Below are 72,089 nucleotides of genomic sequence, written 5' to 3'. Positions count from 1 at the left end.
CAACCAAAAAACAAAAGAGGACTCCTAAACTGGAGCTAAATGTCTATCTAAACAAAGGAAACAATGAATATTAAAATATCTATCTAGAACTCATCTAGTAGTGGTATTAAAAACAAAAATACAAATTAAGAACAGCGGCCCTAATCTGTTGCAGCAGTTTTTGAGTTTATTTTGAAATACGTGCTTTTATTTTGAAACGAGTAAAAAAGTAGCGCCTGTAGCGGTGATGTTACCTGCTAGTTTGTTTTTCTTTTTCTATCACTCCATGCTTCGTGGTGTTTGCTGCAACTGCGTGAATGTGATGTTATGAGAAGTGTAAGCTGAAGAATCGTATTTTTTTTACTGAAGATTGCCTCTGTGAGTATTACTCAGTATTATTTATTGGTACTAGCTACAATGCTAAGCAATGCTATTTCTGTAATAATTACAATAAGTAATGTCTTTATTGTGTCTATTGAACATTCAGTTCTACTGTGTAGATGTCGGTGTTGGCGTCAATAAACAGCAGTAAAGGAACCGGAGTCTCGCATCCAATCAATGGGCGGCAGTAGAACACTTCTGCATCGGTAAAGACTCCGAGTGGATGAAGATAGCTGCAGGCCACATACAGTAAAGGGAGGTGCCACCTCGTGAACTGTTCATGTGACTCAAAGGGCAAGCAGTCAAGGCTACACAAGCAAGCATGTCAAGGAGAGTGTCTTGAAAGTAGTGTAAGTACAAGTAGCTGCCATTAAGTTTCTAGAGCACGGACATTTCATTTTCTTTTTTCCTTAAAGCTACGGTGGACATTTTTCCTGCAATTGATTATCTAATAAGAATAAAAAAAGGAGGTAAAGGTAGATAAGTAAACTCACCATTCTTCCAATTAAGTCTAAGAAGTTAACATCAAAGTATTGTTTATATAAGTGAGTGTTTCATATTTAGACTGTGCCAAGTAGGGTTGGGCGATGTCTAGGAAAAAGCCGATCGACGATTTCGTTAGTTTATATAATGCAGATTTGTAAAATATGACTTTTATGAGGCTCACAGTCACAGACAGTAAACTTAGCATTTCATAATTGTGGTAACAGCAGTGCAGCAGATGTAATGAAGTCCACGCAGCACGCTGGATGCAAACTAATATTAAGCCTATAGCCTATTCATTATAATGTCGATGGACATAAATTGAGTTCTTTTGCCTTAATAATGATAAAATAATACACAAAAAATAATCGGATTGGGAACCCATATGCATAATGTCTCCACGTTGCATTTAGTGTTGCTTGAAATGACTAGGGCTCAGCTAGTGTTGCCTTTTAAAAAATCGTTGATTTCCCAAATACAAAAAGGCAAGTCAACCGAGCTGCACAAGTTGAACCCTTTCATGGATAGCCAAGATATCCTGAGGGTGGGAGGTAGATTGACACAAGCAACACTCCACCCTCATGTCAGACACCCAGCTATCCTCCCCAAAGGTCATCATGTGTCAAGATTGCTGATAAAGTACTACCACGAGAAGGTGAAACATCAGGGTCGTGGAATGACCATCAATGAACTATGCTCAGGTGGGATTTGGATCCTGGGGTGCAGTAGTGAAGTGTCGTCGTTCATCTTCAAGTGCATTAAATGCAGAAAACTCAAAGTGTAATCAAGAACAAAAAATGGCCGACCTTCCACCAGAGAGGATGGAAGCTACCCCTCCATTTACCTCCAGCGGTATGGACTGCTTCGGACCATTTTATGTTAAAGGTGGAAGGAAAGAACTAAAAAGATATGGGCTCCTATTTACCTGCATGTGCTCACGTGCCATCCACATTGAGGTATTGGACGACCTTTCCACTGATGCTTTCCTCAATGCGTTGCACTGCTTTATTGCCATAAGGGGCAATCAATGTAAGTCAACTACGAAGTGATCAAGGCACAAATTTCGTCGGAGCACGCAATGAATTCCAGGAATTAGTGAAAGGCTTAGAGCAAGAACGTGTTAAAGAGCTAGGATGCAACTTTGTCATGAACCCACCTGCTTCCAGTCACATGGGCAGGATCTGGGAGAGGCAAATTTGGACTGTGAGAAGTGTCCTCTCATCCATCCTAGACCAGTCTGCTGGAAGACTAGACAGCTCTTCATTAAGAACCTTTCTTTACGAAGTGATGGCCATAGTGAATAGTCGACCATTGACCACGGAACATCTCAATGATCCATTGGGACCAGAACCCCTAACTCCAAACCACATATTGACCATGAAATCGTCAATCATTGCACCACCACCTGGAGAGTTTTTGAGGGAAGATCTCTATCTTCAGAAAAGATGGAAGAGAGTTCAGTTCTTGACCAAGGAATTTTGGACCAAGTGGCGAAGGGAGTATCTGCTGAATCTGCAGCAAAGGAGTAAATGGAACAAGGACAGGAGAAATGCTTAAGTGAATGACATTGTCCTGTTGCAAGATGATGGTGCGCCAAGAAATCAGTGGAAGTTGGCGAAGGTGATCGAAGTCTTCCAAGGAGCTGACGGAAGAGTCAGAAAACTCAAACTGTTACTTAGTGACACAACACTAGACAGTAAAGGCACACGCACAACTAAGCCAGTTTATTTAGAGAGGTCCTTACACAAAACAGTACTAATACTTGAGGCAGAATAAGTAAGTTATCTCTTCAATGAGATTGTTTTTTTGTTTTTGAAGGTATATTTGTATATTTACAAAGGTGTCTCATAAAGTTCTGTTAACAATGTCAATTTTCATTGTGAATCACACATTGTGTGATGGTGGGAGTGTAAATGCAGCAGTTTTTGAGTTTATTTTGAAATATGTGCTTTTATTTTGAAACGAGTTAGCTAGCTCCGTGCCATTACTCAGAGACCAAGGAGCACCTGTAGCGGTGATGTTACCTGCTAGTTTGTTATGAGAAGTGTAAGCTGAAGAATCGTATTTTTTTTGACTGTGAAGATTGCCTCTGTGAATACTCTGCTGTTGGTTTAGAAGCAGGCCAAAGTGGTCAGTATTATTTATTGGTACTAGCTACAATGCTAAGCAATGCTATTTCTGTAATAATTACAATAAGTAATGTTGTCTTTATTTTGTCTATTGAACATTCAGTTCTACTGTGTAGATGTCGGTGTTGGCGTCAATAAACAGCAGTAAAGGAGCCAGAGTCTCGCATCCAATCAATGGGCGGCATACTGTTCTCTGTGTTCTGAGTTTGACATACCACAGAAAAGTGTGTTGTTAACCACCCTGCCAAATTTGAATTGATTAAAAAAATTGCCAAATATATGAAATTAGGTTTCAAAGTTGTGTAAAACTCAGCTCTTTTCACGCTGTAGGAGTGTCCGCCGAGTTTGCTGAAACCCTGCCCCCTACCAATATGACAATCTGTCAATCAAAGTCAATCTACCAGCAACATGGAAGCTACGTGTGAGAGCTTTCCGCTTCTAACTTAGCTGCTAAAGGCTGATTTATACTTCTGCGTCGGAACGACGGTGTACCTACGCAGAGCTCCCTGCGTCGACACAGACCCCTACGCCGTAGCCTGACGTGCACCTCCAAAAAATCCTAACTACGCGTCACGACAACGTGGACCGCAAGGGCTGTGATTGGTCCGGTCAAAGCGTCAGTTCCTCCGGCAGTTGCTTTATTTATTAATAATGAACAAAAGGTATGTGTTTTCTGTTATTAGAGCACATAGCGCAATGCTACATGCTGAAACCATGTATGAAACCACACAGACACATACACACACAGTCACACCCCCAAGCAACACGTTCCCTCGATGCAGAACTTGTATTTACACTTCTACGGCAGTAGGGACGGGTTTATGCTAGGTGATTTTCAGACCCGTCCACTAAATCCTGAACACAGAAATCTTGAAACACAGTTTGTGAAGCCTAGCTCCACAATTCAAATCTAAATGGTTGAAATGCTTTTTACACCTTTTTTAGAAATGCATTTATGACCTACTTAATGTGTTTAGAAGAAAAAGTCTGAATTGACTTTACACTGTAAAGAAAAGATGATGTACTGAAAACTTTAATATTGTTATTGATAAGACCAAAAAAGAAACTTAACCAGTGGCTTCAGAGGGATTTATCCCTAAAAGGTCGAACTCTGTTAACAAAAGCTGAAGGCTAATCTCGTATTGCATATGCAGACATTCCTTTATATGTTAGTAAGTAGCTCTGCACATCCATCGATAAAATACTTTTTAATTTTCTGTGTAAAAATAAGATGCATTATATCAAAAAATCTGGTCATAACTTCTTATAGGTAGCAAAGGAACTGCCTGATAAATGTGTTTATGTATGAGATCCGTCCTTCAGTGTAACGTTTCTGTCATTCAGTACAACAGATTCTCCATTGTTAAACATGTTACACTGCAGTGGCGGCTGGTGAAAATTTTTTTTGGTGGGGCTGGTGTGCCAACAGATTTCCCTGCCTAATCTAGCATAAGCATTCAAATGAACAGTCGGAAAATGACTACAGTTCCACAATAATAATTTAATTTCATAGAAAAAGTAATAATTTACAGCTATAATTAGACTTTATGCTATCAAATACTATACAATACAATCAAGGGATAAATTCACAACAAGGGTATGATTTCAGCTGAATCTATACAAATCAATAGTGAGTGAGTGAGTGAGTGGAGGGGGGAGTGTCTAAGGTGAGTGTGGGTTGAGAAGAGAGAATGAAAGAGAACTTTTCCTATTAAAATGTAACATACAAAGAATTTAGAACCAAGTTATTTTCAAAAATTAAACATAAAACAGATGATTTTAATACCCTCTCTAATCAAGACAAAAAACAGCATCAGTGTCATACATTTGTCACAGCCTGTCACAGCATTCTCCACAACTATATTACAATTACATAATATTACATATTGACAACATATAGCTATATATACAACTTAAAAGACACAAGAATGTCTCTGGTCCTCTGTGTGTCTGTTCCTCTGCATGTCTTCTCCCAATGTTCTCCGTTTCTTTGTGGGTGGCTCCTGAACAGGTCCCCTGTACTCCTCATCCTCAATCAGATTAGGAACAGCCTCCCTGATCCAATACATAAGTTTTATGAGTAAGTTGTGAAAACTGGTTAGGGATATATTAACCAAACCCAAGGTTGTTATAATTATTTCATCTAAACTTCACAGATAAATTAATAATTTGAATAAGATGACATAAGCATTTAAGGCTACACATAATTTATGCAGAGAATTAACAATTAGGCTAGGCTACATAATAATGCATTTAACATACCTGATAGCCTGCATGCGGTTAATGAATGCCTGGGTGATTCCTGCGATGTAGACAGCATCCATGTTTCAGTTTCAGTTCCAGCTCCTTAAGGAGAAGTTTTTCCTCCGTCGTCCGTCTTGCAAAAGGGTAGATTAATGATGATTTAACCGAATTTGGTGGAAGCTGCTCTTGAACTCCGGTTGTCACCGCCATCGTCGTAGCACATATTTTTTTCCCCGCCGTAGCGTAGGACAGAGTCTGGGAGTCGCACTACGAAAAAAACTATCGCTGGCTCCTCATGTAGTTTTAGCAATCCTAAACCTTCACGCATTTTACGTAGCAGTTGGGGCGAAATTTCCAGCGCCCCACCGGCGTTAAATTTGGCGACGTTGATAGGCCAATTATTCATAATTTCTCCCTAGCAACCATACCGGATTGGCTGTTTAGCTGCAGGTCAGGGGCGCTTTGCCGAGCGCCCCATGAGAGAATGATACACTGTCTGTCAGTGGAAATTCACTGTTTAATGAGTGTCAGTTGGTGGAAATGTTGTTTAAATGATTTAAATTGCATGTAGGCACACACACTATTAAGTAAAACTGGCATTGATTATTGTTTTTAAATGTAAAAGATATTTTTTCCCCTAAACAGCTGGTGGGGCGGAGCCCCAGCGCCCCCTATGGGCCAGCCGCCACTGTTACACTGAATGACATAAACGTTACACTGAATGACAGTAGCATTTTTATTCCATGTTTTCACTAGTTTATAACATTTAATCATGCAATTCATATTTATTTGTTGCATTTAGTTGTTTTATTAGTAGTGGATATTATCATTTTTAACTTCTTTATGGCATTTGAATGTATTTCAAGGCACATTATCTGTATGACATCTTAAACATTTTGTCCTGATTTTTATACAGTTTTTAACTTTAAAAAAAATACTAGTGCTGCTGCAGATAATTGTTTATAGGATCATTATTGTTGTTGCTAAAGGAATCACATTTAATCAATATTTTTGGGCCATTTTGATATTTGTCATTCGGTGTAACAAAATATTGTCATACAGTGTAACACCAATATTTTATATTTAAATACAGTAATTTGTCTTTTTTGACTCAGAGACAAAAACAAATCTTAAAGGTGTAGTAAAAGGTATTTTTAAACATTTAAGGAAAAACTTCAGTGCAAGGCAGTAAATGTTTGTTAAAAACCTTCAACAAATTTAGAGTTGTACCAATGACGCATCAAATATGTGGTGTTCAAAATGAAATAATGTAATTTTTTCTGGGTAGTTATATTTCTGACAGTCTAAACATAAATATAGAACCAAATGATTGTGATAAAGGGACATAAAAGACTTTTTGTTAAAACAACAATTAGTGTTACACTGAATGACATTTTTCCACAGTATATTCTTATTAATCACAATAAAAATGAATTACTGGTTTTATTCTTGAATATAACTAATATAAGTGCATAGGTGACACTCAAATGAACATAAAAAAGCCTTTTAGGGAACTGTACTAGCTCTTTTATTTTTTTAGTACTTTGAAAACCTTATACGTCTTTGACCCAATTATGAATACATATGATTCTGGGGGATTACATTTTCTTGATTTTACTACTCTTAATAATACATTTAAAATTAATTGGATTAAACAATTTCTAAATAACCCTATATATTGATATAGGGTTATTTAGAAACCCTGTATATTTAGAAATGTATATTCCATATACAATATGGAACTTCATACCGAACTATATTTTCTCAATGCTTGTTCTTCTTTGTGATTATAAAATAGAAAAGCTTCCTGCTTATGGAATCTAAATTCCATAAGCAGATGTTTTTAGCATGGTCACTAATCTATAAACATAACTTTTCATCACACATGTGTCTGGAATAATGGTCACATTACATTTAAAAACAAATCATTATTCTTTAAAACATGGTTTGAAAATGACATAACCCTAGTGACCCAGTTACTCAATGGTAATAGAAATGTACTTAATTATTCAGAATTTCTTCAGACCTTCCATATTCCTGTGACTCATAGAGAATTCAGTATAGTAATGCTATTAAAAGTGACTACACTGCCCACTTGTTTACCTCTGGACCCAAAAACCACCACAGTGGGAGAAATGTGCTTCTCTAATAAGGTAAAGAACAACAACCGTGTTATTCGTTCTCTCTTTCAGAAAGACATAACTACTGTTCCTGCTGCTGTTCATTACTGGGAGGGGTTTGTCCCTGACTTGCAATGGTGTAAAGTCTGGAGTCTACCTTATAAATATCTCCTCACTAATAAAGTGAGAGAGGTGACTTTTAAACTGATACACAGATACTATCCTGCTAAACTGTAATGGCTGGTGAGTGTGGACCCAGTTGCAAGAAGGGGAAGCGTGGCAGAGGTACAAAGTCCAGTAAGGCAAGTTCTTTAATCCAAAGAGGAGGCAGGTGGTCATACACGAATCAGGCAAACAAAACAGGCAAGGAGCAGGCAGAAAATCTGAGGTCGAAAAAACAAACCAGTCTTACACAATGAAACAGACATGAACAACGCGAGAAAGCAAGTACACAGGGTAACAAAGACAATCTGGCAAGGAAGACATGGTGGGGCGGGGTTATATACACAGGGAGGCAAGACACAGGTGAAACAAATAGGTAATCAATTAAGGTGGGAAAAAGAACAAAGAGAGGAAGTAAAACTGACAGCACAGGGGAAGACTAGACTTTCAAAATAAAACAGGAAGTGAACAACAACAGAAAATACAGAGTCTGACATAAACAGGATCTGCTAAAATTGAAAAAGGACCTGTGAGTTGACTGCTCATTGTGTGATCTGTTTCCTGAAATGCCACCCTAGTACGTTCTGGGAAGACTTAACCCGTTTTATTGTTGGTAAGATAGACTCTGACTTCTGTTTATATTGGACAGATGTATTGTTTGGTATCCATAACAATAAGAAAAGACAAACAAAATTATATATTATACCAAAATACCACATAAGGCTAAATTTAGTAATACAATGCCTTCATTTATTGCATGTGAAAAAGAAACCAAACAATATAATATAATTCAAATAATAAGAAAGCTGCTAAAACTCAGGAGTTATGTACTTTGCTTCATATTTTTAAGTGAAACCCCCACTGGCTGCTATGTTGTGATATATATTAATGACTGTGTGTTTGTATTGCTCTATTGTCTCTTTGTAATGTTTCCTATACATCAATAAAAAATCTATACAAAAACCCCCCAAAAAACGTTCTGAGCGAAGTGGAACGTCACTCTAATGAGAGCTTGGGTTTACCCAGTACAGGCTAGTACTCAGCGTGGTGCCTCCTATTGGTGCTAGGGATGGCACTTGATGTGTGTCATATGACATGGTGTGGCAATGTGATAAGATAAGATAAGATAAGACAAGACAAGATAAGATAAGATACATTTATTGATCCCACAGTGGGGAAAATTCAGTGCTACAGCAGCTCAAGAATGGTAGCCTAGAAAAAAACCAAATGAACAATAAAATTAAAAACTAAATAAAATGACCCTAAAATGCAATTATAACACACATATATATATATATATATATACAACAATAACAATTATAAATTATATAAAAGAACCCTAAAATGCAATTATAACATATATACAACAATAAAATTAAAAAACCTATAAAAAAGGACCCTGAAGTGCAATTATAGTGCAGCATTGTATACAGCAACTAGCCACTGTGGTGGATAGCGCCCTTATCTTAATTTTGCCATCAATTGCAGGCAGTAACGTATAGTGAACAGGTCCACAGGTCCATGATTCCCGCCGGGATTCCCGACTTGTCCAGACTCGGGAAGCCAACCCACTGTGGGGGCGGAGAAGCGTTGTGCCTCAATGATGCCCATTGAAGACAGCGTGAGAACAGACTACACATGTGCGAACCTCCTAAACTGTTTGTGTCTATTTCACACGCGGCAGAGAGGCAGAGATTGAGTCTGCCGCAGCCTCCTGTATTCACATACGCCAGCTTTGAAAACAAGCTCTGTGGTATTCCTTATATTATTAAAACAACACATTTCACATTTTCATTTTTTATTTTTACAACAATAAATCAACAATTGAAACAAAATTATAAATAAAATTAAGATATTAAAAAAATATATTTTTTTATTTATTTTTTCTCATTAGCCTAGGTGAGGCACTGCCTACCCTGCCTCACTTCACTGCACACCATTGATTGCAGGTGATACATGACGATCGGGGCTGGATTAAAGACTTAGTGGTGCACTGTTCTTTGTTTAATAGTTTATTTGTATGGGGATATGAAAGAGAATATTGACAGTTACTGTCTGTGGTTTATACCAGTCTCTTCATGGTTATTGATACAAGTAATCAGATCACAAAAAACACTTATAGCATGAATTTAAGTACACAAATAATGACTGCATGGTGTCATGACTGCAGTTTTAAGGCCGCCGTCTGCCCGCCATACTGTTGAAACGTTGTTCGTCTGAATTTTCCGTCCGAATCTTTCAGTTTTCCTTAAATTGTCACACTGTCCCTGCACTCTGGAAGAAGTCCATAATAATTCCGTTGCCAAAAATATCTTGTCCCTTAGAAAACAAGGATTATCCTATAACACTAACATGTGCTGTCATGAAATGCTTTGAAAAAGTTATTTTGCACTTGATTAAACCTGGGTTATCCCTATCCCTTGATCCAGTACGCTTACAGAAAGGGGCGCAGTACTGAAGATGGTATTGTTAGTGTGTCTCATTTAGTCAGTAAGCACCTTGAAGACCTCAAGGCTTACACACACATTTTATTTGCTGATTTTAGTTCTGCCTTTGATGCAGTTTGCCCCCATCTGCTTATCCAGAAAATGATCAACCTGAATGTTAATCCCTGGATTATTAAATGATTTTATTCTCTTTTAAAAAACAGCAAGTAAATGTCAACGGCACACTCTCAGAGGCTATCCCCCAAAGAGCTGTTAGTTCTCCTCTTTTATTCACTTTGTACACAGACGAAAGTAGAAGCAGCCAGCCTAATAACTTTATCATCAAATTCTCTGGTGATACTATCATTTTAAGTCTCCCTGTTTATTCTAATGAGACTGCTTCCTTTAAGGACTGGTGTGAGAAGCACAATCTCATTTTAAACACGAATAAAACTAAAGAAATGATCTTTGACCCCAGGGTGGTAGAAACTCACAACCCTGGTGACAGCATCATTGAGCAGGTGGATTCATATAAATGGGTGTTGTCATGGACAATCCACTGAAATGGGGTGTGCACGTTGATTTTTTATTTTCTAAATAGTCCCAAAGACTGCAGGCTCAGACTGTTTGGTGTCAGCCATAAAATTTTATTGATTTTCTATAATGCTGTCTTTGACAGTGTGATCAGATACGGACTTGCAGCCTGGTTTGGAACACTTCCTATCCAGAACAAATCAAAGATTGAGAAACTGGTGAAATCTGCCATGAAGGTGATAGGACAAAAAAGCTACTCATCTCTTCAGGCTGTTTTTGAGATGTGAAGCAGGCACAACTCGTCTCACAACCTTAATTCTTTAATTCTAAATATGAGTTATTACCTTCGGGGAAACGTAACAGAGCACACAAGCATAAAACTAATCGCTATAAGTGCTCCTTCCTCACTACGTCCATCTTTCTTCTTAACAAAACAGTCACTCAATGTTAAACTGGGTCTTATTATGATCCTAGCCTTCACTCTTTGGTTTTTATCTGGATAGTATTAATTTTTTATCTAGATTTTTTTTTACTTTTAACTCTGTGTCCGCTTTTATTGTAGAATTGTGAAAATGATGATGAAATGCCCTTCAGCTGAGTCAAGTGAAATACATGGGACAAGTGCAATACTGTGTAGATCACGAGTACACTTTCTTTTGTTGTTTTATTTTCTTTGTCTGTGTTTTATGTGTCTGTCTTTGCAGCCCCTGTAGTACTACTTTATTGTCCCGCAATTGACAATAAAGTTTATCCTTATCCTTATCCTTAAGCACGGCTTGACTGTTGTAGTAAATGTTATTTTAAAATCTTGAATCTGCTTTGAATTTCTATTCTAGAGAATTCCAGAGGGTTGTGCTTTTAAGGGAGAATTGGGGTTTATGCAAAGGAAGCCTGGGTTGCAAAGATGAATTTAATCTATGATTAGTACACACAATTTAGAAAAAACAATTAGATTTAAAATTAGTACTTTATGAGTATTTTATTAATAAAATTAAGTTAAGTTAAATTGAGTTGTGTTACACAATGAAAAACTAATCTCCATTGGCCAGTAAATCAAAGTTTATTGATGTAAACTGGAATGAATAGAGTTTAATCAATATAGAGATGCTATATGTTTAAAAGAGGGGTGATTTTTGCTGCCCTGTTCCCCTTAACAAAATTTTACATTGTTAACTGGCTAGCTAAAAAGTTATTAAGTAAACCTACTCATGATGGCTTGGCAGAGAAGCTCTAATTTCCACTTTGAAAAAAACCTTTTGGCCAAATTAATGGAGTGATATGATCAAATAATGAAAGATTTAAAAAAAACACTGTAGTGAAAAAAGGGACTGGCACACTGCTTTAAAGGATTAGCTGGAGTGAAAGAAAGAGGCGACATTGCTCAACTTAAAACTTGTTGGAAAAACATGAAAACAAAGGGGGGAAAGAAAGATTTTCAGGATTACCAGACACTGACACCTATAGGCAAAATATTATTTCCTGTATGCAGTGTGTGGCACTGGAGATGACATACACTAGAGAAAAGATGTCAGTCAGGCTTCACTTCCAGTTGCCTAATATTACTGTGGCAGTACATTGCCAAAGGTCAATGTCATGTACATCTATATCAGCCACCAGAGGACAATTGACATAGACATACATTTTCATGAATGTTAGACATCCCATGTTGGAGAACAAATTAAATTCCCACAATTATAAATGAGCTATTAAAATTAAATCACAATACATTTAAATGATGGCTTATTAAAATAACCTTGAAATGTACTATGTGAGTTATTATTTGCATGGTATCTTATATGTTGTATGTTGTAAAATGCTGTGTAATGTATGTTTGTCGGAGTGCTTTTTCTCTAGTCCTGTGTCAATTCTTCCGTTCAAACAAGACAACAGTGACCCTCAGTGGTTTCTGGATGACATGACACACCATATGTGGCATGTTGTCATATCGCTTCAGAGTTTATTCACTGGTCTCAAGTAAATGTACAATATATGTATTTGATGCTCATCACCAACTTGTGATTCTTAACACTATCTTTGCTCTCTTACTATTGATATATATCTAGATACTGAATGATTTCAAAATGTTTAAATTCCTCCTAAATTGATGCAGCAGCTCCAATTTCAGTTGGGTTGTTGAGTTTTATCGTATAACTAATGAACACTAGATGATCAGTCACAGTAACTTAGATTTAAAAAAAAGTTGACCTCACTGCAAGACAGAACAACAACTTTTGACAAATGAAACTTTTTATTTACATAAGGTAAAATGAAAAAGCCAAGGCAGCTTTAATCGTGCAAAGTGCAAAGTGACAATATCTGAAATCATTTATACCCTACTGTTGCCTCAGATGTTAATCATCATTGGCTCACAGAGATGAGCATTTGTGTTTCCTCCAAATATTAATTCCAATCCTAAAGGTGCTTGGTGCCTGGTAAACGTTCATATTTCAAACTAAATATGTTGTCTAGTATAGTAGTTTGTGAACTGTAGATTTACTGTAGGCTAGGCCACCAAGTTGAGCGGTATTACTTATACTATACCTCATGAATTGTAAGAAAAACCTTTCAGCTTTGATGGATTCCAGTACAACAATATCACTAACTACAGGTCCATAAATGACCACAGAATTTAATTCATCTCTCGCTGACACAGTTTCAACAAACACTAAACAAAACAGGATTGCTTGTTAGAATAAATATATAAGTTTAAATGTTGCATATATATGTTAACACTTTTGCTTGCTAACAGTTTAAAAGATCAATGAATAAAGTGAACAGTTGAGGCTCAGTTTTCATTGCACTTCTCAGACATCCAAGGATGTCCTAATACGAGGCCTGTTGATCGTTATCTGTGGAAAAAATCACAGAAGTAATAGTTGACTTTAGAGAACATTCAGTGTCCTCAAACAGCATTTAACATTGAATTGCTGTGCTTCTGTAAATGTACACTTACTGGCTGGTTGGAGGAGATGTGCCTGAGGGGTACGGCTGGGCGGTTGACATTAGAAAAGAAAGTATTTTGTCTGGTTGCCATTGGCATAGGGTAGCCAGTAGGGATGTTTGCTGGTCGGCTGTCAGTACGTGACGATAGTTGAGGCAGCTGGTAGACAGAGTTCCCTCTGTGGCTGGCTGATTCATATATAAAGGAAGGGTTTCCGAAATCTAAAAATAGCACAACAAAAAGGGGTCATGGGAGAACCACATACATGCTTCCAGAATCAATTCTACTTTACTGTAAAGTAATGCAAAAATAACCAACTTACAGATTTTCTAGCATTTCATTTGATGTTTCATGTATGTTTATTTTGGGGAAAACACAAATTCTCAACTCCAGGTCCATTCAATTTCTCACAGTCATCTGTGTCAAACAGATGAGGTTTTCCCAAGGTGCCATTTCACACTCTGAGTGTAGGTTCCCAATTAATGGAGCCTTAGCTTGACGCTCTGATCATTCTCTCCTTTTAATCCAATAATAAAAAACTCCACAGATCCTCTTTTTCGGTTCAACTGTTTACTTCAAAAAAAAAAAAAACAGCGGTACAAACATTAATCCAAGACAAGGAAAATAAAAAAGAGAGACAAAAGGAGGTAGCGAGGTCAAAAAACTGTGTGGCTCCACTTCATGCTTGCCTGACTGAAAGACTCCCCAGGTAACCCCACCCACACAGATCCTCACGTAAAAACCAAAGTCCACGAAATATCCATAATGACTAGAAAGCCACAATGTACTCCCCAATATCACGAAAATTATCCACACACATATTTTAAATGCAATGAATTAACCTATTAACTTCTTACTTACTGTAAACACAAATTGTCAATATTTTAATCTGTAAATAGTTATTTTTATCTGCATAAACATAAATCATCATTTTAAACTATGAACTTAAATTATTATCCAAATATGAACTTAAATTACATTTAGGCTCTTACATTACCGGCCCCTAATTGTTATCAATGCCCTTGAAACAATTACTCATAAAAGTGTCGACTTAAATTAAAGCAGCCTAAATAATTTTAACATTACTTAGTGAAAGAAGTCCATTGTTCTTTGCCCCATTCAAAATGAGGTCTCGGCTTCAGAACAGTCCATCAGCTATCCTCTGATTCCTGAAGAAGACACAGCTTTGTTATAGGGCGACAAAGCTCGGTGGTCTTGGTCTTAACCTTCACCTGACGAACAAGGCCGTTTTTGTCAGGAAAAGTCTCCACAATTCTTCCAAGTGGCCATGAATTTCTGGGTGAGGTGTCATCCACAATCAATACCACATCACCCACACAGAAATTTCTTCCAGGCGAAGACCATCGCTGACTGTTCTTGAAGCTGCGTGAGATATTCTTTGCACCAGCGTTTCCAGAACACATCCGCGGGGGATTGCACCTGTCTCCATCTGCGGTTGGCGTATTGGTCATCCTTATGAAATACTCCTGGTGGTAACTCGGGTTTAACCTTGAGTAACAACAAGTGGTTGGGGGTTAGGGCCTCTAAATCATTGAGGTCTGATGATTCCTTTGTGATGGGCCTGCTGTTTATGACCGCCTCAGCTTCACAAAGCAAGGTGTGGAGACCCTCTTCATCCAAAAGTTGCTCCTTCACTGTGATGCTCAGGATTTTTCTCACTGAACGGATTAGCCGCTCCCAACTCCCTCCGTGGTGAGAACCTGCTGGAGGGTTGAAATGCCACTGAACACCTCTCTGTTGCAAGTGTTTCTCAATCTTGCTGATGTTCCATTCTTTGATCGATTTCTTCATCTCACTGTCAGCTGACCGGAAATTGGTTCCATTATCTGAATACATTTCTCTGACTTGTCCTCTTCTAGCAAGAAATCTTCTAATTGCGTTGAGACATGCATCGGTGTCGAGTGAAGATGCGACCTCTAGATGCACGGCACGTATGGCAAGACACGTGAAGATAACGCCGTATCTCTTTACTTGGCCTCTTCCTCTTTTCACTTGGAATGGGCCGAAATAATCAATGCCAACTCTTGTGAATGGAGGATCGTCAGGCAGGACCCTGCATATTGGTAGATCTGCCATGAGTTGCTTGCCAGCAGCTCCATGTAGTCTTCTACAGGTGACACACTTGGACAGGAACCTTCTAATGGCTCCACTAGCTCCAGGAATCCAGAATCTTTGACGTAGCTGAGCCAACATGTGATTCCTTCCAGCGTGAGCTGTAATGTCATGAATGTGTCTCAGCACAAGCTTTGTGATGTGTGAATCCTTAGGCAAGATAGCTTGCTGCTTAGAGTCATCAGGCATTGCTGCACGGCTTAACCTTCCACAGACTCTCATAACTCCATCTAGGAGTACTGGATTTAACTTCAAGAGTGAGCTACTTTTCTTTACCCTTTGATGTTCCTTTAGCATAGCCAAATCTTCCTTGAAACCTTGCTTTTGACAATACTTCACAATCTCTGTTTCTGCTTTGGCCAAGTCGTCAAAAGTCAGATTCTTTCCTTTTAAAGCTTTCTTGAACTCGTTCATCTTGCTTTCTCCATCTAATGTGTTTAGTTCCTTTCTCTTCTCTTTGAGCTCTTTAAGCAAATCTTTAAGTTTCAGAAACCAGGCAACAGCACGCTTCAAAGCTGTCCAGGAAGAGTAGTGGTTCATCCACTGGTCCATAGAATCCTTGGGCTCTTGTGCCTGAATGACATGCACTGGGTCATCAATATCCAGCATTCCAGGATCTGGATTTTTGGGCCACTGATCTTGTGAGCTGAGCAAGAAACTTGGTCCTGAAAGCCAGCTCTCATTCCTTAAAAATGCTTCTACTGTCTGTCCTCTTGAGACATGATCAGCGGGGTTCAGAGTGGTGTTGATATATCTCCACTGCGATGTCTGAGAGTACTCCAGGATTGCTGAAACCCTGTTTGCAACAAATGTCTTGAATCTGGTGCTTTCACTGTTCAGGTACTTTAGTACAGCTGTACTATCTGTCCAAAAGACTGATTCACGAAGCTCCAGCTCAAGCTCTTTCCTCAGAAGCCTGTCCATCTTTACTGCAACCGTGGCCGCAGTTAATTCCATTCTTGGGATGGTTGGGGACTTCAAGGGCGCGACCCTTGTCTTTGCTAGGATCAAAGTGGACTGAGTTTCTCCGGTAACAGAGCGTAGCAGTAGGTAGCTTGTTGTTCCATAGGCGTCTTCACTCGCGTCAGAAAAGTGATGAAGTTGCGCGTAGACTGGTGCACCAAACTGCTTTGACTTGACACATCTGTCAACTCCGAATTTCTCAAGCTGAGGCAGACTTGAGATCCACCTCTTCCAGCTCTTAACGACAGTGTCTGGCAGGTCTTCGTCCCAGCTATACTTCTGCCGACATAAGTCCTGCAGAATTCTTTTGGCAGGAAGTATTACTGGAGCGAGAAAGCCCAACGGGTCGAAAATGGAACTGACCAGAGAAAGCAGACCTCTTCTAGTGTGTGGTCGATCCTTAAGGTTGATCTTGAACCTGAACTGATCTGATTCAGCACACCACTGGATGCCCAATGCTCTCTCCATCGGCAGGTTGTCCTCATCCAAGTCCAGATCTTGGAACCCTTGAGCTCTTTCTTTTTCTGGGATAGAGTTGAGCAACTTCCTGCTGTTGCTTGACCATTTCGTCAGCCGAAATCCACCGTTGGCCAACATGCTCCTCAACTCAGCACACAGGGTGATGGCGGTATTTTCATCAGAAACTGACCTTAGACAGTCATCCACATAAAATTTTTTCTTGACTGTTTTGGCTGTCTCTTGACCAAACTCGTCCACAAAATCTGTTGCACATTTCTGAAGCGCAAAGGTTGCAACACTTGGTGATGATGTTGCACCAAAGATGTGAACCAACATCTTGTGTTCAACGAGGTCCAGCTCATAGTTCCCGTCAGGCCACCAGAGAAACCGGAGGAGATCTGTGTCTTCACTGCTGACTCTGACTTGGTGGAACATGGCCTCCACATCAGCCATGACCGCCACAGTCTCTTGTCGGAACCTCAGGAGGACCCCCACTAGCGATCCTGTAAGGTCCGGTCCCTGCAGAAGCTGTTGGTTCAGTGTTGTTCCTTGAAAGTTCGCTCTGCAGTCAAAGACAACACGCAGTTTCTTTTTGGTTGGATGTCTGACTCCATGGTGAGGCAGGTACCACGTTCGCCCTTCAGTGGGTTTGTGCTCAACACCATCGAGCTTCACGGCATAGCCTTTCTTGAGAAGGTCATCCATGAATGCGACATATTCTTCATAAAACTTGACGTCTCTAGAGAATCTTTTCCGTAAGTTCAACACACGTTGCTCCGCAAATGCCCTGTTGTTTGGCATACACAAAGACTTCTTTCTCAGTGGAAGGCAAACACTGTAATGCCCATCTTCAAGTATTGCAGATTGCGACACCATGCTGATGAACTGATGGTCATCCTTTGACATCTCGATGTCTTCGTTTTGTCCAGCATCAGGAAAGTCCTGCTTAAACTGCAGCTGCCAGAGCTCTTCAAGCTTAGCTACTGAGATTCGATTTGCAGTAATTCCTGTCAGTGTGTTTGTCTCCATTACGTCGCTTCCACCTCTGAGTGGTCCGTTCACTGTCCAGCCCAATATTGTTCTCACAGCGTATGGTCCATTGTCCACACTGTTAACCACCTGCAGCGGCTCCATCGCCTTGGGAACATTTGCTCCTATGAGTAATCCAACCTCTGCTTGGATAGAGGGAATTCTCACCTCCTTCAGATGGGGCCAACTATCAATATCCTCTTGGCGGGGAATATTGTCCTTAGTCACAGGAATGTCTTTCTGTGAATACACCTCTGAAAGTTCAACAAACTGGTTGCCGTCCATGCTGCTGATTTCCAGACCAGTCACAATGCGTGTGTTCACAATCGATTCATTCCCCATTGTTCGCAATGAGATGTGTACATTGCGTCCATTCATGTTCAGTTGGTTTATCAGTGACTCTGTAGCAAAAGTAGCAGAGCTACCTGGATCCAAAAACGCATACGTTGTCACTATCTTGGTTCCCTTTTGTGCCTTAACACACACTGGAATGATCGAAAGAACACAGTCTTCCTTACCGGCCCCAGTGACACTAAAGGTTTCAGTTGTTTGTACAAGGGCGCTTGATACAGATTGTTGTTCGCAACTTGCTTTTGTTGTTTCGTCTTTAGAGTCTTTACGGGTGATGTGCAAAGGTGTGGGATGCAGTCTAGAGCATTCTTGACATTGTAACTTCTGTTTGCAGTTGTTACTCATATGACCATGCTTCAAACATGCGAAACACAGACCTTTGCTCCTCAAGAAATCAATCTTGTCTTTGTGTTGCTTGCTCTTGAACTTTTTGCAGACAGTGAGACTGTGTTGCTCTCCATCGCAATAAACACAAGGTTTGCTGCTAGCATCCACGGAGAGGGGTTGTGTTGTTGGTTTGTCATGTTCTGTCTTGGGGGACACAACAGCTGTTGTGAACACCTTCTTTGGTTTAAGTGTCTCTGCATATTGTGATTTTGACTTAAAGGATCTGACAGGATCTTTCGTGCTTACGGTAGTGTCCTTTATGCTTCCATAGAGTGGGTGCAAAAGATACTTAACTTGCTGGTTCACAAAGTCCACAAAATCCTTAAACTTCACTCTTTTCTTTGTCCTTTCTTGCAGGTCACAGGCAAACCTTCTCCAAGATTCTTTGAGTTTATATGGAAGTTTATTTGCCAGTGCCTTTATATTAGCTGTGTTGTCCAAGTCTTCCATGTAGCTAATGTCTGTCATGGTGTTAGAGCAGCCTGTGAGGAATAACGCAAAGGACTGAAGAGCAACTCCATCTTCTGGCTTAATTGTCGGCCAATCCAAAGCCTCCTTTATGTAGGCTTCCGCTATCTTGAAGTCATCACCGAAGAACTCCTTTAACATTAGCTTTGCTTTGGTATAACCTGCTGAAGGTTCCATGTGGATGCAACTCTTAACCAGATCATGTGGTCGTCCACTTGTATACTGTAGCAAAAATTGAAGGCGATCGCGATTGTCACTGGTGCGGCTTTCAATTCCATGCTCAATGGCTCTAATAAAGGATTTGTATTCCAGTGGTTCCCCCGTGAATGTTGGAATGGTGAGATCAGGAAGTAAAGATGCTTTGTGATTCTTCACAAGATACTCTGTGACGTTGGCTTGCTGAGAGATAGCTTGGCAAAGCCCATCAATCACTGGTCCTTGCTGGTCTTCAATTTCAGTCTTTGGTGCAGACGTGGCCATTTGAATCGTTGCTGGTGGGGCATTATGTTCAATGCTCGGTGTTGGTAAAGTGTGTCGTGATGGTAGCTGAAAGGTAGGTTTTGTATCTGCTTCACCATGCTGCACATCAACTTCACTGATGCTATTGGCTTCTTGTGTGCATTCATATTTCTGCAAAACCTCCATTTTAGCATCAGACTCAGCTAGCGCTGTCTGCATTGCATGCATTTCCTTTCTAGCCTTTATGGCAGCTTCTATCCTCTTTTGCTGGGCCTCAAACTCTGCTTCTCGCTGCTTCTTTTCAGCTTGCAGTTGAGCCTCCCTGCATCCTTTTTCTGCATGCCACTCTGCTTCTTCCTGTTCTATGGCCAACTTTTCTTTTAAAGCCGCAGCCTTTGCCTTTAATGATGCACGCTCCATTTCCGCCTTTAATCTAACTGAAGAAGATGACGAGAGTGTGCTTCCACGTTGTGATGCAGCTCTACTTCTGCGTTTAGTGGTCTCCTTTGATGATGTGGACCTACTATCTGCAGGTGCTACCTGTCTATCACACTCTTCAGCCTGTTCAGCACGTGTCAAGACATCTTTCATCCATTGCTCACATTTCCAGAATAAGTCATCCATTAGTTTATTTTTTTGATCAAACCAGCTCCTTTGATCATCCACAAATTCCTCCTCATCCATTAATTTCTGTAGGGCAGAATTAAGGTCCAAAAATTCTTGTTGCAAACCACTAAAGTCAACACGAAGCTTATTTTTTACAGTGTCAACGTTTGCATCATCTTCCATTAATTGCTCAATCAGCTTCATCAAGCTAGTTAGCTGGGATAGCTTGTACTTGCGTGCCTGGATTTGTCTAGCCTTGTGTTCTTCTACAGCCTTCTCAGTCATTTTTATTGTCCGCTTTCCACTGTCTTGTTCATCCATGACAAGCTTATTTTTCCACTTTTCATCAATAAAAATGTCCAAGCACTGTCGAGTCTTACTTTGTCATTCAGCTGAACAACAATCCTCCTTTTCTTTTTCTATTTTCGTGTACTCACATACATCGGTGCATGCCGTCCTCCGTACACTCGTGTCAATTAACGATCCGTCACCAGGCAGTGAAAGCTCTGACTTGCACCTTATTGTTTTCTTTTTGCAAAAGTCAGCGAGGTGTTTCCTTCTTGATCCATCCGTCTTTAGTCAGGCCGTTCCACATTCCGTAATCCGTGAAGAGCAAGTTTTTTGACTAATGTAGGTTCCTAATTAATGGAGCCTTAGCTTGACGCTCTAATCATTCTCTCCTTTTAATCCAATAATAAAAAACTCCACAGATCCTCTTTTTCGGTTCAACTGTTTACTTAAAAAAAAAACAAAAAAAACAGCGGTACAAACATTAATCCAAGACAAGGAAAATAAAAAAGAGAGAGACAAAAGGAGGTAGCGAGGTCAAAAAACTGTGTGGCTCCACTTCATGCTTGCCTGACTGAAAGACTCCCCAGGTAACCCCACCCACACAGATCCTCACGTAAAAACCAAAGTCCACGAAATATCCATAATGACTAGAAAGCCACAATGTACTCCCCAATATCACGAAAATTATCCACACACATATTTTAAATGCAATGAATTAACCTATTAACTTCTTACTTACTGTAAACACAAATTGTCAATATTTTAATCTGTAAATAGTTATTTTTATCTGCATAAACATAAATCATCATTTTAAACTATGAACTTAAATTATTATCCAAATATGAACTTAAATTACATTTAGGCTCTTACACTGAGTTTTAGAAATTTGATCAATTGTATATATACACTACCTATGTAGCCTCATGATCAGTCATATCACAACAACTTTTCTTCACTTTTTTAAATTATTAGTTTAAACCCCTCTCACACTTTTACCATGTTGAAAATTAGTACATCAGTCTATCCACTCAGCACTCTTCTCAGAGCTCCACATTTTCACTGCTATCTTACAACCAGGCTCATCTTCACATGGTGATGTGCACACACACACAAGCACTGCTGATACTTGGGGCCTGATTTACTAAAGGTCTGCATGTTTAAAAACGTGTGCAAACGGTGACATCACCTGCAAAAAATGTGCAAGCTGATTTACTAACACAGTGCACTGAGGTTTGTGTCTTTTAACTATGCAAGATAATACACACTGTTCATTTAGTATAGTATAGTTTGTCATAATGTAATATGAGGCGTTTTAACTCCAGAGAGAAAATGCAAATATGTTATTTAGCACACACATTGTGATTTACCAAACTCTAGGGTAATTTTGCTGGGTTAGGGTTAGGGTTAGGGTTAGGGTCTATAAATAATAGGTTTGAAAGGCAGGTATTAACCGACTGTTACTGTGGAGAGGAGGAGACAGAGACATAATGACAGAATACACACATGGGGGATTTCTTCCACTCAACTTTGGAGAGGAATATTTTTAGTTTTACTAACAACATTGATTGTGTGACAAATAATCTCCCAAATGTGGGTTTTTTCTGGTAATATTTCTTTTGTTATAACTTAATATATTTGTTAACCTCTTCCACTAGAACCTGATCACATTTCATTTTGTGCTTGCAGCTTTCTGCTCGTCCAAACTCTCTATTAGGACACAAAACCCTCATTTAAATCCTGCTGTCTGCACCTGCTGCTCCTATTTTCATTTACACAGTTATTCTTAGTAGATCACCTGCAAAACACACGCAAACTAAACGCATCTATTGCATTGTGCACGCTATTTAGTACTCTTTATTTGGGATCTTAGTAAATCAGGCCCTTGGTTGTCACCCAATGTTCAGGACATCGTCAACGCTGCTGCACCAGGAGAGAGGCATTAACAATCAAACTTCACCATTGCCTGTGCATGTGTAAATGACACTTACCCATATCATATGTGCCAGCCACACTGTTCGTTCTGGACCACTCAAAATCCTCATTCAGCCACTGGTTCACCAGCTTCTTTTTATTGTCTCTTTTCCTGCACAAACAAGGCAATGTTTTATCATTTCAGCTTGCGTTATAAATAGTGTGTAAAAAGTGTTTGTCATCCCCATTTATCCATTTTCTTTTTTTCTTTTTCTTTTTTTGATCTATACTGTATTAAGAACCAGCTTCATGGTAACAATATTGCCCACAGTTTTCTGCACAAACATTCTACTCGCATTGAATGTAATTTTTTAAACTAAATACTAAGAGTACCTTGAATCTGTTTCAAGAACATTCTCTGAAAGTCAAGTAGTAAAATCTATGTATCTATGTCATTTTTGTATAAAACTGATACTGCTGACTGCTTTTCACACACTATACAGTACACACTATAAATAAAGTGTGACTGGGTTTATGTTCTGTGTTCTGACTGTCATATTAGTTTAATTAGTTCCGTTATTTGAATATATCTTACAGTCCAAATTTGAGGAACTAATGTCTGCCTCAACTGAAGCACATTATGCAAGTAAGGAAGAAACAAATCAAAATCATGGTTTAATGTTTCATGTACTTTCAAAGGCTGGAAAAATGAAGAGACAGCTTCCACTGATCTCCTACTGTAGAGTATCACATTTCTAATAACAGACAATAATGCCAGACTACAGCTCACCGTGTTTGCTTTTGTTTGTTGATCAGCACATATGCAGTTAGGGCTCCCACAGTCACCATGAGACAAGCAAGGGTTACACTTAACCCAATATAGAAATCAGTCCTATTTATAGGCAGTCTACAGTCATTCCCCAAATACCATGTGGCACCTACATTAAGACATCTGAAAGGAGGTAGAACAAAGTTAAACAACTGTGAATAACACGTCTAATGAGGTATATGTATGTACACTGTTTAAAAGATGTAATACTTCCATCTTGTGGTATTTAGCTTGGATAGTATGCAAAACTGTTAAAGTGGATTACAAGGCTGTAGAATTTTCCCGGGATCAGACCATACAGAACTTGGAAAAACATAGGTTCAAATGACTTGTTTGTGCTTTTTTTTTTTTTTTGAAGCACAGATGTGCTTGCTAATATTTCAGACATCATGATCAACTTACTCGCAACGAGGACCAATATCCCTGGATATCCTGCAGATTCCCTCGTTGAAGCATTCTTTAGGATTTGAATGGCGACTGTCACACGCAGTTGTACATATGCATTTGTTATCATAACAGTTAGCTTCATATAACTGAGCAATACTTGGGTCATTTATAAACTGTTGACAAAAAGCTGGAGGAATGAGAGGAAGAGAGAGAGAAACAAAGAGATGAAGGGTTGAATTAGCTCACTGTCAATTTACAGCTTTTTCCATATACACGTACACACAGTGGTTTCAGTGCAAAATTCAAGCAATAATCTAGTAATAACTTTATTTGTAAAGCACATTTCATGCAAAAAAAAATGCAACTCAAAGTGCATTACAACAAAAGATCACATGCACCTAATGCTTCACAGCGAAAATTCATGATGCATACATCAGTGATTCTAATTTGAGACCTTATAAATTAAAACTCAGAAAGTATCGTGTAGACAATCTGTAGATCAGTACATACTTCCCTGAAGCCATAACCATAACAGAACCTCCCCTTTCCCCAGTGGACAATGTTGATAGGTCAGCAAACACACATGAGCAACAGATTGCAGCTTTTCCCTGAGCTTTTAACAATTGCGAACATCACTTGCTCATATCACAGTGTACAAGGTACAAGACGACCAAAAACATTAAAATATGAAAAAGAAGTGCACAGAACTTTCTTTTTATATTAAAAACTGTCAAGCAGAGAGTAATAAACTATGTATTTCAGTTTATCAGACAGTGCTTTGAGTCACCAGTGTTAAAAACTACTGTGATGCTTCAGTACAACCATATTTCATTCATGTACTTAACATTGGTTTTGGCTTTTTGTCTACATTTCAGCCACAGAAGGCAGCTGTTTCTAGAAGCAATGTCTTGCATGCTACGTGCCCAGCAACATAATTTGACAGACAATGTTAGATTTAAAAAGAAGCGAGCGAAGGAATTCCTGCATAAGCCCAGAAACATGAATCCAAATGAATGCTAATGTTGCTCCATGTTTGTTAGTTTGCTAGTTGTTTGTGTGTTTGTCTGTGGCCAAAAATGTGTTATTGCCCAAAACGTTTAGCACTTCAGAGTTAGTTTCAAACATGAACAACAGCTAATTGGGAAGAAATGGAGGAATTGGGAATGGTATTAGATGCAAAGTAAGTCAAAAATCAGGGTTGATTTTCATGAACGTTGATACTTACAAGTCACATTTATTTGACTCACTGTGGGATCAGTTATGGTTTTGAAAGGACATGCTGAAAATACAGGAAACATGAATATTATGTTATATGATGTCAACAGAAAAATATTCACGATTATTTTTTGATCAGTGAAAAAGGCAGAATGTGAAAATTGACCAAATTCTGTTGCTAAACATCCCTATGTCGGCCAAAGTTTTAGCATTAGGGGCTTCAACACAATGCTTGGTGGCAATAAAGTTACTATTTGAATTATTTTTGTTCTGATCTCCTGGTTTGCAAACTGTATATACATGCACAGTTAGCAAACCAGTGGAGTCCAAAAGTCTAACAATATTCTTTAATTTTGCATTTGGTTTGAATTTTCTGAATCAGTTTAGGAATTGGAGTGAAAAGTTGAATCTTTGACAAATGTAATTGAATTTGAGAATATCTTGAATTTGGCATGACCCCCTATTGCTTTACTGACAGCGTGCACTCGAGCTGGCATGGACTCCACAAGTTCGTTGAAAACCTGATGACGTATATTATTTGACAATTTTTCAAAGAGCTTTTTGTGATGTCACAGACTGCTTGGCTTTCTCTGTCTTCAAGTGCTTCCATAAATATACAGTGAGGTCAGGTGACTGTGGAGGAAAGTCCATGACAGTCAGGACTCCTTAGTCTTCTTTGGTCTTCAAGTAGTTCTTGCAAAGTGTGGAGGTGTGTTTGGGGTCATTATCGTGTTGTAATATGAAATTTACATGTCACAAGCTCTTATGTTTTGAAATATTCCTGAATGTTTCCTCAAATTTCTGATTATTTCAAGGTTTTAAAATATTAGCAATTTTCAATATGATCTCAGACTTTTAGACCCCACTTGTATGATTATGTATTGATTTTCTCACCTGAGCAGTTGTTTTCAACAGCCTTTATGACTGCATCGAAATCGTCTTTATATAGCTTGTTAGAGCTATTGTTGTTTGGAATCTCCAAAATCACATTATGTGTGACTTCAACACTGATGGACAAAAAAAATCATACATGTCAATGCATAAGTAAAGCACTACTTTTATACATTTCCTATTATTCCTATCATTATTTTTGTTTTTAATACACCTGATTTATCACCGTAAATCACAAAGTAAGGAACTACAGCATCACTATGGGAAGACACAAGCAATTAATTGAATAATAAAGGTGCTTACTTTCAACCTAGGCCTTTTCCTAGTTTTCCCAAATTGACTTCTCATGTCAGTCCATTCAGACAAATTTCACTTGCAATAAACCCTTTTGGGTGATGCAATATTTACATATGTTATATACGTTTACACATATATAGTACATAGCTTTAGAACAAAAATACTGCAATTACAGACAATACAAGTAAATATAGCAATTGTAAATGGGAAGACTCAAGGTCAAGGGACTGCTGTAAGGTGAGGCAAGGGTAGCGTTGTTGTACAGTTCAAAGGTAACAGTTTTATCTGTCTCTAGTTTTGACAAAGCAGTAACTTTTCAGTGTCACTGAAAGTAATCAATGCAAACAACCCTAACCCTACCCCAACATTTTTCCATACCCCAACATTATTATTCATAACAATTCACGCTATAACTTCCAGATAATCAGATTTTAAAAAACAACATAAAGGATCACTTTAAGTTACTTTCCAATTTCTGTATCACAGTTGTGTTATTTACCGCTGCTTTTGAAAAACTATATGAATAGTAGCAACTGACAGCATAGCTTGTGTTAGTAATGTGGCAACAAACCAGCAAAAGTGTGAGCAAAGCACTGACAACTTAAGTATGTCACTGATTTAATAATGCTTTGGATATGTGGTGCAGTGAGAGGAGTTTACCATGTAAAGTGGAATTGTGACCTAAGTTGTGTTGCGTGAACTAAGTCACAGGTTTTGCTTCTTGTGTTTCATTTATTTGTAGTTTTTTTCAATATGCAAAGTACTTGTCAAAATGATAATAACCTTTTCTTCATTTACTTGTGTTCTTTCAGTTTGCATGGGTTTTGCAACATTGCTGTACAGTTTTTCTCAGTCCCTATAGAAAGCAGCAGTGTCTGTGTATTAAACCCTACAATCATTCAAAATCTGCTTGTGCAAAGAGGATATTGAAATTACCCTTTCCTCATTTTGCTGATAAATTTTAACATCCTTTGTACAGTAGATAATAGTTCTCAGGCTTAAAAAATCTGTCTTTTCTCTTCAATTTTGAACTCAAGGTACTGAATTTGAGACTATAATGGCCTGACGAAGGTTGCTTCTTACTGAATAACTATAATTATCCTCTAGTAAGTAAGATCTTCTAAAAGTTAGTGTGCACATGGAAAGTTTGCTGATTGAAGATTACATTTGTCCTAGTTAATGTGTTGCTACCATTTGAGACTGTGAACGTGCAAAGTTGCACAGTACCTAACAGATGTTGATATGCTAAATGATTTAATTTGGATCAGTATAAAATGTTTATGGATGTCTGTTCTCTTCTTACCCTTGTGCTCTGGTGATACTGTAGATAGCCATGGCTTGAGCTGATAACCTCATCTGAAATAAAAAAGTCAATTAATAAGAGATGTTAACCTATGATCTCTGATTCAATACCAGGCTTGAAAGGCGTTTACTTTACCTTTTCCTTAGTGTTATCTAAAAACCCCAAAGCACCTCCACGACTAAAACAAAAGAACAACAGAAATGGTCTTACAATAAAGCAACTTTGTGAATTACAGCATCATTATATAAAAGTGAAAATATTTATGTACAAACAAAACATGCATTATGTATAAAGAAAACTATTTCTGTGAACACATTGTATAGTATAATTAAGTAATTATGACACACTGTAAGTGCATTACCTGACATTAGTTACCAACACCCCTTTAAAGTTTTTTATGTTATTTTTCTGGTAATAAGCCTCCATCTGAAATAGTAAGAACATAACATAAATAATGGAGTACTACACAATGGAGGAAAAGCACGAGTTATACAAAATCAGGTGTTTCCTGATGTACTGCATTGGTCACCTGACCAATTTGATTGATAATTTGGATTTAGACTTGGAAATTAACAATTAGCAATTGGTTTCTTATTTCCAAAAATGTTATGGTTGGCTACCCTTGCTGTTGTTTCCATTGTCTCATGTTTCTATGGTTGTGTAAATTGGTCAGAAACCTTCTGGCTGAAAGACATATTAATAATGAGAGTCATTCAAGTTGGGCTAAAAAAAACCTTTTCATACAGAGGGCAATATAATTCAAAGTTTGATTACTTCTTTTTTCTTTCCCTCTGTAGCTTTGTCTCCTGTCACCACACATATTGTCTCTCTATGGAAAGTAATTATGTGATGAAAGTGATTTGCAAGCAACATGCTGCAACATTCATATGGTGGCATCGTAGTCACTGTACCTTGGAACTGTAGACTGAATATTAAATAAAAAATGATTGTAGAATGCAGTGTTCCCTAAATAAAAAAACAAGATTCCATTACCTACATTGCTATAAAGTGAAATACCTCATTCTTTTAATTTACCTCGTTGGTGAAGTTGTCCACAAACTTTTTGTATCCTACTGATGATGGGTCTTTATAATCTTCTTTATATTCCTGATCGATCACCATATTAACCATAACTGACCTGTTAAATGTATCTGCAAAGAGAATGAAACATATTGGATACCACATATGAAAAATATGTTAAACTGTGCTCAGAAACTTCCAAAAAGAGAACTTGTAAAATACTGTCAATATAAGTAAATGTAAATGCACCTGGCTCAAAATCAGTTTTAACAAATTGGCAACGATTTCCAATAAATACTGAGAGACATATGCAGATTGATCCATTGAAATGTCCTCCATTCATGCAGTGTAATGGTTTTACTGTGGTCTGAGAAGGTTCAGATGTTAAGTCAGTGGAATTAGTTGGTTCAGGTGCAGTGGTGGTTTCATAGGGCCTGGAAGTGACTGTGTCATTGGAACTGGTTTGCTCAGTTACTGAGGTGGTCTGGGAAGGTTCAGATGTTATGTTAGTGGAACTGGTTGGTTCAGGTGCTGTTGTTGTCTCTGCAGGATCAGATGTTGCTGAATTAGTTGGACCAATTGATTCAGATGTAGGCTCAGAAGTTATTGTTTCAGTTGGACCGGTTGGTTCAGGTACAGTGGTGGTTTCAGAGGGCCTGGAAGTGACTGTGTCATTGGAACTGGTTTGCTCAGTTACTGAGGTGGTCTGGGAAGGTTCAGATGTTATGTCAGTGGAATTAGTTGGTTCAGGTACTGATGTTGTATCTGCAGGCTCAGATGTTGCTGTATTAGTTTGACCAGTTGATTGAGATGCAGGCTCAGTGTGACTGGTTTGCTCTGATTGTGAGGTGGTCTGAGAAGGTTCAGATATTAGATCAGTGGAAATGGATGGTTCCGTTGGTGAGGTTATCTCTGAAAGCGCAGATGTCACTGTATTAGTTTGACCAGTTGATTCAGATGCAGGTTCAGAAGTTATTGTTTCAGTTGGACTGGTTGATTTAAGTACAGTGGTGGTTTCATAGGGCGTGGGAGTGACTGTGTCAGTGGGGCTGGTTTTCTCTGATAGTGCAGTGGTCTGAGAAGGTTCATTTGTTAAGCCAGTGGAAGTGGATGTTTCAGTTGCTGATGTTATCTCTGCAGGCTCAGAAGTCCCTGTATTAGTTGGACCAGTTGATTCAGATGCAGGTTCAGATGTTACTGTTTCAGTTGGACTGGTTGGTTCAGGTACAGTGGTGGTTTCATAGGGCGTGGGAGTGACTGTGTCAGTGGGACTGGTTTGCTCTGATTGTGAGGTGGACTGAGAAGGTTCAGATATTAGGTCAGTGGAAATGGATGGTTCCGTTGGTGATGTTATCTCTGAAAGTGCAGATGTCACTGTATTAGTTTGACCAGTTGATTCAGATGCAGGTTCAGATGTTACTGTTTCAGTTGGACTGGTTGGTTCAGGTACAGTGGTGGTTTCATAGGGCGTGGGAGTGACTGTGTCAGTGGGACTGGTTTGCTCTGATTGTGAGGTGGCCTGAGAAGGTTCAGATATTAGGTCAGTGGAAATGGATGGTTCCGTTGGTGATGTTATCTCTGAAAGCACAGATGTCACTGTATTAGTTTGACCAGTTGATTCAGATGCAGGTTCAGATGTTACTGTTTCAGTTGGACTGGTTGGTTCAGGTACAGTGGTGGTTTCATAGGGTGTGGGAGTGACTGTGTCAGTGGGGCTGGTTTTCTCTGATAGTGCAGTGGTCTGAGAAGGTTCATTTGTTAAGCCAGTGGAAGTGGATGTTTCAGTTGCTGATGTTATCTCTGCAGGCTCAGAAGTCCCTGTATTAGTTGGACCAGTTGATTCAGATGCAGGTTCAGATGTTACTGTTTCAGTTGGACTGGTTGGTTCAGGTACAGTGGTGGTTTCATAGGGCGTGGGAGTGACTGTGTCAGTGGGACTGGTTTGCTCTGATTGTGAGGTGGACTGAGAAGGTTCAGATATTAGGTCAGTGGAAATGGATGGTTCCGTTGGTGATGTTATCTCTGAAAGTGCAGATGTCACTGTATTAGTTTGACCAGTTGATTCAGATGCAGGTTCAGATGTTACTGTTTCAGTTGGACTGGTTGGTTCAGGTACAGTGGTGGTTTCATAGGGCGTGGGAGTGACTGTGTCAGTGGGACTGGTTTGCTCTGATTGTGAGGTGGCCTGAGAAGGTTCAGATATTAGGTCAGTGGAAATGGATGGTTCCGTTGGTGATGTTATCTCTGAAAGCACAGATGTCACCGTATTAGTTTGACCAGTTGATTCAGATGCAGGTTCAGATGTTACTGTTTCAGTTGGACTGGTTGGTTCAGGTACAGTGGTGGTTTCATAGGGTGTGGGAGTGACTGTGTCAGTGGGGCTGGTTTTCTCTGATAGTGCAGTGGTCTGAGAAGGTTCATTTGTTAAGCCAGTGGAAGTGGATGTTTCAGTTGCTGATGTTATCTCTGCAGGCTCAGAAGTCCCTGTATTAGTTGGACCAGTTGATTCAGATGCAGGTTCAGATGTTACTGTTTCAGTTGGACTGGTTGGTTCAGGTACAGTGGTGGTTTCATAGGGCGTGGGAGTGACTGTGTCAGTGGGACTGGTTTGCTCTGATTGTGAGGTGGACTGAGAAGGTTCAGATATTAGGTCAGTGGAAATGGATGGTTCCGTTGGTGATGTTATCTCTGAAAGCACAGATGTCACTGTATTAGTTTGACCAGTTGATTCAGATGCAGGTTCAGATGTTACTGTTTCAGTTGGACTGGTTGGTTCAGGTACAGTGGTGGTTTCATAGGGCGTGGGAGTGACTGTGTCAGTGGGACTGGTTTGCTCTGATTGTGAGGTGGCCTGAGAAGGTTCAGATATTAGGTCAGTGGAAGTGGATGTTTCAGTTGCTGATGTTATCTCTGCAGGCTCAGAAGTCCCTGTATTAGTTGGACCAGTTGATTCAGATGCAGGTTCAGATGTTATTGTTTCAGTTGGACTGGTTGGTTCAGGTACAGTGGTGGTTTCATAGGGCGTGGGAGTGACTGTGTCAGTGGGACTGGTTTGCTCTGATTGTGAGGTGGACTGAGAAGGTTCAGATATTAGGTCAGTGGAAATGGATGGTTCCGTTGGTGATGTTATCTCTGAAAGTGCAGATGTCACTGTATTAGTTTGACCAGTTGATTCAGATGCAGGTTCAGATGTTACTGTTTCAGTTGGACTGGTTGGTTCAGGTACAGTGGTGGTTTCATAGGGCGTGGGAGTGACTGTGTCAGTGGGACTGGTTTGCTCTGATTGTGAGGTGGACTGAGAAGGTTCAGATATTAGGTCAGTGGAAATGGATGGTTCCGTTGGTGATGTTATCTCTGAAAGTGCAGATGTCACTGTATTAGTTTGACCAGTTGATTCAGATGCAGGTTCAGATGTTACTGTTTCAGTTGGACTGGTTGGTTCAGGTACAGTGGTGGTTTCATAGGGCGTGGGAGTGACTGTGTCAGTGGGACTGGTTTGCTCTGATTGTGAGGTGGCCTGAGAAGGTTCAGATATTAGGTCAGTGGAAGTGGATGTTTCAGTTGCTGATGTTATCTCTGCAGGCTCAGAAGTCCCTGTATTAGTTGGACCAGTTGATTCAGATGCAGGTTCAGATGTTATTGTTTCAGTTGGACTGGTTGGTTCAGGTACAGTGGTGGTTTCATAGGGCGTGGGAGTGACTGTGTCAGTGGGACTGGTTTGCTCTGATTGTGAGGTGGACTGAGAAGGTTCAGATATTAGGTCAGTGGAAATGGATGGTTCCGTTGGTGATGTTATCTCTGAAAGTGCAGATGTCACTGTATTAGTTTGACCAGTTGATTCAGATGCAGGTTCAGATGTTACTGTTTCAGTTGGACTGGTTGGTTCAGGTACAGTGGTGGTTTCATAGGGCGTGGGAGTGACTGTGTCAGTGGGACTGGTTTGCTCTGATTGTGAGGTAGACTGAGAAGGTTCAGATATTAGGTCAGTGGAAATGGATGGTTCCGTTGGTGATGTTATCTCTGAAAGCACAGATGTCACCGTATTAGTTTGACCAGTTGATTCAGATGCAGGTTCAGATGTTACTGTTTCAGTTGGACTGGTTGGTTCAGGTACAGTGGTGGTTTCATAGGGTGTGGGAGTGACTGTGTCAGTGGGGCTGGTTTTCTCTGATAGTGCAGTGGTCTGAGAAGGTTCATTTGTTAAGCCAGTGGAAGTGGATGTTTCAGTTGCTGATGTTATCTCTGCAGGCTCAGAAGTCCCTGTATTAGTTGGACCAGTTGATTCAGATGCAGGTTCAGATGTTACTGTTTCAGTTGGACTGGTTGGTTCAGGTACAGTGGTGGTTTCATAGGGCGTGGGAGTGACTGTGTCAGTGGGACTGGTTTGCTCTGATTGTGAGGTGGACTGAGAAGGTTCAGATATTAGGTCAGTGGAAATGGATGGTTCCGTTGGTGATGTTATCTCTGAAAGTGCAGATGTCACTGTATTAGTTTGACCAGTTGATTCAGATGCAGGTTCAGATGTTACTGTTTCAGTTGGACTGGTTGGTTCAGGTACAGTGGTGGTTTCATAGGGCGTGGGAGTGACTGTGTCAGTGGGACTGGTTTGCTCTGATTGTGAGGTGGACTGAGAAGGTTCAGATATTAGGTCAGTGGAAATGGATGGTTCCGTTGGTGATGTTATCTCTGAAAGCACAGATGTCACTGTATTAGTTTGACCAGTTGATTCAGATGCAGGTTCAGATGTTACTGTTTCAGTTGGACTGGTTGGTTCAGGTACAGTGGTGGTTTCATAGGGTGTGGGAGTGACTGTGTCAGTGGGGCTGGTTTTCTCTGATAGTGCAGTGGTCTGAGAAGGTTCATTTGTTAAGCCAGTGGAAGTGGATGTTTCAGTTGCTGATGTTATCTCTGCAGGCTCAGAAGTCCCTGTATTAGTTGGACCAGTTGATTCAGATGCAGGTTCAGATGTTACTGTTTCAGTTGGACTGGTTGGTTCAGGTACAGTGGTGGTTTCATAGGGCGTGGGAGTGACTGTGTCAGTGGGACTGGTTTGCTCTGATTGTGAGGTGGACTGAGAAGGTTCAGATATTAGGTCAGTGGAAATGGATGGTTCCGTTGGTGATGTTATCTCTGAAAGCACAGATGTCACTGTATTAGTTTGACCAGTTGATTCAGATGCAGGTTCAGATGTTACTGTTTCAGTTGGACTGGTTGGTTCAGGTACAGTGGTGGTTTCATAGGGTGTGGGAGTGACTGTGTCAGTGGGGCTGGTTTTCTCTGATAGTGCAGTGGTCTGTGAAGGTTCATTTGTTAAGCCAGTGGAAGTGGATGTTTCAGTTGCTGATGTTATCTCTGCAGGCTCAGAAGTCCCTGTATTAGTTGGACCAGTTGATTCAGATGCAGGTTCAGATGTTACTGTTTCAGTTGGACTGGTTGGTTCAGGTACAGTGGTGGTTTCATAGGGCGTGGGAGTGACTGTGTCAGTGGGACTGGTTTTCTCAGTCAGTGTGGTGGTCTGAGAAGGTTCAGATTTTATGTTAGTGGTGCTAGTTAGTTCAGCTGCTGATGTTATCTCTGGGGTCACATTTTCTTTTTTGTTGGATTGACTTTTTTGATCGCTTACTGAAGTCGTATCAGCCATCTGCCAATAATTGGACCACTGTTGATCATGATTTGAAAAATATTCTGGAAAAAGAAAAGAAAACAGTTTCAAGGTTTTATTCCCATTTGGATAGATTATTTTGATGATAAGAATGAAGTAAAGGGAAATACACAAACAGTGACTTTTACCTTTTCATGTCCACTCTTATATTCACATTGGAGACTGTAGCTATACATTTTATATATTAATATGTAGTGTTTGATGTCCTGACATTCTGGAATTTGCCTTAGGCAAACATCTAACATAAACATTATAGCAGTATCTGCCAGCACTATTCATGATTTTGAATTATTTACCCATGGTGCATACTGAGAAGACTGAACATGAAAATGTTGCCTGGATCGAAGTCAAAAATATTTCAACTTACTAGTTACTGGTGCCTGACCAATCAATGCTCTTATGTATAAACTAGCAAGGTGTGGTTTCTGTTAAGTCATTGTCATCACATTATACATAGTTCTACACCTAAATAGTTTCCCAAAACATGTTTTTTTTAGAAAGTCTGAATTCCCATTAAGGGGTAAGTTTTGCCTGGGTATTTAAATTTTATGCTGTATTATTTCAATTATTTTTATCCACTACATTTCAGAAAGAAATATAGTATAATTTCAGGTATTCTCCCTCATTAGATATCTCAAATTTGGCATACTGCTCTCATCTTCTACTTTCACAATTTACAGCTATTTAAACTCATGTCAGTCCAGAAAACTGATACACTGCCAATGAAGTTTGGGGAGCTTGACTGACTATAAGACTGCAGCAATTGCACATGAATCAGAAGTGGTCTGACTTGATTCTGATATGATCTTGGACTTGGGTGTGGGAAAATGGCTTGAAGGTGCCCCTGGAAAGATTCTAAGTCAAAGCCTCTCATTTTTAAATTTTACATATGTATGATATTTAGTAAGAAGGTGTACCATCTCCAACTGTTTTTTTTTTAGATTCATTTTTGCCTTTATGTGGAAGTACATGGCATAAAGGCCATCAAGAAACAGGGAGAGAGAGGGGAATGACATGCAGCAAAGGTCCCTTGCCAGAGCTGAACTAGGCATTATGCAGCATGCGCAGTAGAGACATTAACTTACTGTACTACGAAGCTGGATTAACCTATCCAGGATCTCTCTCCGTTACCTGGGTTGACTTGACCAGATCTTCGCAGTCCAGGATAAGCGGTACTACGAAGCTGGTTATCAACTCGGTAAATCAACCCAGGGTTTTCCAATCTGGATCTCTGCGCGTTCACATAAAGGGGAGGTGTTTGCAGCGTCTGACCAATCACAAACATGGAGAAACCCTGCAGAGCAGACTACTTTACCATGGAGGAGCAGACAATTATTCTTCAACAATATGAAGAATTCAATCACATCATCCAGGCCAAAAGCAACACTGATGATGCAGCAGCAAAAGCCAGGAAGGAATGCTGGCAGAAAATTGCCGACTCTGTTAATGTGTAAATTCACGAGATCATACAATATTCATTTATCAGACAATATAAACGGACAGCACTCTGATCACACAATGCCACTTTATTACGGCACAGACGTTTGGGGCAGATCGCTTCCTCAGTGCCCTTCCTCTCATAAGAGACATTAAGTTAGTTTAATATTCAACATTCAAAATACAAACCTATTATGTGCTTCAACCATTTGAGTGAATGATTTCAAACCAACTGTATAACATACAGAATAATATCCCTCATGTGCCTCAATGATTATTTTTTAAATATATATTTTGGCCAATTAAAAAATTGCATCTATCCCTAAAAACTCTTCCTCTCCTAAGCGCTCCTCTCGCGATCCGCGCACCAATGTTGACAGGATCTTTTAAGAATGGGCAGGTCATTTTCTAAGAGAGCTGATTGGTCAGGAGGTGGTGCCTTTGTACTCGTTGATCTCTTATCCAGAACATAACCTGCTCCGGAGCAGGTTAGCCGTTCAGCATAAGTTACCATGGTGATTTACCCCGGTAAGAAGTGAACCAGCTTCGTAGTACGGAAAACCCAGAGTTAACCCTGAAGTTACCTCGATAAGAGAAAATCCAGCTTCGTAGTACAGGCCTCTGGTTATGTGATACACATCTGATTTACATGAAATGTACATGGTCTACAAATAATATACAGTAACATGACAAATAATTAGTTTGTGTTCTCAGCACAGGAAATACTATTTGCCCATTACCAGTGAACATAATCCTGGAAGCAAATACATTTAATTGAGGACGTATTTGGCAAAACTGTTTACATACAAACATATTTCTTGGGAGACAGGGTTGAGTTGCATTGGTAGACAATTGCATGTGGACTGAAGAGATGAAAAAAGCATGGCAAGTCCTAAGACATTTACGACTACATTTAGGATGACTCCTGATTAGGTCTCTGTAAATAATATTGTAGAAATATGGTCTTGCTTTAAATTTAAAGTGCCCTGAGATAACTTCTGTTAAATTTGGTGCTATATAAATAAAATGGATTTGGCATGGTATAAGAACTCTAATTGACTTTGGATTGAATATTGGATATTCTCTATTGAAATAAAGAAGTTGACATAAAAGTGTTGATTTAAAAAATGTATATGAGTCTTACCATTAGCAGAACACACGCAGATGAGCAGAGCACAGATAACCAGGAAATGAGAAGAAAACGCCATGACCATATTATATCCCAGGCAGTGGTGGACCAACAAAATATTTAAATCCAAATGTTGAAAATGCAAAATGGCCACATATGTCTCAATCAAAGTGCACCACTGCTTTGTGCCTCTGTAAAGCGACTTCAGTGGATTACTTCTTTTCAAACGCATCCACCCAGTGTCAAGGTGTAGCGAAACGTCACAGATAGCAGGACTGCCTTTAGATAAGAGGAACAGGCTTTCATAAAACCTTTGAACATGGCATAAGATAAGATGACATAAACTTCTGAGGGAAAATTGTTTAGGGCAAAAGTACTGCACAGAGCTGCAGTCATGCAATACACGACAATAAAATATGTCGCCCAAATAATACACAGTTGATAATACAATACAGAGGTGCACTAGTGCAAAAAGTGCTACATACAGCTGAAAGCACAAAATAAAAGGTAATAAATAAACAACATCACAGTGCACTACAGAATGCATTAATGATGAATAAATATATGGCTGATCTTTCTTCATCGTAATTGTGACATCCGAAAAATGAAAAAAAAAAAAAAAAAAGATCATTATTTGGCTGGCTGCTTCTGCATTTGTTTGTATACAATGTAAATACGTTTGGAACTCACACAGCCTTGATGGACCACCATACTACAGTGTTTGACATTAGAGATTGAGCATCACCTGTTGGGACATGTTTGTTAAAAAGGAATGAAAGCATTTGATTAAAAATAGGATTGAAATGCATGTTATTTCAAAGTTTACTGATTTAGTGAGTCACACATCATATATATGTACTCTGCCCCTGCTTGTAGGCAAATTATGGGGGAGGGCAGAAGGGTCCATACAAGAAGCCACGTGTGTCATCTTTGTTACTATGACATTACCACATAAGTCATAACTGGCAGTCATTATGAGTTTATTGCACATATATGCCTGTCCTATATTGTTTTTACTCCAGGTGCAGTGAGTAAATGGTGTCCAATTCACCACTCAATGATACATCAAGTAAGGGTGACAACTTTGTGTGTGATGAGCACTGAAGCAATGGTCTATCATTTAAGTTCTGTAGCAAGTGTGAATTTTAGTTAATTTGCAGAAGCAGAACATACATACTGCTAATGGAAGAAAGTCACAACATTTTTAGAATAGAATAAAATAGATCTTTATTGTCATTGTACATTATACAACGAAATTGAGATGCAACCCCTTAACAACAGTCCTGAGAAAAATACAGGGGGGCAAAAAAGTATTTAGTCAGCCACCAATTGTGCAAGTTCTCCCACTTAAAAAGATGAGAGAGGCCTGTAATTTTCATCATAGGTACACTTCAACTATGAGAGACAGAATGGGGCAAAAGAATCCAGGAAATCACATTGTAGGATTTTTAATGAATTAATTGGTAAATTCCTCTGTAAAATAAGTATTTGGTCACCTACAAACAAGCAAGATTTCTGCCTCTCACAGACCTGTAATTTCTTTTTTAAGAGGCTCCTCTGTCCTCCACTCGTTACCTGTATTAATGGCACCTGTTTGAACTCGTTATCAGTATAAAAGACACCTGTCCACAACCTCAAACAGTCACACTCCAAAAGAGCTTTCAAAGCACACCAGAAACAAAACTGTAGACCTGCACCAGGCTGGGAAGCCTGAATCTGCAATAGGTAAGCAGCTTGGTGTGAAGAAATCAACTGTGGGAGCAATTATTAGAAAATGGAAGACATACAAGACCACTGATAATTTCCCTCGATCTGGGGCTCCACACAAGATCTCACCCCGTGGGGTCAAAATGATCACAAGAACGGTGAGCAAAAATCCCAGAACCACACGGGGGGACCTAGTGAATGACCTGCAGAGAGCTGGGACCAAAGTAACAAAGGCTACCATCAGTAACACACTACGCCGCCAGGGACTCAAATCCTGCAAGTGTCAGACGTGTCCCCCTGCTTAAGCCAGGCCCATCTGAAGTTTGCTAGAGAGCATTTGGATGATCCAGAAGAGGATTGGGAGAATGTCATATGGTCAGATGAAACCAAAATAGAACTTTTTGGTTAAAAACTCAACTTGTCGTGTTTGGAGGAGAAAGAGTGCTGAGTTGCATCCAAAGAACACCATACCTACTGTGATGCATGGAGGTGGAAACATCATGCTTTGGGGCTATCGTGAGATTTTGAATGAAAACCTTCTTCCATCACGGAGGGCATTGAAGATGAAATGTGGGGGTTGAGCTGTCTATCTCCACTGTCCTGTACATTAAAGGCAAAAAAACCCGAAAAAATATACTTAAAAAAAAAAAAAAAAAGAAGATAAAATGTGGCTGGGTCTTTCAGCATGACAATGATCCCAAATACACCGCCCGGCCAACGAAGGAGTGGCTTCGTAAGAAGCATTTCAACGTCCTGGTGTGGCCTAGCCAGTCTCCAGATCTCAACCCCATAGAAAATCGATGTGATTTTCTGGATTTTTTTTTCCTCATTCTGTACCTATGATGAAAATTACAGGCCTCTCATCTTAAGTGGGAGAACTTGCACAATTGGTGGCTGACTAAATACTTTTTTGCCCCACTGTACATTGGTTTAATTGGTTTTACTACTCAACAAGACTGATGGTGCTTTCAGACTGTGTCCTTGTATTCCAAGTGCAATTCATTCATATTCATATTCACACAATACACGCACAGAGGCTGATATATGGACTCATATTTTATACTTTACTTATTTGTATGTATTAATGTATTTGAAGAATGATTTTATGGATTCTATGGATCTTATGTAATTTGTCTGTTATTGGTGAGCCAAAGACAATGTTCCACCAGGTTGGACATTCAAGTTATATTCTATTCTATTCTATTCATATCCTGCTGTGGTTTCGTGTTATTCCACCGATTGACAGTTGGTGATTAACACAGCACCACAGGTAGCAATATTCCAAAAATGCAAGATAGAAGATTGTCAACATGCAAATATGGATATAAATGCACAATTTGAAATATCTTTAAAACATGGCTAGCACATGTTTTGTGGGGAAGAAACATTACATTATACACTGCTTCGTGGTTTCTGTCACAGCTTTTTTTTCTTATCTTTGATCATTTTTGTTATTTTAATTCTTGCTTACAACATACATGCTTATTTTCTGAATTGTATGTATAGCGCTGGCACTGTAATAGTCTATTTTTTGCAGTTGTGGAAGAAAGAACTGAACTGAACAAAGCCCCCAACACATTCACAAAACTTCAAAGTTACACTCTGTGCTAATTTGGGAAGACATTTTTACAAAAAATAGGTATTTAAAGTACAGCAAAATATTAGAAAAATGACACAATTACAGCAAGTTTCTTTATTAGCTTGTTTATTGAGTGCTGATGAAGAGGTGTTAAACTCAGATCCTGCAAGAAGTAGCTCCTGCATCTTTTCCTTGGTTTGACTTTTGTGGTTGTCATGGTTTGTCAGTAAAATAAGTTAAACCATAATCCACTCAAATGACAGTGGCACACAGCCAACATCTCTGTCCTTGCTGCTGATACTGCAGTATAGCTGCCATCATGTTCACTTTGTAAGCTATGGAGCTGATGGCAGCAAGTACTCGCTGTCTAAAAGTAAAGTCTACAGCCATGCTAGCATCTCTGTGGGACTGTACTTTCAACATGTTAACATTGTTGAACTTGCTGATTAGTGCTAAACACAAAGCACTGAGGCTGATGGGAATGTCATTAGTTTTGCAGGTATTTGAACATTAACAAAATTATTGGATGAAGCAATATTTTGACCTGATGATGGCAGACAGAACAAAAGTAATGGGATCAAGTCATTATTATTCAATCAATAGGGAACACATTTCATGTCAACCCACCGACCGACATTAACATGACTAGAACCCAGCATTTTGACATTATGTATAACGTATATTTTATTTATATATATATATATATATATATATATATATATATATATATATATATATATATATATATATATATATATATATATATATGCAACAGCATTTGTAGCTATTTAAATGTCAGATTAGTAGTTAAAACAATGCACAGTTTTAACATTCTCTATCAAAGTAATGTGCCAGACACTCAAATTCCTAATTGTATTGTGTTGGTTTGGTTGTACCAGCAGAGATGTTAGTTTGTAAGTGTTGACTTCTTATGACTTGATGACTCTGATTAGATGATCTGCCAGCAACCACTTAAACCTTGTTTCTTTGAAATGACGTTAATACAGGTGGTGGTTATGCCAAAAGAGAAGTTGTTAACCAACAATGTGCCTGTTGAATGGTCAAAGGTGGGTCGTTATCTGGATTTTTACAAAGGCTTCAGATGAGGCACACCTTATTTACAACATATTATTAAGACAGCATGTCATATGGAATGCTGTGAGCTTTCATGTTCACTTTATAAGCTTCGTGCCAGAGGCTGTATCTTGACACCGAGCAGCTTTGAGCCAATTGCTATCAATTAATCTTTTTTTTATATAGTGTCATATGACAACAAAAGTCATTCAAAAGGCACTTTACACATAGAGCAGGTCTAGACCATACTCTTTAATTTAATTTAAAGAGACCCAACATTCCCACATGAGCAGCACTTGGTGACAGCGGCAAGAAAAAACTCCCTTTTAATAGGAAGAAACCTCAAGCAAAACCAAGCTCTAGGTGGGAGAACATCTGCCTCCACCGGTTGGGGTTGAGAGAGAGAAAGAGAGGGGAGAAGGAGAAGGGGGAGAGGAGAGAGAGGCACAGTGACAGTCAATCCATATACAACAAATTTGATGATTGTGATCAGCCACTTCAACCTTGTTTCCTTTAAATGACGTTAATACAGGTGGTGGTTATGCCAAAAGAGAAGTTGTTAACCAACAATGTGCCTGTTGAGTGGTCAAAGGTGGGTCATTATCTGGATTTTGCAAAGGTGATGAGGCACACATTAATTACATCACATTATTGAGACAACACATCATATGGAATCCATGGGGCACACCTCACTTATTCAGTGCTTGAAGGCTCAAGGATTGATAGGAGAGATGTTACAAGATGAGGTATACCAGGGTGAGGTAACACCTTGGAAGAAAAATATCTCCTGTATTATAAAATTAGGTTCATTTTTAGCTTATCAGCTATAAAGCCTAGCAAAATACCATCAGTGTAACCTCTGCAGTCATGAACAGCACAGATAAGCAGTATGATAACTGCTTGCTTCCTTTGACCTGTAGCCACAGCAATTTCTTCTTCTTATCATCATATCATCATATCATGTGGTTTTCATTAGCAGATGGAATGGCATGGAAGTAAAGATATTCAAATTCCCATTGTTTTCTGAGCACCTTAAGGACTTTGGAAATAACACTTGACAAAACAACTGTTAAATCCAGCATGCGTAATAGCTGTGTAATCATAGAATATTCAGTCCTTTTTATGCAATTTAAGATCACCACTGTGATGTTCGCAGTCCCAGCAAATGCCCTGGTTACTTTACAGTTAAAAAAATGTATAGAAAAAGTGAGCTTTTGGTAAATGTTTGCGGGAAGTCTTTTCATGTAACGCTTTATTTTATGTTTATTTTTATTGTTAAAATATCATTGTGAAAGAGGCAACTTTGCTTAATGACTATTTCTAGTTTTAACTACATTCACCTGACAATACCTTTGTATGTTTATACTGCCTCACAGTGTGGTATGTGGGCTGATGGGAAAACTCTACAGAGGGTCATAAAGTCAGCACTTCCCTTACTTGAGGATATTGCTGACACTCACTACTTCTCCAGATCTAAGTACATTATAAAAGACTCTTCTCACCCTGATCACCACTATTTTTACCTTCTGCCTTCAGGGATGTGATACAGCCCCCCCCCCCCCCCCCAAAAAAAAACCAAAAACCAAAAAACAACTCCAATAGTGTAACAGACACTTGCACTCACAGCACTTTATTTTTGTTTACCTATATCCTATACCTGCTTTTTAAATTTTTTTAATGTTGTATAGTTTTATGATGATTGATTGTGTGTGATGCTGAATATATGTAGTTGTATATATGTGATAGTATGTCTGAATAGCACTGTAACGGGCACTAGCAATTTCTTTTTTTTATGAATACATTGACAATAAAGGCATATTATCTCATCATTACTCAACTGTTACTTGTAATGTATTTTTACATTGTCGCATGGATACTTTTGAGTAAAAGGTTTTAATATTTCTTCCACCACTTCCTTTCACTGTGTTATTGAAATTGTCAATTTTTCCAACTAAACAGTCAAGATATCAGGGGAAATAATGGAATTTTTAAATGATAAGACCAAACAACAGCAGAATGATGTGACAGTGTGATATCTGTGTGGATGCCCTGTTGGATTCTCTTTCCCAGGAAACTTAGACACATCTCTGCTGTGAGATAATGTAATCAGAGATGTTCTGACTACTCCCTTCTGATACATGATGCCACCGTGACTCTGAGGAAACTGTCCTCTGTGGATATGCCTTCACAGATAGTACCACGAATACTCTACACCTATAAATGGTCAAACTCAATGCCACCCTTACCAAAGTGCTTTCCCCAAAACACCAGACAGTTGCCTTCACTGTTTCAACGAGAGAGACAGTATGTCTCAGTATGTCTCTCTACCAAGATGGTAGTGCAGCCTTTACTGTGACCTCAAGGCCCATGCTTGAAGCTAAATATGGAATGTGGAATGTTACTCCCTAACAATAAAGCTGGGGGAAGAGTCATACCTGTACACTCCCAACTCCAAATGTAATCTCAGTTTGTCACAATTATTATAAACACAGTGAGTGTCATGGCAATGGTACTCCACCTAAAAACATTCATCTGCCAAAAACACTAATACTACACTACACAGCAAACTCTGACCATGTCCACACTAAGCCCACTGAATTCATAGATTTTTATATGTTATGTTATGAATATAAATATTTTGATTTTTATATTTTGTTACAAAAATATTTTATATTCTGTCATGAATATAAATATTTTATTTTTTTATATTTTATGAGTATAAATGCTTTGTTTATATTTTATGTTATGAATATAAATGTTTTAATTTTTACATCACCAATCAGTGTAATTATTTGTCATTATGTCATTATAACAAATGTTTTTTGCTAAAATGGAGGTATTTGGTGTGTAGTAATATTACACTAAATGTATGATCCGTTTAAAATGAGATATATGAGAAACTAAACATGTATTTTTGTCATGGTGGCAGCAATACACAACTGTAGGTTATAGAAAAAGTTTAATTTCATATGACACACAGTACAGTCTAAACATGTTTTGTGTTTCCCAGGAAACTAGAAGACACATCATTGCTGTGAGGTTACATAATCAGCAATGATGATGGAAAGTTGCACAAGACAAATGTTGTAAAGCTGTAAGAAAAGAATTCCACGTGTATACTCCCATTCCTTCCCTCTGAGTAGGTAGAGCTTGGTTTTAGAACCTCACCCTAACCCTAACCCTATCCCCAACCCTACCCTAACCCTAACCCTCATCATGCTGCTGCCAGGATTAGTACTCTTTCTTCTTTGAGAAAACTTTTTTCTTTGTGAAAGCTTTTGGAAATATTTGAATTGCTCTATTTATTGTTTTATTACTGTTGAACCATAAATTATTGTTGGTGGGCTCTGTGCTCCTCATTGCTTTACTTTTATCTATATGATTATTATTATTATTATTTATTATTATTATTATTATTGTTATTATTTCTCTGTCTGTCAGAACAACAATTTCCATCAGGTCAAACTGTCCTGTGGTCAGTTTTAGTTGAGTCTGACTGTCCTCTGGTCCATGTCAGTTAGGGTTAACATTTTGGATCTGTGAAGATCTACATCCAAGACCAAAGGCTAATTTGTTTCCTGACTTTCAGTACTGGTAGCAACACAAAGCATTTTTCAGTACTTTTGTTTGACAAATATATGTATTTGCACATAAATTCATCATAAATTTAAACAATCTGCAACTATTTAGACAACTGGTTGGTTTGGTTTTCTAAGTTTCTCTTCTGAAATTACTCAGCATATTTCTGAAGTTCAGCACAATACAAAACTCTTTTTCTTTGGTTTATCAAAATAAGCCAAACTTCACAATTAATGTTGTTAATGCTAAAGCAGCAGAACAAGATCTCAAAGAAATACATTCTAAAATTGATTTAGACTTTTATTTAAAACATATTGAATTTACTGATTAAAGAATACATAAACATGCCAGACATGTAGAACATGTTCTGGAGGGTAACCAAACTGCAGCAGTTCCCTCCTAAACTAAAAATACAATGACCATATACTGTGTGGCTCAACTCCAGAATCTATAAATATTATAGAGAATTATTACAGAACAAAGCCATAACTATAGAATACTACACAAATGCATGTGTGTTTTCTTATCTTTAACTCTATCTCCGCATCAACAGTTTCAGTGGAACCATGAAAGGGTTAAGTGGGGGGGGTCCCGTCATGTTTTCACCCTCTGTTTGGCTGGATGGGTTATTGCTTTCATGTGACTGGCTCTTAGATTCATCTGGCTGGAGTTTCTTTCCTCCGCTGTCTGTCACATCACTGCTGTCAGTGACGGCCAGCTGACTGTTGCTTCTGCTGCTGTCCTGCTGTGGCTTTGGGTTGCTGTCTCGCACACTTGATGTCTCTGTCTGAGCAGCCAGTCTGTCCTGTGACCCTGCTGTGTGAGGCTCATCGCTTCCTTGTTTCTGCATCTTTAACACTTCAAACATGTCTCTTGCCACGGAGGAGTCAGCAGGAGCAGAGAGAGCCTGGTAAACCTGAAACATGAAGAGAGGACGGCTGTCAGGTTAATGCTGGGAAAATATGAACACAATACAGCAGAGTGTGGTAAGTACCAGGTCTACTCTGTGCTTCTACATGCTGCTTCCAGGGACTGCTTGAAATGAACTACTCTTGCATGGTGATGATAATAATAATAATAATAATAATAATAATAATAATGACAACAACAACAACAGTATCCTTTACAGGAGATCAAGGTTCCACATCAACATAAAATGGGATCATTTGTTCACAATAAATCATCGTATTCCCGCCTCTTATGGTGACCTACACATGACAGTCTGGCAGACCATTTGCTGCACTTCTTAGGCTGCGTTCACACTGCAGGCAAATCTGATTCAAATCTGATTCCTTCTCAAATCAGATTTTTAGGCCTGACTGTTTTTAGCAAGTGTCCAAATCAGATTTGTCTCTGTTCAGACTGGGCCACATTACTGACTAATCTGACAGGTTGCCGTGGCAATGTCGTTGGAGAGGAGGTGTCATCTAGCGTGTATTGTGTGATGTCATATAATTGCGACAGCGACAGCAACAACATAACCGTTGAGATTCACTTGAACTGAGCCATCTCCCCAATGATTAAGAATATGTTCTGTCCATGGACTGATGTTTTCTACGTCCTCCGTTGCCCCCAGTGATATCACCTAGCAACAACAACTGGAATAAGCGCAGGTCTGGTGTCGCACAGAGTGACGTAGCGTAGAGACGTAGAGAGACGTCACGGACAGTCAAATCCGATATGAGTGTTTGGAGCTGTTCAGAGTCACACACATCTGTCCAAATGAGATTTAAAACGTTTTAATGAGATTTTAAAGGTGGTTTCAATCTGGTTTGCAAAAATCGGAACTCATGTGATTTATGACTGTTCAGACTTCATAAGAGCCATCTGGTACCAATCTAGATTGGCTAAAAATTGGATTTTGGCTTGCAGTGTGAACGCGGCCTAATTTATCTATAATGTTGGCAGTCCTTGTGTTACTACATTCATATTTATTAAAATGTGGTGATTATTGTTGCTATATATTGAGCCCTGGAAATGATCCCTGACAGCAGGAGGACGCATAATAAAAAAAATACATTTATATTTATGTAAAGCTGCTCATATCTGTACATAAAGAGCATAAAGGCGGCGCTGTTGATCTGTCCAGTAAAAACATGAAGCTTCACTTTACATTCAGACAAATGTATATGACAGTTTGTGAGACCAAAGAAAACGTGATCATACTGTATATGCTACACATTTAAGCTAGGAGTAAATCACCAAGAAGCTGCACAGGTCAGTTCATTTGATCATGTTCTCCCTCAGATAACTGCTCATCATCTCAGAGTCAGATGAGATGCTAACAACTGATGACCGGCTGGCTTTTCACATGTCTGAAAACATCCCAGCAGATTTACAAACAGATGTTATTTTGATAAACTGACCACATATTGGGAATCTACATAGTTACTTTTTCACCTGAAAAAATATAAAATCTTAATAAAATGACTTATTAACAATCCCACTGTGAAAATTGCAATTGTTTTTGGTTGAGCTAGTCTCTGCTCCGATCTGAAGGGACCCAGTGCATTTTGGGACGGTTGGTTAGGTTAAAGGTCATGTGGAAGTAGTTTAATTTGAAACTCAAGAGACACACTGGCTAGAAGAACAGGCACTACTTACTGTCGGCAAATTGTTTTGTCATGTTCCAATTGCAAGAATTGTGTCAAAATTCACATAAGAATGACGCAAAAGTTGTGAATTATGCTTGCATGTTTTTTTACAGGTTTGAAGATCAAAAGTTACAATTACTGAGATTCACTTTCACAAATGAAGTGAAATACAGTTTTACAAATGCAAATCAGTCTGTTCTTCTGTGGATATATAGCATCATCCTTTCTCCATCCATACAGGTCCACACTAGCTCTGATGCTAACTCTGCCCCTCATGCTGCTGACAGTATTGTGAACAATGAAGTTGAAGCATACTCTGCTGGACAAACTATGTAATGACACCATGTATAAATCCCCCCCAAGCATCAATTTCTGCATTCTATGTTCTGTAAAAATGTTTTCATATCGGCGCTGATACTGATGTATATCTGTGAAAGGCTCATATCGGTCCATAATATAAGCCGACTGATAAATCTGTCAGGCTCTACAAAACTGTAATGTAGTCATTTCACACTGTGGCACTTTACTGGTTGTCATGTTGTCATATTTTTTATTTGTTTTTAAAACACAATTAGAGTGCCAGCTATAATCTTATAATATAAGCTTTCTATTATTTTACTTGAGTAAAGGATCTAAATATTTCTCCCACCACTTTCTTTCACTGTGTGATTTAACTTGTCAAATTTTCCAACCTTTTATAACACAAAACAGTCAAGATGGCAGAAGAAATAATGGATTTTTAAAAATGATTAGACCAAAGGACAGCAGAGTGATGGGACGGTGTGATATATGTGTGGATGTCCTCTTAGTTTCTGTTTCCCAAGAAACTAAAAGACACATCTCTGCTGTGAGATCACATAATCAAAGTTGATTATGGAAAGTTACACAAGAAGAATGTTGTAAAGCTGTAAAAAAGGAATCACACCTGAACACACCCATGGCAATAGCACTCCATCAGAAGTGGACTTTCATTCATTAATGTTTGCCTGTTTTAAAGCAGGTGTGTCATCCTCCTTTTTCTTATGTAAAGGATGTCATTATTTCTTCCACTACAGTGACAAAGAAAGCAAGGGGATGAACTGCAGTCATTTCTGAACTTTTACTTCTTCAAGAGAAAATAAAAAACATAGCATCACATTATTTGGCTGTGTTACTAGGACAAAAAGCTCACTACTAGAAATGATTCAAAGTTCAAATGAGCATTGGGCTGTTATATGGGCAGACACATCAGAACATTACCTCATATACTGTAGTACATTTCTTATCTAAACTGTGTTATCATTTGCTATGTTGCATTCCTTCCCTCTAAAAGTAGCTGGAACTCATTGCTTTGTCTTTCTTCTTTGTGAAAACTTTTGGAAATATTTGAATTGCTCTATTTATTGTTTTAGAACTTTTGATTGATTTTATTCTTTTACTGTGGAACCAAAAACTATTGTTGGTGTGCTTCCAACTTTATGTCTGTGCTCCTCATTGCTTTACTTTTATCTCTGTGTTATATATTATATATATAAGTGCTATATAAATAAAGTTTATTATTATCTTTCAGTGTTTCCCATTAATTATATAGACTCTGTCCACAGTTTCTATAGCTGAACACGTCTGTAGTGTACACTCTCCAAAATTTTAGGGCTGAGTATACTAAGTTTTTAAGATATATCAACGTATTTTTAAACCAGATGGACGAGACGTTATCTTCTTTTGTGCAGATTATATTGTTGAATGACTGAATGAAGTTGTGACAATTTTCCACTGTCCTTGTCCTCTGCTGCACGGAGGACTGTTCTGCTGCAGGAATACTACTACTTTATTCCTCCTCACTGTTCTGTATAAATGGTCCAGACACTAAATGGAGGACAGAGTTTCTCCGTCAGTAAGCAGCTAAAGGACGCTGTTAATAGCAGCTGTGGTCGAGTGAGGTAGAGAGTGAATAAAGAGAAGGAGCGCTGACAGTAAGAAAGCTGGTGAATCAGATCAATATAAAGTTATTTTCTGATTGTTTCAAAGCGGTTACGTTCAACAGCACTAATAAACTTCCCTGCACACCTCCACTCAACCCTGCAGCTCAGCCTCAAGCCTCTAAATGTGAATCACCTGCTGCTGTTTAAAACACAGCAGCAGCTTTATACTGCTTTAGTTGCTTCAGTTTAAAAAGTCTTAATGAAAGATATTCTTTATTTCCATCTGTACAATAAATCTGCTTTGTGGGTGTGACCTTTTTAGTGTGTCATCATTATTATTATTATTATTATTATTATTGTCATCACTATCATTATTTCTCTGTTTAGCAGAACAATAATTTCCATCAGGTCAAACTGTCCTGTGGTCAGTTTTAGTTGAGTCTGACTGTCCTCTGGTCCATGTTGGTTTGGGAAGGTCTTCCAAAAGTCAATTTAGTCAGTCAACATTTTGGACCTGTGAAGATCTACATCCAAGACCAAAGGCTATTTAGTGATCTATAATTAGCAAAAGGACTTTGGTCACACTAAATAATAATAAAACACTACTACTGTACTTTTATGGTCGGGCAATACATGACTAGATTGATCAACAGTCTGTTACTAGAACAACCCGTGAGAGTGCCCTGCCCTCTAGAGGCCTTGCTTCACATGAGTATAGGGACAAGATTAAAATTCTCTCCAAAAATGTTTGTCTCCCTTCTAGCAGTGAGAATAAGAGCTCAGCTATGACTGCCTTAAAGATGGCCTGACAGCTCAAAGCAGCATGCTCTCACACATATCCCACATGACACAAAATTACTGCTCAAAGATAAATACATTTGTTGACTGACCACCAGAAACCATGGGGGGGCAGTGTTACTGTCCCTACTCGATACGTAGCTCTAGTGAGACACGAAGAAGAAATAACAATGGCGGAACTTTTATGCAAGAGGAACATTATCAATATCTCCTCCACAGTCGCCATGTTTGTTTTTGAGTTTGTTGTTGTCATAAACTTTTCACTCTGTGCTGCCCCCTGGTGGATGTATTGGTTAACATCCATGCCAACGTAAAGGACGCATGAAAGTATGTGAGCAGTGACGGTAACATTGTTTGAAAAGGACGTAAACATCTTCGTACTTACGTTGAGTATAAATGGACCTTAAGCTTAACCTTAAGGTAACGTGCAGAAATACGGACGAAATGAACGTGGAGCATGGACAGAAGGCTCCGTCCGTATCTGGATCCGTATTTAACGTTGAGCATAAATGGGCCTTAACAGATGTGTAGTGTAGCCCAATTTAGAGCATTAGGTGGCATCTTGGCTGCTGAACTGCTAAGTGTGCTAACTCAAATTCACCATGACTTCACCACAGACATCATATTTTCTAGTTCTGGGTGAAAAAAGGACCACTTGGAGGTATCATTTGACGGGAGATGTTTTGATATTACTTGGTATCGATTGATTTCAGTCAATATCTTAAAAAAGGTATTGAGTACCAATACCCAGTCCTAGTAATACATGATAGTAAACTAAATATAAATGTGACATTTTGAAAACCTCACATTAATTATAACAGACTGTAACTATTTTCTGATAATGTATTGTGTTCATTATTTATTTCCGCTTGTTTCACAGGAGGACAAATCATCAGCTAATGCAGATTTAATGTTTTCATGTGGTTTCCAAACTCTGCGTCAGGTCAATTACTCTAACCACTGATTTAAAAACACATCAACAGAACTGTCTGAGATGCACACTATTAACTAGCTGCTCGATGGTCAATGTTTAGGGCTCACGGAAGCAGCAGAGCTACTGCAAGAAAAGAGAAGAATATTATGAAGACTATCATCTCTGTACTCAGCTGTACCTGGATCAGGTGGTTGTGCAGTTTGTTGCAGTCCAGCAGGGGGAGCTCTTCTGGGAGAGACATCAACAGGTCCAACACTATAGCACTCTCTGAGGGAAAACAGTCACAGGCTGTCAATATTCCATGATTAGGTGAACTCACCGATGTGATGCTGCATGTTGAGTGTGACATGTTAATATACTTTGTACAACATTAAAGTACATTTTAAAATGAATGAACCCCTTACTGACCCATGGGGGTGAGATGACACTCGTGACTGGGCTTGTGGATGACACTCAAGTAGCGATAGATCCTCTCAAAGTCCACTACGCACTTGACACCTAACGTCCTGGGACTGTCCTTGGTGGCATATTTACTGGTGCGACCAAACTTGGCATGAACTGCTGCAGCCGGAGTGGAGAGTTGGGGTTTGGGATGGGTGGAGTAGCACTTGGAGGTGGCTGAACTGGTGGAGGCAGCAGAGGATGGAACAGTGCTAGGGGCCGATGAGGACGTGTGAAGGCCGGATGGACTGGAGGTTTGCTGGTTAGTCTGGTTTACAGAGCTGCCATCGCTCAGAGACTTGACGGCTGCTGCAGAGCTACAACCGACTGTGACTGCAGCAGCTGCTTGGTCTGAAGACAGCAGGGTCACAGTCTGTGCAGCGGGTAGCAGCAAGGATGGAGGAGGACGCTGGCAGGAGGGAGCAGCACACTGAGAGATGGCGGCAGGTGAGCTTTCAGATGAGGAAGAAAGCTGTTGATGGAGTGGAGTGGTTTGTGTGTTGGTCACTCTGAACACTTGGGATGGTGCTGGTAGTCTTTTGGCTGGGCCCATTGTTTGTGCTGGAGTCTTGAGTAGGATGTGTGGATGGGCTGTGTTGGTGGCAGGATGCTCACCTGTGGGACAAAGATCTCACATAGTTAAAGCTGTTAAGCTGTTTTTTATCAGAGTAAATTGAAGATTCTTTTTAAGCTAAAAGCAAAAGCTAAATATTTTAATTCACTAGATTTTTGGGGGGCTTTTGAACATTTCCGAAGGCTTTCTTGAGTAAATTGAACTTGCACAGGGGCATCACAACCTTTGTAAGGAGGGTCAGTTTTTAATTCCTATTTCCTCACATGATGTATGTAAAGAATTTTGCTGGATATTTATTTTGAAAATAAGAAACTATAAAGAGGAAAACTGCTAATCTGGGATTTACATGTTAGTTTCTTATTCAAACATGCAACCAATTTGTCAAATGTTCATCACATTATAACTCAAGTTGTAAGCACTGCCATGAGTTTTACTTTTGTTTCAACTGTTCCTTTAAATAAATGTAGTCTCTGCTCAGGAAGCATCTAATCCAAGTCCAGGTTCCTCTCAGGGAAAAGATTTCTTTCCCCTGAAGTGAAGAATATAATATGCAGGTTGTATTGGGTGTTTTAGGTGTAGTAGTGGTAAGACACACAGGAGGCTCCATTATATATCAGCTGGAAATGACTTCTAACATCTGATATTTACTGTCTATCACATTTCAGCAAATTTGACACTCAGGTGATTTGGAGGTGAATACCTTTATCTGGTAAACTAGGCATTGGTCTCAAAGGGACTGTGCGATCAGCATGCCCGTCCTCCTGTGTGGGTGGTCTGTGGACCTGTGGAGGGTCACAGTTCCTGAGGGTGCGAGGCTCTGTGGACGACACTATCAGCATCTGAGAGACACAGGGAGAAGAACATGGTGGGGGGAGGGAGACAAAAGATTCAAAGTGGTGCACATGGTTCCACAACTGAGCAGGAAGAGTCAAGGTTTGTCTGCAGGTGTTTTTATATGCAAAGAACAAAACGCTGTGACAAAAGGTTGTTTTCTGCACACCAAAACAACACAAAGATGCATCTTAATAATTGTGTTTTTATCACTTCAATAATCTACAGAAAAAAAGAACAATCAACCCATGTGGCTCGCTGTACCTGAGAGAAAGCACTGGAAATGGACTCTTCAAGTGTTCCAGCCACAGCAGAAGCCATGTGTGTCCACACTTCGATGGGCTTTCTGATCTTATTTTCTTCCCACTTCTTCTTCTTCAGCTTGAAGCTGGCACATGAGATCGCTTTGTTCTTCAGAGTTTCCACCACAGACTGGATCTAAAGGAAAGTAAATATATGTCATTACAGTCTACGCCTGTAAAAACACTGATACATAGAACTACCCAAAGCACTGGGGTGCTGACAAAATAGACTGTTTTATTCTGAAACAGTTGCCAAAGTTGTTTGATACAGAATTAACATATCAGATCCTCTAATTCTGAGGACTTATTTTGTAAATTGTGTACATAACATGACGCTGCACTGTGACAATACCTGGACTTCCCCAAAACCATGCCCCCAGTAAGAGCTCAGTCACATATACAACAGGTTCAAACTTTTCCAATTGTGTCTTAAAACAAAAGTCAGGCGTCTATATGAACAGTAAAGAGGTTTTCCTCTCTGTAATCATTCCTCATGTTCATACTGACTATTAAAAGATCTTCAAATGAGCTTTCAGTGGACGTGATGGAGGATAAAATCCACAGTGTGTCCACACACTCATTTAAAAGTAGATGATCATCTTCTATTGAGCTTCAGCAGTGTGAGTTAGTCATATCAAGTGATATCTGACACATTTACAGTCTTTTTATCAGTAAATTCCCTCTTAGTGTTTCCTGTTGAGCTGTGGTGGATGTATAGTAACAAGAAGACTTTGACACTAAAAGCACTGTAATGTTGAAACATAAAAGACTTTATCTGACTCATCTAGACGGCTGAAACTTCAGATCTACTTTTAAATCCATGTGTACACAGAATGAGGACTGTAGATTTAGTCCTCCATCACTTCAGTGTCAGTACCTCTGCAATGGAGCGAGTAGGGACGGAATTTGTCAGAAGAGCGTAGTCGATGTCGCTCAGAGCTCCCGCGGTCCCGCTGAGTTTTTTCAGGGCATTCAAGAGCCTCCTCAGCTCCGCCTGCTGCCATTTAACCACAGTACCTGAACGCTGAGGCGCCTGCTCGGGATTCAGGTGGCGGTCTGGTTTAGTTCGCTTACGAGGAGGTGGTTTCATAGTACTCACGATGCTAACACAAACCAAGCTAGCCAAACAATAAGTTAAAGCTAGCAGCCGTTAGCTCTAAAACATAGAGTGAGAGTTTATGGTAGATACAACACTGATGTATAACTGAATCTAACTTTATCACATACACCTTCTCCACGCAGACGACTGTCAAGTGTCTACTGTGTTCCGCTACAATAACAACACTACTACTTCCCATATGATATTTTCAGAATAAAAGGGCCATCTATAAACAACAACCATAGGAAAAAAAAAGAACTTCGGCATGTTCTAGTTATTTGGATGGTGTAAATGCAATTACACAGAAGGAAAAGTTTTATGTGTGATTCTTTAATTACTAAAGAAGTTATGGTCATAGAGTTATAGATTATATAAACTAAAAATGGTCATCACCTGGGAATTATGGAATCACCTCTAAATGATAAGCCATTTCAGGGCTGCTAGCAGCATTCCCATGGAGAGTATTTTCAAAGAGAATTGCAAAATCTACATTTCTGGTTAATGTTATTGAATTAATATCCAACTTCAAATTGTTGCAATATTTTTCTCGAAACTTTCATACCAATAAACTTCCAAATTAAATTGAATTAAGTAATCAGAATCATAACTAAACCTAGCAAAATAAATAAATAAATCTTATTTTCATATGAATATGCACAACATACTAGACGCCATAAAATATTACACATTGAATCTTTAAGTGGTTCATTTCAAACCTTCTTACTATATTTACTTTAAACATCAGGCCGTTGTTCACAGTCCCTAAAAAGATACATGTAATAAAACAACACAAATTGTATCAAACAAATACACTACCTTAGCCATAGACTGTATGCATCTTCACTGTAGGTACAGAAAATATTATAGATAGATATTTATGCAACCTGTGATCTGACACCATGCCATGCAACGTTATTTGCATTTTAATAAAATAGCAACAATATATAAGTAATTCCAGGCGACAATCAACTTAATTTCAAGAAATGCATGTTACGGCAGACGAAACTCTTTACCTTTTATTTGAAGGCCAGGGGATGAAGTTAAGTGCTTCCGGTTTGCTTTTTCAGTCCAGGCGAAGAAATTAATCACCCCAGCGAATACACTCCTAGTCCCAGGTCTTGTGCATCTTGAACAAACAAGCTCTACCAGCACTTTGGTTATTGTTAGAAAAGCTGGCGGCTGGGTTTAAGGTATGGCAGAAAGGGATATGTTTGCAGCTTGAACTGAGCACTGCCTGCAAGACGTCAATGGGGGGAAATAACCCATGAATAGCAACACATGTTCAATGGCAAAATAGGAAAACACAATTATTTGGAGTAACTACCAATAGGGGACGGCGTTGTAGTGTTTACCAAGATCAGGATATATCAAATAGGGCAAAATGAAAACACACCTTCACTGTTCAAAATACTTTGCTTGGCAGCGGTGGGATTCGAACCCACGCCCCCGAAGAGACTGGAGCCTTAATCCAGCGCCTTAGACCGCTCGGCCACGCTACCAGTGAATACTACAGTGTTATAGAAAATCTTTATAAATAGTAGTAGTCGTTGTTGACAAAATTTCTCACTTCCCAATCACAATGATTTCTAATTGGTTAATTGTCATGTCTCATTTCTTGCAGTAAGGTTGAATGGTGTGAAGTACATGGGCTATATTTGTACAAGACACAGGCCTACAGTGCCCAGATGTATCATTCTTCTTGAGATGATATTCACTGTTTTTCAGATATTTGATAGGAATATAATGATCTCCCTTTTATTTGAGGGTCAGTTTACTACACATAAAGGAAGTAATAAGTAACCGATGCAGTTCCTCAAAAGAGTGCCGGTTTCTTACAAAATACACCTTCGACCTAGACAATAAAAACTTTTACAACAGGTGGCTGTTGCACTTCTTCTGCTTTTTGGCTTGCTGACCACAGTCGCCTCTTTTGTTTTCGCTCTATCTTATCAGCTGTGATAGCGGCTCATGCAATTTGGGAATTCCCCTTTTTTCTGCAGCTTGAGAGCTGATAGCTCCAGAAAGAGACTTAATTTTAAAAATGTTTTTTTAAATGCAGTTCCATTTTTAAAGACTTCCCAATGACTTTTCTGCATTCAACTCTCCAGAGCACCAGAGCTGAACCAGAGCACTTCATTGCAAGTGCAGCCTTTTATTCTGGCTGTCACTCTGGTGGCCCAAGGATCACAAGTCTGCTTCACCTTGCTCTGCACTTTCTGGGAGCTTGCCCTTCATCACCACAGAAACAACTGCTGCTAGATGGCATCTGGCACTTGTGCATAAGGTTGTTCCATGAGTATTAACAACCTATTTAAACAACCTTTTTATCAGGGTTTGAAATACAACACCATAAGGACATGAGAAAAAGAAGAAGGGGCTTACATATCTTTTGACACTTCTTTTACCAAATATTTGTGTACTCTCAAGAGACTTTTACATTATGTTGTATGTTTGTGTTTGTTTAAGAAGGTCAAAGGTCATGAGAAAGCTGTAACTGGAAAGGTAACAGCACAAAGTCTTTTTTGTATTTTAATTCATATGGGACACTACTGGGAAGCTACAGAATAATATAAAATCTCAAAAAACAAAAAATAATGGACACTTAAACACACCATTCCACTTTGGGCCATGATATTTCAACAAAAATGTACCAAGGTAATAGCAGATGCACAGCCAGTTGGAAAAATAGCAATTCTAGAACAAGAACAACAAGGAGAAATTGTACCAATAAATGGTACCACTAAGCAGGAGCCCAACAGACTACCACAAGGCTTTGTAGACCATCTACAGCCTATCATAAAAACATGCATGGAATGGTGGGCGCTTATAGGCTCCAAATGTATGATTATAGGGTGGCCAGGAGGGGACTAGGCAATTTATCACCACTGACTTACTGGGCCCACTACCAACAAGACATACTACATATGAAAACAATACTAAAGAGGGAGGGCACAAACTAATGGTGAAGTGGAGAGACAACATGCTTCACTGATGAAAAGGATACACATTGCTCAATCTGAAGGACTAAACTGGAAAAAGGAACTCTGTAAATTAGATCTATCACTCACTCCACCACCATCAGAGGAGGGCTCCCAGACATAACACCACAAAGAGATCTGGAGACAAGCTACATAGATGCTGAACAATAAAAGATAAAGCAAGAACAGCTGCTTTCAGTGAGCCAACTAGATAAGCAATGCTGGAATGATCAGAGGCATGAGTATGGGATTGCTGCTCAACAACCAACGAGCATTGTACCAAGAAGGCTCCACAAACAGGAGATAATTGGTCACAGACACTGCTAAGGTTAGTTGCAGAAGTGGAGGGCATAGCATTGCAGCCATATCAACTACTAAAATAGATTTTATTACCTACTGAATCACTACAACTCAGCCAAATGAAATGTTTTCTATGCTGATGATATCTGGCCACTAGTGACTCATTCAGACCATCTCTAACAGCTTGTTTGTTTGGGTCTCCACTGTCTCCAAGATCAGAGGTGTGGAGACCCCATGGCTCCACTGGAAGAGTACATGGCTGTATCCACCAAAGAAGAGTGGAGGTCAATTGCAGAGAGGTTTGAGGAGATGTGGATCACTGAGTAGCAAGCATGTCATTCTCAAAGCTGGTAAGTGCATTCTAGCAATAGTTTGCAATGCTAACATTTCCTGAAACCAAACAAGAGACAAACAGACATGAGTGAAACATGAAATGCAGTAAATACAGTACTTGTCATATTGAAAAAATATACCATTCATCCAGAAATTATACTCATAAAAAATGCAATGCAACAGCGTGCTGGTGCACTTCAATCTATACAAAAATATTGTGTGTGTGTGTGTGTGTGTGTGTGTGTGTGTGTGTGTGTGTGTGTATGACTCCACTTGTCAACCAACCTCCCATGTCAATCTCTGACAACCTTGCATCCTGTCTTCCTCCACCAGCTGCCCCATGTTAAGTAAGTTTTGAGGAAAGCTTCTGCAAAATCAAACATTTTTGGCTGCAATAATCACAAAACCCCCCATCAAATTCACACATGTGTGCATGCTTTTAATTAGAATTATTTCATGCAATGTTGTATAGTTTAACAAATAATAATGCATTATATTATGTTTGTTATATTTTGTGAGTAAAATCTGAATCTGCAGAGTAACCAGTAACATTTATCTGTCAGGTAAATGTAGTGGTACTATGTTTAAGTATCCAGTTGGATATTTTTTTAAAGTTCTTTATGGGCATCTTGTGTTATTTCAGGGTACAATCAGCTAGAAAAGTAACACAATTATTTATTAATTTTATTAATTCAAATTATTGTAATTTTTTTTAGAACTAAACATAGTTGTTTACCTTTGTCAAATTCAATTTCAGTGACATGCGGTCAGGGGAGGCAGGTGAGGCTGTGCCGCACCTGTTATCATGGAAAAAGACTTAAAAATGAAAAAAATAATAAATGGTTATATTTGTCCAGTGATTTGCACTATAAGGTTATTTTCTATCTAACTTTACCAGTTTCGGATTATTTTTAATTCTAAATCGCTGAATTTTCACATGTACTGATCAAACACTGAAAAGAGACGCGCAGTGAGGCAGCAGCGAGACGAGCCTCACCATAGATTGCGCAATGACTCGGCTTACTGCGCTGGCATGCTATGCAGTGAGACAGTACAGCTGTACAGCTGTCTCTCTGTATGTCGCTATTAACATGTTCAAACACTTTTACTATATGAACTAAATGTCCATAGTTTAGCTGATGATATAATGTACAGTGTTTGTAGCGTGTTTAGTGTGATGAGCAGCATAAAACGACTGCAAAAAGTCACTAAGTGAGGCACGCAGTTCTCATGGCAGGGGGCGCTCCTGATCCCAGTGATTCTTATTACGACTCATTAGCTGCAGAATAAGTGACAGTCAGCTACAACTACAGTGAGCAAGTCGGCAAGTCATCCGTTTTTTTCCTTCTTGTCTGGCCTTTTTTTCAGGATTACATTACATCATTTTGGAGGATTACATAGCAACATTTTGTTGTTAAAGTTTTTTATATTAAATGTGTTTTTTTTGTGTGCAACAGTTTGTATGTGTAGAGAAAGCTGATATGAGATTTTAAACATAACCTGTTAACTGCTGCCAATCAAATGGTGATGGTTGGTAAATCTGATTTTTTTTAAATAAAAGCACTCTTAGGAGACATCTCCTTTAGAAAAACACAGAATATGTTGAAAAATGATACACACTATTGCCAAATTGACTGAATGGAGTGCTGGATTTTAGGTGTCTCCAAGCTAAGTGCAACTGTTGTTATTTCATATTAGAATTGGACTTTTAGTTTGTTCTTTTGGCTGGACTGATGTGTTTTCATTTAATTTAACCACAAGATGGTGCCTGATTAGTGAATGATTGTAACTATCCTATAGGATGCCTTGTGGTGTTTGAACATGTAATGAAATGATAACTTTGGGCTAAATAAAGTTGATGAAATGATCAAGTCTCCTTGAACTAATTAGACGTCCAAGGCTATGAGTCATACTGACTCGATGGGGTTGAGGTGCTTCTTCATTTGGCAAAAAGCAAATCCCCATTATTGAAATCATTCATTTTAGGGTGAAGACTTGGTTTAAAGTGGGCAGGGGTAGGGGCGTCTCAAGGAAATTAATGTAAGACAATGCATTGTCTTCTGAGGTGATGGTGTGTGTGTGTGTGTGTGTGTGTGTGTGTGTGTGTGTGTGTGTGTGTGAGATATATATATCATAGGAATAGAGAGACATAGGATACATATCTAAGCACTTCCGTTGATCATCACTAGCAGCTGATGTATGTTTATTTTCATGCATGTGTGTAATAGGTTTAATGAGTGTGCTGCCATTTGTTTATATTTGAGTATTTACAGTATATGTTCATTGTTCATGAATATGTTTGATCAGCTCATGATTGTGCAGCTGAAGTTTGCATCAGCATGCATACATACTATGTGTGTCTAATGTGTGGTGCACTTCTGTGTGTGTGTGTGTGGGTGTGTGTGTGTGTGTGTGTTTGGGTGTTCTGCAGTGACTGCATGATGATGTTGGTGGATGAGTCACCCAGTCTTCACCACGTGACATCATGAATCACTGCTGCACCTCTCTGTGGGCAGAGCTGCAACCATCAACCTCTCCACTCCTCCCTTATCTCAACCCTCCCTCTTGCCTCTGCCTCTGCCTCTGCCCAGCCCTGTGGTACTTGTTTCCTCACCCTGTCATCTGTGTTCTCTTTTCTCCAGGAACTGATCTGCTGCTTTATTTTTATCAGCAATTTTTCATTTGATTCTATTTGAGTGCAGTCATAAACTAATTTTAACCTCATGTCTTAGCCTTACTGTATCTACAGCCTTGCTTTGTCTTATTTACTAATGCATGCCCACATCTCATCCTTTCTGTCTTTTATCTCTGTGCATCTCTGTTACACACTGAGTCAATTTACACATCTGTTAATGTTTCCTGTTCTGAGGGTGAATGAATAAGCTGTGGCAGCATGTGGAAATCATTGTCAGTAGACAGCAGAAGGCTCCAGTAGATGAGAAATGATCACTCTAATACACCTCCATGAATTTTAGTGTTTTTCAAACCTCGACAAAGACGTGCATTAGTGGTTACTGGTGTGTAGGTGTTTGCACATCCCTTCAGCCCACAATCAGCATCTCCTCCTCCTCATCAGCATCCTAACCTCTAATCACCCTGCTGAACAACCCCCACCCCACAGCAGCATGACATATCAAGGCAAGCCTCTCTTCTGTTCCCTCCCACCTGTAATTGCTGTCTGTGTTGTAATCAGCTAGAGAGACCACCTCGTGATCAAAGAGGATTATCACTCCTTACCCTTCATTTGATTTGGTGTCATGATTTATTCAGAAGCATATCAGGCCATCAAGGCACTTATTGACCTGTATTAATGATTTTTTGTTCAATTAAAGCACAGGTTCCCATTTTTCAAGTCTGGCTTAACCCTTACATACTGTTCATGGTCAAATTTGACCCATCTTTACAGTTGAGAGCTGTAAAAACATGCTATACACATTTCTATTAGCCATATACAAATCTGACCTGTGTTCATTTTAATTTTAATGTTATATTTATCATATTCTGTTCATGTTCTCCTGGACCATAAAATATTGATTGTGAATGTCTTTACTTCACAGATAGATGAATCAAACATGTATTAATGACTGATGGGGAATTTATGAATGTGAATTAGTGTAGAGACTAATTATGAGTCAGAATATGAACAGTATGTAAGGGTTACAACAAATCAATATTAAAACATTTTGCCATTTGTCATACTATTTACCATATGAATAATACATGTGCAATCTCTTATTTTTATAGTGTAGTTAAACTTGTTTTTTGGGTTTTTCACTTTTACTTTCAACTTACTTTTTTACTTTTGTCATTGAACGCACCAAGACTGGAACACACACCTCTGATATTGGTAATTTTTACCAACCTGAATCTTAGACCTATGCTGTCATTTATTCTTGTGAGGATGGGCTGAGATGGAGATCCCTGTTTAAGGTAAAAGACTGATTCATTCAATGTAATCACTTATTCTCTTAATCAAGGAATTGATCCTTAATTAATAATTGATTAATCATTTTTTTAATTTTATGAGTGCATAAAAGCAGTTAGGGCAGGCCAGGTTTGTCTTGGACCAGCCCCTAGTTTATGCTGCTATAGACTGCCAGGGGACTCCCATGATGCACTGAGCTCTTCTATCCTCCTCCCTCTCTTTATCCCTGGATGACCGGTACCAGTTCTGCTCCTATCTTATTCCATCCATCCATCCATCCATCTTCTTGCCGCTTATCCGGGGTCGGGTCGCGGGGGCAGCAGCCTAAGCAGGGAAGCCCAGACTTCCCTCTCCCCAGCCACTTCGTCCAGCTCTTCCAGGGGGACCCCGAGGCGTTCCCAGGCCAGCCGAGAGACATAGTCTCTCCAGCGTGTCCTGGGTCTTCCCCGGGGTCTCCTACCGGTGGGACGTGCCCTGAACACCTCACCAGGGAGGCGTCCGGGAGGCATCCTGATTAGATGCCCGAACCACCTCATCTGGCTCCTCTCGACGTGGAGGAGCAGCGGGTCTACTCCGAGCTCCCTCCGGATAACTGAGCTTCTCACCCTATCTCTAAGGGAGAGCCCAGCCACCCTACGGAGGAAGCTCATTTCGGCCGCTTGTACCCGCGATCTTGTTCTTTCGGTCACTACCCAAAGCTCATGACCATAGGTGAGGGTAGGAACGAAGATCGACTGGTAAATCGAGAGCTTCGCCTTTCGGCTCAGCTCTCTCTTCACCACGACGGATCTGTGCAGAGTCCGCATTACTGCAGACGCCGCACCGATCCGCCTGTCGATCTCCCGTTCCATCCTTCCCTCACTCGTGAACAAGACCCCGAGGTACTTGAACTCCTCCACTTGAGGCAGAATCTCATCCCCGACCCGAAGAGTGCACTCCACCCTTTTCCGGTTGAGGACCATGGCCTCGGATTTGGAGGTGCTGATTTTCATCCCGGCCGCTTCACACTCGGCTGCGAACCGATCCAGTGAGAGTTGGAGGTCACGGTCTGATGAAGCCAACAGGACCACATCATCTGCAAAAAGCAGTGACCCAATCCTGAGGTCACCAAATCGGACCCCCTCTACACCCTGGCTGCGCCTAGAAATCCTGTCCATAAAAATTATGAACAGGATCGGTGACAAAGGGCAGCCCTGGCGGAGTCCAACTCTCACTGGAAACAAGTCCGACTTATTGCCGGAAATGCGGACCAAGCTCTGACACCGGTCATACAGGGAACGGACGGCCCTTATCAGGGAGTCCGATACCCCATACTCCCGGAGAACCCCCCACAGGACCCCCCGAGGGACACGGTCGAATGCCTTCTCCAAGTCCACAAAACACATGTGGACTGGTTGGGCAAACTCCCATGCACCCTCAAAGATCCTGCAGAGGGTGTAGAGCTGGTCCACTGTTCCACGGCCCGGACGAAAACCACACTGCTCCTCCTGAATCCGAGATTCGACTATCCGACGGACCCTCCTCTCCAGCACCCCCGAATAGACCTTACCAGGGAGGCTGAGGAGTGTGATTCCCCTGTAATTGGAACACACCCTCCGGTCCCCCTTCTTAAAAAGAGGGACCACCACCCCAGTCTGCCAATCCAGAGGCACTGCCCCCGATGTCCACGCGATGCTGCAGAGTCGTGTCAACCATGACAGCCCCACAGCATCCAGGGCCTTGAGGAACTCGGGGCGGATCTCATCCACCCCCGGGGCCCTGCCACCGAGGAGCTTTTTAACCACCTCGGCGACCTCCACCCCAGAGATAGGAGAGCCCACACCCAAGCCCCCAGGCCCTGCTTCCTTACCAGAAGGCGTGTTGGTGGGATTGAGGAGGTCTTCGAAGTATTCCTTCCACCGATCCACAACGTCCCGAGTCGAGGTCAGCAGCGCACCGTCCCCACCGTACACAGTGTTTACGGTGCACTGCTTCCCCCTCCTGAGACGCCGGATGGTGGTCCAGAATCTCTTCGAAGCCGTCCGGAAGTCTTTTTCCATGGCCTCACCGAACTCCTCCCATGTCCGGGTTTTTGCCTCAGAGACCGCCCTAGCTGCGCTCCGCTTGGTCTGCCGGTACCTGTCTGCTGCCTCCGGAGTCCTACAAGCCAAAAAGGCCCTATAGGACTCCTTCTTCAGCTTGACGGCATCCCTCACCGCCGGTGTCCACCAGCGGGTTCGGGGATTGCCGCCCCGACAGGCACCGACCACCTTGCGGCCACAGCTCCGGTCAGCCGCCTTGACAATGGAGGCACGGAACATGGCCCACTCGGACTCAATGTCCCCCGCCTCCCCCGGTACATGGTCGAAGCTCTCCCGGAGGTGTGAGTTGAAACTCTCTCTGACAGGAGACTCTGCCAGACGTTCCCAGCAGACCCTCACAATACGTTTGGGCCTGCCAGGTCTGCCCGGCATCCTCCCCCACCATCGGAGCCAACTCACCACCAGGTGGTGATCAGTTGACAGCTCCGCCCCTCTCTTCACCCGAGTGTCCAAGACATGCGGCCGCAAGTCCGACGACACGACTACAAAGTCAATCATCGAACTGCGGCCTAGGGTGTCCTGGTGCCAAGTGCACATATGGACACCCTTATGCTTGAACATGGTGTTCGTTATAGACAATCCGTGATGAGCACAGAAGTCCTATCTTATTCCATGTTGACTAAATGTTTGTCACTGTGCCTCTCTCTATCCTCTCTCCTCTTTATTTCTCTTTCTCCCCCAACTCAGATGGGCGCCCACCTAGAGCTTGGTTTTGCTTGAGGTTTCTTCCTGTTAAAATGGAGTTTTTTCTTGCCACTATCACCAAGTGCTGCTCATGTGGGAATGTTGGGTCTCTTTAAATTAAATTAAAGAGTATGGTCTAGACCTGCTCTATGTGTAAAGTGCCTTGAGATGACTTTTGTTGTGATTTGGCGCTATATAAATAAAGACTGATTGATTGATAATATTAATATGTAAGTGTAGTAACCCTAACAGAAGACTGCCTACCACCTGATGAGTTTTCAACATTATTCCATTTGAACATGTGAGTGTCCAGGCTCAGTGAATGTGATGTCCTGTACTGCCCAAACCACATATCTGGTTCCTCTCACACAAGAATTATCTCTGTCCACAATGACGCACTTTGGTAATAAAAATAGTTGACTTTATTTGTTTCTTTATGGGTAACAAAAGTAGTCATTGACATGCGCATATTTACATCCAGCAAATGCATGTTTATTACAGTGGTTACAACAAGGTACATCTAGAAAGACCATAGACAATAGTTGCCGCATACATGACTCAAACAATGGTTTTTAAGGTACACCAACGTCATTGTTTCTGTCATCTTTAAGATTTTTTTATTCTTTTTTAATTGATGCTTTGTACGTTGTTAAAGAAGCAAATTTTAGATGCAAGTACATATAAACGTGCAAACACTGTGCCCTCATGTCTGTCACAGCCACACTTCCCTCTTTCTTTACAAATCAATTCCTGCTTAAAAAAAAACAAATTATTAAACATTACAAAAAGCTTCTTCCTCTCAGTTCACTCTCTTTTTTAACTGATGGCCTCATTATAGATTTTTTTTCATGGTTGAGATTGTCGATGCCGTGATTATGTTTTGGCTTGGCAACACGCTGTGATTTGTTCATCCCTTAGCAACAGATGACCACAAAGGTCAACAATACCAACAAACCAAAGATGGTCTTATTCTGTGTGACATATCTGAGAAAAGGGGGGAAAGGAAGTGTTTATTGATTACTGATTGTTTTTTTGCATGTTAAAAAATCATTTTATAACACTGTCATCCAATCCGAGGGGTAAAAATGACTTTAAAAAAAAAATCTCATTCTTCATTTAAATCCGTTCCAGAAATTCATGTCCAAATAAATGTTGAATACTACAATCATATTAAATAGCTATCATGGAGCTGGAGGGAGCTTTGTGATTTGAGGGCTATTGGGGGAATTTGGAGGAAGAATCTTTAATGGATAATGTTGGCGATATTCTTTAATACAAATATATGAATCCCATGAAAAGACCCAAACCAGCAAGGAATGAATCTACTAACAAGTTCTACTAACAAGTGTTGTGTTTGTATCAAAACCTGATATATCTTTCTCTGTGCTGTGTAGCTCCATTGTTGTACAAAAACTTAAAAACCCATCAATGAGCCACAATGTTGCAGTGTTTGACACTTTCCTTCATTACCAAGAACATCCACAGTAGTTTATTTGACTCAATCCTGCACACACTGTACATTAGCCTTTTAAAAAAATAAAACTATATAGAGATGGACTAATTGGCTAATACATTGTTGGATTTGGTCTTTTAATGGGATTTGTTGAATATAAAAAATATGGAATCACATCAGCATTATCTTTTAAAATTGCATGTGTTTAGTAAAAGAACAGTATGTCCACTGCTTCATACTAAACACTACAGTTGCATCCTCCTCTGAAGGCATCATATGTAAAAGAATGCCAATACAGTTTGACCAGGGTTTGGCACCATAGCAACAAGGTAATTGAAGTTATGCAAAAGGATGAGTCATCCAAGCCATTGTAGTGATGTTAGTGGCTTCAACTGCCCTTTGAATGAAATATGCTTTTCGCTGCAGTATATTTCAATTGAAATAGCTTAGGTGGTTATGTGTGACTATACATAATGAAAAGGAATTCTTTTTGTGACATTTTTGCTGCTTTTTCATACAGACAACACATAAATCATATGCATAAAAATGTATCCCCTTTAAAACATGAGTAAAATAGATGGACACCCCTGTGGTCTAGCGCTGTTTTTCATGATTTGGACGCCTTCATTCCAGTGAGATGAAATGTTAAAGCTCCAGCATATAATGATGTTTTAGATAACAGTGTTCTTCCAGATTATTGTATCAACAGTTTGTTTCTTCCATGTTTCAACATGATAATACCCCCGTCAGCTCCACAGAAATGTTTTCCCAGTTTGCTGTGGGGAAACCTCATTCCCATCCAACACCAGTCAGACCTTATTACCAACATCACTGTTGGACCTCACTAATGCTTTTGTGTCTGAATTGGCGCAAATTTCTGCAGTCAGCTTCAAACATCTGCTGAAAAGCCAAAAACCAGAGGACTGGGGGCTTTTATAGTAGCAGATTCATGAACATGGTGTCACAATCATGTTACATTACCAAAATGCTTGGGTGTCCACATACTTTTAGCTATATTGTGTTTATCATTACTGAGAGATAATCTTTGAGATAGTTTTCCTGACAGATAATCACACATAAGTTCTGTTTGAGAAGAATTTCATCAGCCATCAAACATTTCACAGCATCCATCACTGCCCACAATGTACCCAGCTCTCACTCTCTGACTCTGAAAAATGATTTATGAAAAGTACAAGCAACAACATATTTAAGTGTCCTCCTTTGCTGGCATTGTAAAATGTCCAAATGGAGAATGTTGTCATGCCAGGAGTTTGGATCCAAAGTTCTAGCACGATACAAATCTGTGCATCATTCTTTCCAACTTACCATGTTCATACTGTTCCCCTTCTTCACAGGGGAGGAGTGTAGTTTCATTTCCCTACTAAAGTTCCATTTTATCCAGACTACCACTGGAAAAAAAGTCCTCTGCAATGTTCTTTTCTAAATGACAACCAATCAAAATAGGAGAAAGAATGAAAAAAATTGCATATTACATATGCAAAACAAAACAAAATACCTGCAAAATAAAATAAAAAATTAAGAAATACATTCTTCTCTCTCTTCCTTTTCATCTTCCCATCTCTCCCTCCTTTCATCCCTCCTTCAGTCCAACATCTGTGGTCGCTTCATGAGTATCTGCTGAATGTATTTCTCCAGATCATCACGATTGCTGCTGTCTGGCTGCTTTCCAGCCACATAATAATCTTGGTTCCTAGCTGCTGCAGGTGCTAGGGCTGAGTAATAAAACGGCTTCTGTTGAAAAGGAAGTCCTGGCATTCTAGGAGGGGAGCGAGGTCTGGGGATGGGTAATGGCTGAAATGTCTGTGGGTGAAGTGGGAGGGGGTAGCTGTTGTAGTAAGGCTTCTGGTGAAGGCGTGAAGGGGGTTTTCTTAGCCGAGGTTGGACCCAGCTATGGTAACGGTTTTTGGGAGGGAAAGCGTATGCGTCATCCACTGAATTCCCCAAAAAATTGTTGAGGGTGAGAACAGGTCTGGGGACATAGTAGCGGAGTTTGGATCTTGGAGGAGGAGGGACATAGATGGGATAGTAGTCTGAGTAGTGCTTCCTCTGGTAGTAGGAGGGGTATGTGTATGGATAAGGGGGGTAGCCAGTCCAAGTAGACTTAGGTGATTTGAGCCAGGGGTCCTGTTTGCTTAACAAGGCCTTCTGAGGTTTTGGCCAAAGATTTGGATTTGTAGGATTTACAGTTTTGCTCCAGAGATCCTGTGATTTAGTTGGAGACTTCTCTTGAAACCAGGTTTTGAGGACATTGACAGCTGGAGTTGGTTGCTTTGAGTCAGGGAAACTATTTTGATTGGTCTGTGACACTGAAAAGCCATTGGTTGATGATGACACAGACAGGGGCGTTAAGGGGCGTTGCCAACGTGATGTCATCTCAAGCGGCACGTCTTTCTTCTTCTTCTTCTCCACATCGCTGATGATATCCACCACATCATCGGCAGGGAGGTGCAACTTGCTGGAGATCTCAATAAGCTTGTCAATTGTTTGAGGATCAATATCATCCTCCTCCATCACTCCCTGTTCCTCATCAGACCTCTTGTCCTCTGCTGCGTTGGACAGAGATGAGCTGTACTTCTTGTTCCCGTTGTTCTGTTTGACCATGTAGCGCAGCAGCATGTCTGAGGCAATGTCAGCCAACTTTTCCTCCTCCATTTTGGCTCTCTGGGCTTCAGCCGCCTGCCTCCTCATCTCTTCCTGCTCTGCTTTGGCCTGAGCCTCCTCTTCCTCTGGACTCAATACCTCCTCATCTTCCTCCTCCTCTGGTTCATCGTCTTCCATGTCCTCCTGCTGTGACGGAGGCTGGGACTGTACTGCATTTCCACCAGCATAATTATTGTCCTCAAATTCATCCATAAAATTGCCTCCCCTGAATGTTGGGAAGTTCATGGCTTTCTGAGTCTCCTCTTGCCACTTCAGTTTCTTTTTAGACATGGCGAGGTTGCTGCCTTTATATATTGGTATGATGTCATTGAAGGTGCTATAAGCCCTGCTAGTTCTCTGGGTTTGCTTTGAATCTCCCTTCCTCTTAGTGGCAGTGTTCAAACTAGGAAACTCCTTCATCATGGTCTCGAGGCTCTTCAGTTCCTCTGGGTTGAGCTGCTCCTCCTCCTCATTCCCTTGCTCTGGACTGGTTGCTTCCTGCTGGTGGACACCACCCAGCCCATACAACCCTCTTCCATCTGGAGTAGCAGGCTGCTGTTGTGTTTGGACCTGCACTGTCTGACTTGTCGTGTGACTGGTCACCCTCTCAGTCATCTTCTCCTCTTCATCCTGAGCTTTTTTCCTTTCATCTGCCTCTTCTCTTTCCCGCTCCTTCCCTTGTGCAGCCATCAGCAGCTCTAACTCCTGTCGTCCATCTCTGTCTCGCTCTGCTCCCTCCATCATTCTCACGTCTCTGTATGCTTCCTCTTTTTTAATCTCTTCCCTCTCAGGCATTATCTCTTCTTCCATCCCATCCTCTCCCTCCCTCCTTCTCTCTACTTGTGAGTGATTCAGTGCTTCCAGTAAAACTGCTGCTAGTGTTTTGGGATCTACATCTTTAAAGAGCTCGTCCTCTTCTTCTTCTGCCTCTCTTTTCTGTATGGATCGTCTTTCCTCATCCCTTCTCTCCCTGTCTCCAGATACCACCAGCCCAGTAGAAGCAGCAATGTGCAGGTTACTGCCAGGGGTGTGTATAGGGCTGGAGGTGGACAAATGGAGGATTGAAGGAGCCCCCGTCAGGATGACCAGAAGAGTAAGGGCACTTGAGGCATCATGGTACCCAATCATGGCCACTCAGAACAGGGCCAACTGTACGAAGAGAGGAGGATTAGAAACACCTGGAGAGGAGAGAAAAGCACAAAAACAGATCTTCACTCTTTGATTCCATAGAACCAGATCAGAGAATATGTCTTTGTTTCTTCTTATATGTTCAGTCAGTCAGTCATTTTCTTGACTTCTTACCCTCTATAGGGTTGTGGAAGAGCTTTAGCCTATCTCAGCTCACATTGGGTGAGATATCATCTAATAATTATTTAGAAATAGTAGAAGACAACAAGCAGAAATCCACGTAAGTAGGTCCCTGTAGACCCCAAGAATTGACTACTGTAAGAAACAACGTATTTCTTCTTGAAACATAATAATGTAATTAATGTAATCTAAATCTAAAATGAAACAGAGAAAAAGAACTATGTCTGCTGCATCTCTATCTTACAAACAAAACGTGTAGTACCAAATATTAAAGACGTGATTTGACTTCCTTGTTTCTTATATTTCACATAATATTATATTATATGGGTGTTATAGTTAAGATTAATGATGAATTAGCAGTTATGCTTTCCCAAAGTATAACCTTGACTTGTGGTAATTTAGTACCATTTGATTGTAGGTCTAGACATAATTTCTGTCTATTTTATATCTTTCGATGTATGATAATATTGAAAGGGTTTTTTTATGTTTTTCTTTACAAACTAACCTTTTCTGACCTTCTAATAAAATGTTTGATGAGACTGTAGATGAATGGCATTATTATTGTTATTATAATATTTATTGGCATTATTAAATTTTGTCACTTTGTATTTTCCAGGTTTCCTAGATTTGCAGTGTTGTGATACTGAACATATGTCTGATGAAGGTCGGAAGGACGGAAACATTGGGATTTATAACCATTCCAGCAATAAGGGAGACTCATTGTTTTCAATGCATTTCAACTGTGAAATGTAAGACATGCAGCACCACCAGCACTGAACTGTTACGCACTTCAGCTCATGACCAAGAACCGCTCCTGATGCTGCTGCTGGCGGGGGAGGGATCCCGCATCTGTCCTTGGTTCTTACGTCTTCAACGTTGTGAAGTGCAACAAGTGCAGTGACGTTTGGTTTTAGTTTGTGTCAGATATCACAGCAGCTGAACATGACTGCAGACTATATTCCTTATTGCAGCTGACTTCAGTAAACGTGTCCCACTTACCCCGCATTATTGGATTTGTGTTAAAATGCACGCAGGTCTAAAAGATCACTGAGGCCCCAGTTCGCTCACATCGACATTACAACCTCCTCTTCTTTTAAGCGCCAAGCGAGACTCTATGTTGTATTTGGTATTAGGGCACTGCAAACATATATGTAGTCATTTTGTCTGTCATGAAAATATTTCCTCAAGACATGTAGAAAAAAAAACACCTGTCATCTGGATTATTTCATTATTCATCTAGATATTATAGATGTTTATTTCTTTTATATTTTTTCGTTCAAGAAAATCTCTGGAACCTCGTTGAAGTTTCCCATTTGCAATTCTTTCCTCTCTTTTTCATTTACAAAACAAACGTCTCAGGATGCAGCAACAGAGCCAAAGCCTGGTGGAGTCGTGCATGTTCTGCAGTGGAGGTGGCTGGATGCGTGATGTGCAAACTCGCAGCGAATGATTAAAATGAAGAGGATGTAATATGACCGATTTTATGCTCCATATAATCCAAACAAAACTTGATTGCATGTCTCTCTCAGTTTTATTCTCTCTTACAGAAGGTGAGCTTCTGGCCTGAGCAGGTCACTCAAACCAGCAGAGCGGATTAATAATCTAACAAAATCTGGTATCATAAAGCCACCTCCAGACTTCTGTCAACATGAGTAACCTCCCCGCAGCATACACAGCCAACCCTCAGGGTACTGCATACATGGCTATTAGACACAACAAAAGACTGTCATGGTCACTGTCTTTGTGGTATCATAACCTTCTTGCTGTCAACGTCACCGCACCTTAATGCACACAAAGGGAACAGGTTGAAACAGCTCCATTCTATTTCAATTTTCTCTCTGGTTATTTTTGGCAAAACGAGTCATGGTGATGACGTGACGATAATGATGATGATTATGATGTTGATGATGATGATGATGATGAGGAGGAGGAGGAGGAGGAGGAGGACAATACAGCCACCTCTGTGTTGACCATAAACAAAGAAAAATGGCCAGTCCGATAATCAATATATTCAGCTCCCACACTGGTGGCAAACCAACACATCATTTAAAACCCACCAGAACTGTTCATAACTAAAAACTGTTGACAGTAAAAGATGTATCATGGTATACATATATATATATATATATATATATATATATATATATATATATATATATATATATGTATATATATTTATTATAATCATGTATATGATTGATAAAATCTATTATTTGTCATAGCTACAATTAATTTAAATGTTTTATACTATTAAACATGAAATAACCCATCAAACACCAGATATCACTCTCACACAAAACAAAAAGCTCTGCACTCTGAAACAAATG

The 72,089-nt window shown here is 39.8% G+C and overlaps 2 protein-coding genes and 1 non-coding gene across 3 annotated transcripts; all 3 read right to left on the bottom strand.

The window, feature by feature from the left end:
• Positions 1–44,946: 44,946 nt before the first annotated feature.
• Positions 44,947–54,089, bottom strand: snapc2 (small nuclear RNA activating complex, polypeptide 2). Its single transcript, XM_053343475.1, has 6 exons — positions 53,818–54,089; positions 52,903–53,076; positions 52,508–52,646; positions 51,201–51,848; positions 50,971–51,059; positions 44,947–45,481 (listed from the first exon to the last, which is right to left on the bottom strand). The coding sequence occupies exons 1-6, from the start codon at positions 54,028–54,030 to the stop codon at positions 45,101–45,103; spliced, it is 1,644 nt and encodes a 547-aa protein (XP_053199450.1). The 5' UTR covers positions 54,031–54,089; the 3' UTR covers positions 44,947–45,100.
• A 1,367-nt stretch (positions 54,090–55,456) lies between these two features.
• On the bottom strand, positions 55,457–55,538 carry trnal-aag (transfer RNA leucine (anticodon AAG)). Its single transcript has one exon. It is a non-coding gene; the product is annotated as a tRNA-Leu (tRNA).
• Positions 55,539–67,153: 11,615 nt separating this feature from the next.
• vgf (VGF nerve growth factor inducible) lies at positions 67,154–69,582 on the bottom strand. The gene has a single exon (XM_053343473.1). The coding sequence runs from the start codon at positions 69,580–69,582 to the stop codon at positions 67,396–67,398; it is 2,187 nt and encodes a 728-aa protein (XP_053199448.1). The 3' UTR covers positions 67,154–67,395.
• Between the last annotated feature and the right edge of the window lie 2,507 nt (positions 69,583–72,089).

This window comes from Scomber japonicus, chromosome 22 (assembly GCF_027409825.1).
Source record: "Scomber japonicus isolate fScoJap1 chromosome 22, fScoJap1.pri, whole genome shotgun sequence".
Lineage (NCBI taxonomy): Eukaryota > Metazoa > Chordata > Actinopteri > Scombriformes > Scombridae > Scomber > Scomber japonicus.
Note: the sequence above shows the minus strand (reverse complement) of the source record. Positions and strands in the feature narration are given on the sequence as shown.

Excerpts from the sequence above, each read along its gene's own strand:
- vgf (XM_053343473.1), bottom strand. The coding sequence starts at position 69,582 with ATGATTGGGTACCATGATGCCTCAAGTGCCCTTACTCTTCTGGTCATC.
- snapc2 (XM_053343475.1), bottom strand. The coding sequence starts at position 54,030 with ATGAAACCACCTCCTCGTAAGCGAACTAAACCAGACCGCCACCTGAAT. Across the intron at positions 52,647-52,902 it reads TTTCCAGTGCTTTCTCTCAG|ATGCTGATAGTGTCGTCCAC; the intron begins GTACAGCGAGCC and ends TGTGTCTCTCAG. Across the intron at positions 45,482-50,970 it reads TGCACAACCACCTGATCCAG|GTTTACCAGGCTCTCTCTGC; the intron begins GTACAGCTGAGT and ends TTCATGTTTCAG.